Below are 60,948 nucleotides of genomic sequence, written 5' to 3'. Positions count from 1 at the left end.
TCTTTTGTATACATACAGTTACCATTACTTTGAAGAAAAAAATAATTTGTAGCACCTTTACTTTTAAGAGCAGTTCAGTATTAAATTTTTTTCATCACTCCTTTGTGAACTGCACTAGATCCAAAAGTACTGTTAATGTGACTTTTTTATCAACCTTAGACCTGTGTAAAGTCGAGATGGGGATTTGTACAGATTAATGATGGTAACTAATTAGTTGGGGCGGGCACACATATCACCTCAGATCAAGACATTTGTCATCAATAAAAAAGAAAATAAGCCGATTGACAATTCTTATAAATAACAAGGACAATAATAGTTTGAAATGCAAGGAATTACAATTTATAAGCAAGTTTTATTCAGACATTGTGAAAAATAGATATTTCTGAAAATTATGCTTTATTCTTTTTAAGACCTATTAACCTATTGACGTAGTAACCTAGAAACATCTGATCTACACTGTGTATAGAATAGCTAGGCTTCGCTACCAATAGAATTATACATAGATTATTATTTAAAATTAATTTAAGATCATAGTTTATTTTTTAAGTTCAGTATGATGCTAAAATTTTTACTAGCGCTCTGTTCGTCCCTAGAGACACATTTTCAATTTTGGTTTTGAAAAGAAAAAGTTAAAAAAAATTGCGGTTATTTTTTTTCTAGTGTTGATTTCCATTGTAAGGTTGATGGTATCCTAGTTATAATCTTTTCTTGGACATATTGTAAAATAAATTGTAAAGAAGAACCATATCAGCAAGATTCTTAGGTACAATTCTATTGGAATATTTTCCAAAGATTAAATTTAAGGATATTAACTGGTCTTTAAGCTATAGTACTGACTAAATTATCATTTTATTATTTGTGTTATAAGCATACATAAGAAGTACTGTATTTTTTCTAAACTCTTTGTTTTCTAAAATAATCCAATTAGGCTGGCCAGTTTTTAGAAGCGTAGCAACCTTCTTAAAAAAGGAATGTCTCTACGTCACATCTATTAACGAAAAAATATCCAGGGAGGGAGGGGACATTCGGCTTTTTATTTCACTAGTCTCCAAAGTTTGTAATAACGTTTTCTTATTCGTTGACTTTTATTGAATTTCGATTGGTTGGTTCTTTAAGTTTAAATGTTTAAACCATCTACTTAGGGGATAATTTGTTGATCATCATTGGGGAGGCACATTAATTTATCGACCATTGTCTTATCCATTAAGATCCCTCATAGCTACCATGATAATTTGCGAGATTAAAAAAATGCATTATGAAAGGATATAATGAAAATACCAATAGGAAACTATTGTGGATACAACTACCATAGGGGAAAAGTGTGGATATTCAACTACTCTTGGGAAATATGCGTGGATACTCAGCTACTATTGGGGAATTTGTGGATACTGGTATTGAGCCAAAAAATGAAATGTTAAATTCAGTAAACAATGAATTGAAAATCATATAAATATTTCTTGCATTAGTTATTTTAGTTGTATAAAAATCTATTTGTATTTTATTATAAAGATACCTATGAAAATAACTATCATTGTTTTACTAAGTTTTTAGACTTTTCTAGTTATATAACTAATTTAGTTATGAACTAATACATGCACAAAATATAAAAGTTATGGCTGTAAATTATATGTAATGTTAGTAGCTTCGCCCCTAGAAGCCTCTAGGGAAACTTGAGGTGGTGACTCAATCTCCCCTTCTTTCAAATTTAGTTTTAAAAAGAAACCTAAAAAATACATTTTTTAAAAGATGCAATTTCTCTGGGGAAGTTGGTGGTACACTTCTCTTAAATAGTTATAAACCTTCCTAGAATCTCTAATGGGTAATGATAACGGTTTAGTGGTTGGCGAGATCCTTCGGTAGAAACAGATAGACATCCTGTTACTTTTGTCTATTGATATGTACTTCTTAAAAATGCAAGGTGTTGGGCATTACCAAAAAATGTACTTTTGAAGCTGTTGAAATTTTGCTTAATACTAGGAAGCTGTTGAAATGTTTATAAAGAGAGTTTTGTTGTTCTATACTTTTCTACTTGTTAAAAGCGAAGCATTTCTTCAATCTGTAGTTAAATAATAGTTAGCTTCCATCGGTAGCTCGTTATCAGAGAATAAATAAACGTTTATTTCGTTGATTTTGTTCATAAGTTTTTTATGAAATATTTGTAATATGTCCTTTTCTAAAGCAGGTATTCTTCAAACGACGAGAAACAATGTCTCTACAATCGCGTTGATGTTTTAGGTATGCAAGTTAAACATTTCAAAATTGTCAATATTCGTTTGTCCGAATTTTCATTTGTTGATCTTCGCTTTTCCGGATGTTTTGCTCCTTGTTTTTACTTGTGATGTTTACAGAGTGTTTATATTGAAGCTTATGAGAGGATTACAAACACCTCAACACTTAACAGTTGCGCCACTGAGGTTAGTTCTCTTCTCTTAAAGGTGATCAATTAATATTTTTTATCTGTTTATGATCACAATAAAAGACTACATACAAAAATTGGCTGGGCTAAAGCTGTTTTGAAATTCGGCAACTGGCTGCTTAAAAACGGCAAAACTTAAAAAGTCATGAAGTCACAGCTCTCTATCTTACCTACAAAAAAAATGACATTGAAAAAACTAGAGGGAGGGGCTCTTAGAGCCCCCCCCCCCCCCCCCCCGATATGTAAGGGTTAAACTAATTGAGGAAGTTTACGTTTTTTTAGGTACAACGTTGATATTGATCAGTCGATCTTTTAGAATGTTGGCTACTTTTATTAAAAGTTCTAATTAAAATAATCTCCTTACTACTTAAATACAGTTGAACGTTAGCATTTTAGACACAAAAATTTGGTTTATCAAATATTCTAAAGGGTAATTGATATTTATCCCCTTAATAAAAGAAACTTGGATGTTCTTCAAATTGAATTGAAAGTACTGATGATATTTTCGAGAGTATTTTAATCAAACTTAAAAACTGTAAAATTTGATCTCAAGAAAATAAATATAAATTGTTGCAATTTGTGTTACTTTGAATACAACAAAACATTTGATATAATAAGTCTATTCAAAGAGGAGGTTTCGAAAAGATTGAAAGCGTCAAATTGTAATCAGAACTGTCTTTTAAATGTTAGGAAGTTGTACAAAAATAAAAAGTAGTGAAAAATACTTAATTAAAAATTTAAATTAAAAATATCATGAAATACTCCCATTGAAAAAGAGAACAACTTATTCAACTAAACTCTTTTATTTATCATTCTTTACATATTTATAAAACATAAAACTTAACACTAAAAGATCACAATTCATTATTTCCTTTTATTATTTACATTACTTTACATGAAATACTAACAGATACGTCCCTAGAGGCCTTTAGGAAAGGGTTCGAACCTCACCTTTTCATACTACTTTTAAAAAAGAAAAGTTAAAATAAATTTTGGGGGAGTAATTTTTTTGAGAGGGTAGTAGACACCTCCCCTAAGATATAGTTTAAACCTTCTCTGGGCCTAAGAGAAGCTTTACTTTAAGGGTAAACCATATAGGTCCAGTGGTTAGCAAGATCTTTCGCTACAAACAGATATCTTGTTACTTTTTTTCTGTAAATATAATCATTACCAACAAGAAACAAAAATACAATTAGTTTCAAATTGCTTATGAATTATTAATAGAGCATTTATTTGCAAGAAAATGAAGTGTTTGAGTATCACAGCTACTCTATTATATATGAGTGTGTGTCTGTCCGTCTGTCTGTTACGAAACTTGTGTTAAATGACTACATTATTTAATTTTTAAAATCTGATCAAAGATTTCAGTAACTCATTTACAGGTAGTGTATTGTATTTTACTTTATAATACTTAACTGTTTTATGATAATGTTAGCTTGTTTTGTTGCGAAACTTCTGGAAAAAATTAACCTTGTTTTAAAACATTATTTTTTTACATAGAAGTATTAATTTGTTATAAAACAAGGATGACAACATCCATAAAAGCGAAGCACTGAAACGGTAGGACAAACGGACATTAATACTTGTATAGTGTCTAAACTGAATAATCAATAAGAGTTGAAGCAAAATTGTAAGTTAATTTGTTGAAAAACTGCTTGATACAGAATAATGTTTATGGACATACTTACATGTTTAGGACTTGATTATAGAGTTGCTTCGCTTATAATAGTATTCTTTGTTGTCTCAGGAATAAATATACCAAAAATCAGATCAAACGGATAATTAGATCACATAAAAATTTGTTGTTAAAAAAGTAGAAAAATCAACATGTTTAAAATGGACATACGGACATTCTGGTAATGATTATAGAGTTGCTACGCTTTCTAAATCGTACCTAACTACTACAGGAATCATCATGCAAAGTTTGAAATCGATAGGACAATTCTAACATGCCTAAATTAACGAATAAAAGCTATCTATCTCGGACGGACGGACGGACGGACGTACGGACGGACGTACGGACGGACGGACATACCCTAATTATAGAAAAGCTTCGCTTTTAAAAAGTATTTCTGAGATTCCAAAATTTTACTATTTTTACCATTTTTTTTTAAATTTTACTGTCGGTCAAAATTAAAGGCCTTTTATTTAAAAATGCCCTATTAACATATAATTTAAGCATATCCAATCAGACAGAAAAAAAAAATCACCTCGAGTGCTGTATCATCATTTAGTTATTGAATAAAAATAATTGAAAAAATATGATATAACCTACATTCATTAGTTTTTAGCACTTTTAATCAGCTTACAATAAATTTTCCCAGTTAAAGTTTCAATACAGATCATTTAAACAGAAATATGTTTGATATACTTATCAAGTCAAAAATTTACATGTAAACAAATGGACATACAGCCATTCAGACAGAAAAAAACTAGAGTTAGATACATATACAAGTTACTATGCATTTGTACAATGATTTTTAAATTACTCGTTATGTGAAATTTATTTTGTAGTCTTTAATAAAACATAGTTATTTATCGCATTTTATTGTAGACAGCTTTCCGAGGATGTTAAAATAAAAGATTATAAGACTAAAATCAGTTTTGTTAGTCCCATGTGGCTTAAGGCCCGAGCTAAAAAAAATTTTATCAATTTTTTGTATTTTTATTTTAATATTCGAGGAATATTGTCTGTAATACATGATACATTATCTTTTATTATGGCTGAGAATCGGTTCTAATCCAACGGATATTAATTTGTTTCGTAGCCATAGTCAGAAAATTTGCCATTCATTTTTTGTAACTTTTTCGCCTTTATAGTTTTTTGATTCATATAATTTCAGAAAATAAACTGTGAATAAAAAGAAATAATCAGCAATTCAAATACAGAGTAATCCATACATGTATCTAACTGGAGTGTAATATATATATAAATATAAACAAACTAATTATCCTACTTTTTCTATTAAGAGAAATATAGAAAAAAAAACTATTTTTGTATTCTACTTAAATAACTCATGGCTCGGCAGAATAACTTAAAGCGTCTGTGGCTAAGGCTGCCGAGCACTGAGAAAAACTATTTAGAGAGTTAATGAAAAGTTGAAACATACACATATCAGATATCACAGTGCGCGAGAATTTAACTAAATTAAAATAAACTTTTAGTTTTTCATATAAATATGTGTACATTTTTTGTTCAACATAAGCAAACATAAAAATTTGGAGCAAAAAATACAATTTGCATCTGGTTGTTAGAATGAACAAACATCCATAAAAGCGAAGCAGCTCTATAATTGGACAGCAGGTCCATCGAACATTGACACTTGTAGAAATTAATTCATCAGTCCAAACTAAATTTTATCATGCATAAACTTTAATACAGAATTTTTGGACTTTGCTTATAATAACTTGTTGTTCTAGGAGTCATTAGTCCAAAAATCAGATAAATAGGATAATTATATCATACAAAAAGTTGTTTGCAAAAAAAGTAAAAAAAAACAGCATGTTTTAAATGGACGATTTTAAACAGACTTTCTGATAACCATTATACCTAACTGTATGAAATGTTTGAAATAAGTAGGACAATTATAACATGCTTAAATTAATTCCTTACGTGCAAATAGAATCCTAATTATAGAATAGCTTTGCCTTTAAGAGCATCATTTACACAAAATATTACATTATAATTTTGGCGTTAAAGCAATTTACAATCAAATAATTCAATAATTATCATATCTTAAATATTTAACAGATTTAACATCAAGGCATTGGAACAATTTTGGCACAATGATTAAAATAAACGACAAATAAGATTAGCATTAAATTTTAATTAATAAACAGTTTTATTTTACAATTTATACATTTAAGATATTATGTATTAATCTTAATTTTGAAATTAGGATAAACTTGTTTTAGTCAAAATATTTAAGTCACCAATATTATTTAAATACTTATAAAAAGATTAAATTCTTCAGTAAATTTAATTATCACTACAAGTAAATAAAATGATATAACTACTTATAATTTAATTTATTTTTTATCAATATAGAGTTTGTGCTGTTTAAATAAATCCAATTGTGATTTGAGTATTAACATGTTTTTATTATTAAAGTTATCAAATTTATTATTGGTTCATATTAATGTAACAAAAAATGTTAAAGTCTACTATTGATTTTTTTATTCAATGGAATAGTTATTCATCGCATCGTATTATAGACAGCTTTTCGCGGATATTAAATGTAAAATTATAAACTTCAAACTAATTTTAACTTTATGAATTTTATCTTAAAATTCAAGAAAAAAAATTCTGTAACATGATGCTTTACAAGATTTTTTAGTATGTCTGAAAACCAGGGTATCGAAGCCATACTGGAAAAAAATTATTGAAATTTGTTGCCTTCCAAAATTTTCTTTCTGGCCTTTATTTGTTTCATTAGTTTGAAATTTCACAACAGATAAAGGATTTCACCACAGGACTGAGGAATCATATAGATGTCGATTTTTGGCCTTTGTTGTAACTTAGAATCAAGAAATGTAAATAGTCTTGGCCTATGGACACTTAAAGGTTGTATACTTTAGGATATAATCAAATATTTTGCTATATCCATCAGTATTCTTTATCATAATGATAATTATTTTCAACCTGTTGTTATGAGAATAATCTTGATATTTTGTCCATAGCTTGGATTTCAATTTGGCCTTGTACTAGGGAAAGATACCCTGAAAATAAAAAGTTATAAGTACAAAATATAAACAAGGATAACAATAACAAAGTTGGAAGCCGATTGGACAATTCAAACATGCTTGAATTAAAGATAAGAGCTAACAGTTACTGACGGACGGAGACAGATTCTGATTATAGAAAAGCCTCACATTTGAAAATTATTAGATTAAAGTTTTTTATTTTGTTTACTAATCACTTGTTCTTTAAAAAATGAAGTCTGTAAAATGTAATTTTAAAATGAAAATAAAATGATGCTGTGAGTATTGGTGCAAAAAATATGAAGTAACAAAAAAAATTAGCCAATGAGAGGCCACTATAAATTTTACCATTGGTCAATAACGGCCTCTCATTGGCTAATTTTTTTTGTTACGTCATATTTTTTGCACCAATACTCACAGCATCAAATAAAATTAACTAAAACTGTATTCTTTAAACCAAGCCTTTCACTATTAAGTAATTATATAAATTTGATATTCCCTCTAAAACTAAATTATATACAAAGTGTGTGTGTGTGTGTGATTGTGTGTGTGTGTACATTAAGGTTTAACAAAAGGCTTGACTGACATGACAAAGCTTTTACAATGATTCCATGATTCAATTTACTATCAAAGTAAACATAGCACACCACAAGTCTCTTTTCAATGTAAACATTACACAATCAAAATTATAGTATTAGAATTTAGGGTTCGGCCGCAGCAATAAGTCACAGGGATCTAAAGGATAAGACAATGGCCGATAGATTGATGCAAATTTCCAATGATTACATTTATTGGTTGAAACGTTTGGACACTTAACTTATTGAATCAAACAATAAAAATTCATTCATTGGCTCCAGAAAGTAAACATTTTTAATGGCGAAGCTTTGGCTTTGTTTAAACAGTTCGGTAGCCGACGCTGTTTAACCGCTAATTTGAGAATTCCTCAGCTGCAACTAAAACACCGAAAATGTTGGCGTCTGACAAGCCCTTGTAAAAACACGTTTGTTCATTTTCGATAATATGCAATATTTTTTTCTGAAGAAGTACAGAAACTGTAATTACTTGAGGCTTGTCGGTTTATGTGTCGGCTTGAATTATACTTACTACACTGCACTGGTTAAAAGTATGCCCTAATAACTCATCTAAAAGTATGTGTCTTTAAACTTTGGGGCCTTTTTAAAAGGTTGATTCATTAATTTTAGTGTCCCAACGTTTCAACCACCAATTTTAATATACAGAAGGGGTAATTATGTGTATCATCATCTGGAATGTACACCAATCCATTGGCTATTGTCTTATCCTTTTAGATCCCTGGCATTTATTTAAATTAAAAGCTTTAAATGAATGTTACCTGATCATAGCCGGGTCCGCTCATAAATTGTTTATTTCCACATGATTCACTACTACCTCTGAAATTTTAATAGTATTATAGACACCTTTCCGCGGATATTAAAATGAAAAATTATAAGATTAAAAGCAGTTGGCCCGGAGGGACCGAAGGCACGGGATGACAAAGATGGTAATAATTTCATGATTTTTATTCGTTGGAAATTATTTGTAATGCGATGCTATTTAGGATCTTTCAGTATGACTGAGAACTGGTTCTAATCCAGCTGAAAAAAAATCGATTTCGAAGCTATACTGGGAAAAAAACTATACCTGGAACATCCTTGTCTCTGGTGGTTGGTGTAAAGGCCAAGGGGGAGGCCCACCCCGGAGCTAGCACCACCTACAAAATAGACGCCATATTATTCTTTAGTTTCTGGTTGTTTAAGGTGAACCTAGTAAAAGTGTCTGACACTGATTATAGCATAAAAAATTTTGCCAATGAGAGGCCAGTATACACTGTAATTGACCAATGGTAAAATTTATAGTGGCCTCTCATTGGCTAATTTTTTTCCCGTCATAATCAGAGTCAGACACTTTTACTAGGTTTACGAGGTGGGTATAAAAATTTTGAAAATTGAAAAAAATATTTCTAAGAGGATATTACCAACATTTTATGTTTGTTTCTATTCTTTTTATGAATATACTTATCCTTGTATTTTTCTATTCCTCTATTCTTATAATATTTTACCTGGTCCGGGGGAAGGCATAAAGTGAGAGTCAGAGGCCTCCCCATTCTCAGGCTATACCTGAGTACGTCCACTACTGCAAGCAAAAAATTAGATGTTAAAAATTATCATAAACAGTTTAAAAGCAAAGCTATTCTATATTTAGGGTAGGTCCGTAACGGTTAGATCTCTTTGTTGATTTAGGCATATTAGAATTGTCCATCGATTTCAAACTTTGTATGATGATTCTTATAACAGTAAGGTACGAATTAGAAAGCGTAGTAACTCTATAATAGTTATCAGAAAGTCCATACGTCCATTTAAAGCATGCTGATATTTAAAAACATTTTGACAACATTTTTTTGTATGATATGATTATCCTTTTAATCTGATTTGTGTAATAATGATTCTTAGAACATCAAGTTTAATTATTATAAGTGAGGCAACTCTAAATGCCTCTAGGGGCGTAGCCGTTAATGTATAAACGTAGCAGACAATGCCATTTTCATAAAATACTATACCTTAGACACATAGGCCAGTAGATAAGGTTGAATACTAAGAACATGATAGGAAACACAACTAGAAACACATCATCAACCTGAGAAAAATACTTCACTGATTTATAAAGAAGTAACAGGCACCGCCGTTAGAAAATAGCCTAAAACCACCCTATGATTATAAGAGGTTTTCCTGAAAAATTTAACTCAATCGGATCGGTAATTTTCGAGATCTTTAGCTTCAAACAATATATAATTTATACTAATTTATAATGTAGATCATTATAATTATAGTATCACTTTTAGGTTTAGGTTCTAGGGGCGAAGCCGCTCGTACTGTTTTTTTTTATTCTTTGAAGCTATAGATCTCGGAAAATAAATTTCCGAATAGGTAGTAATTTTAAGGGCAGCTATATAAATGTCTTGGGATCGTTTTATGCTATTTTACAGCCTTACCCTAGGGGCGAAACAATATATATATACCTATTTTCATGAGTCTTAGGGAAAAGACAATGGCCGATAAATTGATGTACTTCTCAAATGATTATACAAAAAAATACCCCTTGTGTGGATTACAATTAGTGGCTAAAACGTTTGGACACTCAACTGAACACAGTAATAGTGTTTGACTGATTATGACGTAACAAAAAAATTAGCCAATGAGAGGCCACTATAAATTTTACCATTGGTCAATAACGGCCTCTCATTGGCTAATTTATTTTGTTACGTCATAATCAGTCAGACACTATTACTGTGTTCCACTCAACTTTATGAACTAACAAATCAAAATTCAAGAAAAAGTCCCCAAGGTTGTTCGGCCACCGAATAAGAAAACAGCATTGCAATACTTTAAGGACTAGTGTAATAAACAGCTCAATGTCCCCTTCCTCCCTGAGCTGCTCCTCTACTAATAAAATGTGTACCTTAGATCTGTAATCTTCCTTTCTAAGTTGTCTGAGTTTACCCTCCTCTTCAGTTTGTTTTCGGGTTCTCTTTCTCTTCAAACAACTTTTCTTTTTCTTCCAGAGCAAATAAGCGTATCCACCTGATAAAGAAATATAAGGTGTTACAAAACTTTTTTAAACAGAAAATAAATATCTTTTGAAAAATGAGGTTTTTTTTACATTTAGAATACTGTCGCCCAACCGTGATAGATTGATCTAATTGGAGAGGCAAGTAAGAATAATCCTATGAAATTAAAACCTTGTATGTGGATTCCTGTAACTATAGAAAGGGCAGAATCTATTTAATCAATTCCATAAGGACTAATCATCCCTTGAAAATGATTGAATTTAATTGATATGTCAATGAAAGGTGCGACTTGGTAAGCGTAGCATCTCTGTTATTAAATCTAAAATCTAAGTACGTCCATGTAATGCATTCTATGACATTTGACTAAAACATCTATTAAAAACGCACATATGATTTTCATACTAGATTGGTCGATTTGATCAGCTTTACTTTTTTGATATTTTTATTTTTGATATATTTTGTTCAGTAATATACATACTTAGTTTTATATTTTTATATAAATATATAATAGCATGATAATAATAAAAAAAAATAGCTGACCTCGATAATTACTTTGTTTTGTTCAGGTCCTACTGTATACAGGATAATTGTCAAAATCAAATAATTATCTATTCAATATAGCACAAGTCAAAAACAAATAATAAACATTTCCTAACTTTTTTCTTATGTTTCAAAATCCATTCAAAATCATTTCAAAATCCAAACTTTTAAAAAAAGGAATAAGCTCTCACTAGGTATGCATATATAAACTTATGAATATTTTTTATTTTGTAAAATCATATATATTCGCATAGGCTAGCCTTAGGGTTTCATAAGTATTAAATATAGCTCTATATGTAAGGCTACGGAAATCCTTAACTACTAAGCTAGCTTATGAAATTTAATAGGACTAGGCTTTCACAATTTGAAAAAAAACATACCTGATAGATAGATCTACCTAACTTTAAATAATTTAACTATATCTTTGTTTGATCGAAGCTTATGTAGGTAGTTCTTTTTTAAAGGTTTCTACCCAGTAGCTATTTGGTTTTTCGACTCTGGCTTATGATAATAACAACAAAACTTTTTATAATAAATTGTTTCGTGACCTTAGCTGGTGGAAAAAAAACTTTACACTTTGGCAAACAAGATATAGACAATAACCCTGTGGAAGAAAATAAGTGGGAGACAATGAAAAGCTACCTTAAAACTACTTGCAATTTTTTCCTATTTTACTTAACCTTAATTAGGGGGTGGAGAGTAGGGGTCTCCTGAAAATATCCATTTTTTGAAGGGGGAGGGGGTTTTAGTGTGTCGATATAAACCTGAAATTTACCAAATTTTTTTGGTATATTTCAGGTTTATATCGACACACTAGAAGTGAAATTTTGTAAAAATCTTCAAAATTGAGATGGTACAAGAGCTTTAAAAACAGGTCTTTTTGCAAATTTTAAAAACTTTGCAGTGCTTGTACCATCGCATTTTTTGCATTACAGAAAAAATATTTTGCAAGGGTCATTATTTTGCATAAATCAACCATATCATGGATAGGGGCAAATACTTTAACAGAATATTTCTAAAACGGGACGGGGTAATGTATACTTTTCAGTTGCAATTTAAAAAATCTACAGTTTATCGACGAATATAGTGCGAAATCTGAGTGACAAAAATCACCGTTTTATCTTTTTCAACAGCAAACTATTTTTGGAGAATGACATATGTATAAGAATGCTTTTAACAGCAGAAATAGAAATCTTTCAGCGATCAATGAACACAATCTTATAGATAAATTTTTCAGTAAACTTCTAACAGTTATTTAAGGTTGTCTTGAATAAGAATATAAATAGTGCTTTGTCAGGGAATATCTATATATTGAGGGAAATATTATTGATATTTGGTAATATTACTTTTATATTATCTTTATCATTAAAAATCTTGCTAATATAAATTTGGGTCCGTCCGTCCATACAATATGTGTATTACCAATTTCAAACTTAACCAATTAATTCTTTAACAATTTGGTTGAAGTGTAACTACTCTATAATCATTACCAAAAGTCAACGTCCATTTTAACATTCTAGTTTTATCCTTTTTTACTTAATTTTAGAAACTACATAATAGTAACCAGAGAAGCTTCTCTGTAACCAAATCTTAAAATGTAAGCACTGCCAAATCAAGGACAATTTACTTAAACATTTTTGCATCATAATTGTTCTTCAGACTTTTAATATTTCATTTCTATATTACAATATATAACTGTCATTATGTATTTGCTAATGTTCGTTTGTTCAACTGTTTTAATTATTAAGCTTTTGATATGGATGTTGGTATCCTTGTTATCATATAATTGAGATAAAATTAATATAAATGAACCAGGATATATTAAAAATAAGGAAGTAGTTTCTATCTATCAATCAATAAGTTAGGAATATATTTTGCTAAGTTATCAATAAAAATATCTTTACTAGCGAAGCTAATATATAATTCACTTTGTCTGTCTGTCCGTTCGTCTGTTAGTTGGTCCATAACGCTTTGGGGTAAATGTGAATTTCTTGGCTGCTAATTAAGGTAGACAGCTAAAATTTTCAGTGAAGATTCCCATGATCTGTGCACATCTAGTCTAAATATTGTTCTGTCCGTCTCTCTGTCATTCACGCTTCAAACGATAGAAATACTTTTTAATTCAAGGTTTCGTGATAATCTTTTTTTTTGTATAATCTCATATCTTTTATGGATATTGTTATCCTTGTTTATGCATTTTCAATTTTTTTACACCAAAATTCATATTTGAATTAAAATTCGAAAGAAAAATGTATTACTTCTTAAACAGTCAATGTACTTTTATTTAACAATAAAGTTACATTCTTTAAAAATGTAGAGAAATTCTTATTATTATAATAAAACTTTATTTCTAAGTTGTGCTTTTACAAAGAATTTAGCCTCAAAGAAATCTGGGAAAGGAAAAGTCGGGAAAGTTATTTGAACTATTATTAAACACAAAATATTTTATTTATATTCGTTGAAAGGTAGAATAATGTAAAATGATAATATATTATTAAAAGCGAAGCTTTTCTATAATTATCAAAAGCGAAGCTTTTATATAATTAGGGTCGGTCCGTCCGTCCGCCAGTACGTCTGAGACATTTAGGCATGTTAGAATTGTCCTATCGATTTCAAACTCTGCATGGTAATTCCTGTAGTATTTAGGTACGATTTAGAAAGCGTAGCAACTCTATAATCATTACCAGAATGTCCATACGTCCATTTTAAACGTATTGATTTTTCTACTCTTTTAACAACAAATTTTTCAGTGATCTAATTGTCCGATTGATCTGATTTTTGGTATATGGATTTCTGGGACAAAAAAGTACAATATTATAAGCGAAGCAACTCTATAATCAAGTCCTAAAAATGTAAGTATGTCCATAAACATTATCCTGTATCGAGAGTTTTTCAACAAATTTACTTACAATTTTACTTCGACTCTTATACATTTATATTCTAATTATTCAGTTCTGACACTATACAAGTGATAATGTCCGTTTGTCCTACCGTTTCAGTGCTTCGCTTTTATGGATGTTGTTATCCTTGTTTTAGTTTAAATCGTAAGGATTTATTTGACAGTTGCTACACATTGTGCCTTATCCTCTTAAGAATCTAAATCAACATACTGATTTTCTAATTATGATAAAAAATTGTACCCTGTTGTTCAGAATCAACATGCAAGGTTTGCAATCGATTAGACGATTCTAACTTATCTAAATTTACAATAGGAAAGGTGTAAAAAAAAGAGGGACAAGGGGTTGAATAACTGTTATCCCCACCACGTGGACCCCGTGACGACTTTCAATTAGGTCTTTGCAGATCCACCAATAGCATTGCAAATATTAACACAGCCAAAAGAGGAGTAAGTAATTTGCTAGCAGAAAAAATAGGTCCCCAGCAATGGTTCTAGATAGTTATCTCAATTATAATTACATTTGTTAATAGAACGTACAGAAAATCACTAACTGTTGAAAATCTTTTGCCTTTTCACTGAAATGATTGTATTAGGTCAGGAAATACTAATTTATTATTTCTTGAAATTGTTACAACATTTTTCAAAGAAATAATATTCCAATATTGATAGTTTAATGACGCTTAGAATGCAATTTGTGTATACAATAGCACGTGAATATCAATAATTTTGTTCAGATAGATAAACATTTAATAAAAATAGACATATCTATGAGATAAATACATTATTTTAAATGATTAGGTATATATTATTAAAAACAAGGACGACAAGCTTTTTTAAATTGGGGGGGGGGGGGGGAGGGAGAAAAATGTGTGAAATGTCCTAATTTACCTGACTAATAAAAAAAAATTAGGGCTCGAAGGGGGGTAAAGTCTCCAAAAGTTTTAGGGGTGCGGTAGGCAAAAGTTGTTTGTTTGGGGCAAACACTCCTTTACCCCCACAACCTCCTAATTTTAAGTTTATTGAAAATAGTTTTTTGTTTATTTTCAAAAATAAGGGGTTCCGTGCTCGATATGCGCTTTGAGGAAAAGTCACTTATTATTTAAACAGAGAATATTGTTAAAACGTCTTTGCCTTTCACAAACAAACAATTGTTTGATGCAATTACCTAAGGCGCCGAACACGAAGAAGATGCAGACCAGCATCCACGCGGCTATGGCCGTCATCCCTTCCACGTTCGGGGAGTTAGTGGTGACAATGTTGAAAATATTGATGAGCACAAGGAATAGGGTAATCAACATTGCCATGCGTCCAGGAACAACCTATATGCACAAATAAAACCCTTACTTAATATTTTAACTATATTACCTAAGGCACCAAAGACAAAGAAGATGCAGACTAGCATCCAGGCAGCTATAGCGGTCATGCCCTCCACGTTGGGAGAGTTGCTCGTGACAATATTGAAAATATTGATTAGCACAAGGAATAGAGTGATGAGCATAGCCATTCTGCCAGGTACAACCTAGGTAGACAGTATACAACTAACACACAATTACATGCACTGTACATAGAGAAAACTAATGTGTCCTCTACAAATATATTATCATCAAATTCATCATTGAGGTTGGGTGAATTTAATAAATTCAACATGTTTCACCAAAAGCACAACATGTTTTATGTTGAAAGGCACTGGAAATGAATAAAAAGCAAAGCAACCCTACAACCTAGGTAAACAAATAGAAAATTTTTATTAAATAACATGGATCTTAAGGGATGAGACAATGGACAATAAATTGATATACATCCTCAATGATGATAAACAAAATTACCAATTGTGTATTTGATAATAATTAACAATATGAACACTATAAGTTATACCTGAACAATTAAAATTTAATTAAGAACCAAAAGTTATTAAGTAAACGCATTAGATAAAATAATTATATAATTTTAGGTGCCAGTGTAATTTACAGTCCAATGTATCCTCCCTCCCTGTAAAATACATAATAGCATGCACTATTCCTCTATTGCAAAAATACAATCGGTCGAAAACAGTAAAAGTGTCTGACTATGACGTCAGAAAAAATTAACAATTAACCAATAAGAAGCCAGTATTCACTGTGGTAAAATATATAGCGGCCTCTCATTGGTTAATTGTTAATTTTTTCTGACGTCATAGTCAGACATTTTTACTGTTTTCCAATCGGTCCCTGAAATAAATGTTGTTGTTTTTTTTCACAGCAATAGATATTAATAAAATAAATATTTTACCCCCAACTTGTCTGTTGCTAGATAAGAAAAGTGATTTTTTATGGAAGTTCATCTTAAAGTACTATGCCATAATTTGGACGCAAGTGTGTAGCTTGTAGAAAAAGTTGGAGGCAAAATAACTTTCTGTATAAACAATATCACTAACATCTAACTATAATGATTTTCATAGTCTTACTACATAAATTTTTGACACCAAGGGTGGGTGGGTAGTCACACCCTCTCCTAGGGCCTATGTTACTACATCTCCATCTAAAAGTAAATTTATATGGTTGGAGGGGGGGGGGGGGGAGATTCCAGTAGCAAAAATTGCTTGAAAAAAGTGCAAATTTTAGTCCCTAAGCTAAATTAGTGTGTATGCCCTTGCAATCGATTTATCGTTACTTGGATGTTGCACCAGATTTTTATGTTCTCTGATAAAGTAATGCTCATAGCTGGCTAAAATATTTATACCCCCCATCCCCTCACCTCTTACTGCAAGCAAAATATTAAATTGACCACCAAGGGTCCACTGTCAATATATATCCCCGTATATCCTATACCCATTGGTCTTGCCTAAATCTAGTGCATTCTATTTATCTGTCATCATGCAAAAATTACCAAATTTTCTACACCATTGGACAAACAAATTTACTTTCAAAATTATAAAATGCATACACACAAATATCCAAGGATCTGTAGGGATAGGACAATGAACAATAAACTTTTACTATGCAGATTGAAATTATTAATGGAAATGTTTGGACACTTTTATTTTGCACAACCCAAATATGATTTAATATTACCCTCCGTAGCAGTAATCAAGCTAAGATTTATAGTTCATTGCCATATCCCTCTGACTGCACGTTAATGTGAATTAAAAATTTGATATCCTTTATCCCTGAAAAAAATATCTAACATAATATACAAGGTCAGGTTTCACTTTCTACAAACAAAATATATTTTGTTACCATATATAAATTTATAATTCAATGAAGTATGTGTAATATTTAAAAAAAGATTGTATATATATGTTTATTATAAAAGTAATATGATCTGTCTGTCTGTCTGCTGTCTGTACTGAAGGATCTCACTAACCGCTGAATCGATATAATTCTCGTTTATAGTTTACCTTTATGTGCCCTGGAAAAACGCTCATAGAAAAAAAATCCAACCAATTTTTTTTAAAACTTCTCTTTTTTTAAATTTAAATTTAAAGTGTGTTTGTGGAGGGAGTCGAATAGTAATATTAAAACCATTTTAGTCAGCCCCTAGAGGCCGAAAGTCCGTTCTAACACCACTGGTAATAATTTAATGATTCTTATTTTAATTATCGTAGAAATTAGCAGTTTTCAGCATGGATGAATACAGGTTCTAATCCAACGGATGATATTAATCATACTACCAGAAATGTTTACCTCAGGTGGAATGAGGAATCCTACCCATGATACGACAACAAAGAGACCGGATGGAAGATAGTAGATGTACAGGTATTTCAACACGTGCCGAGATAGCCGCATCTCAAAACCTTAAAATAAATCACATATGAATTGTAGTTGGTATTAGGGTTGGACCGGATATCCAGTTTGGCCAGATAACCGGCCGGATATCAGATATTGAAACTATCCGGATACCGACTATCCAGTTTATCTATAATGTCGGATATCCAGCATTAGAAATAAGCCAGATATCCAGTATCCGGCCAAAAAAGTATCCGGCCCAACCCTAGCTGGTATATATTCATGCAATGCAAAGATTGTTCTAAAAATGCATTAACATACATTTTACATTTAATTACTGGTTGTACTTAAAGTAAATTTGGAGATTATATACATATTCAAGAAATGATAAAATTATGAAGTTTGATAAATTTAAAGAAATAAAAGCTTGTTTTGTTTTGTATTATTTTTTATAGCCATTTCTCTTTAAAGAGCTTTGGTTAATAAATTTGAAAACCAATCAATAAAAATCCATATAAGAACCCGCAGTTTATGGATTTAACGATGATTTAACGATGCAATATCCAGTCCAATGTCCTCTCCCTCCCTGATCAAACCAAAATAAATGTTGACAAGGATGACAACATCCATAAAAGCTCTGAAACGGTAGGACAAGCGGACATGAACACTTGTATAGTGTCAGAACTGAAAAATCAGAATATAAATGAATAAGAGTCATAGCACCATACAAAGTTTGAAATCGATAGAACAATTCTAAGATGCCTAAATTAACGGAAAAAGCTATCCGTTAGGACGGACGTACGGACAGACCGACTCTAATTATATAGAAAATCTTCGCTTTTATAAATGTTGAAAGCAATAACTGGTGAATTATTATGTTGAAATATGAATACCAAATGTCTCAGGTTCAGGTTAATGGTTGTTTCCTAACAAGCTTTACAACTTTTAAATCTTGAAATATTTCATGGCACACATTTCAAGTTGTAAGTTGCTACTGTTTAAACAAGGTATGTCCGCCCGTCTGTTACGATAGCTACATCCATTTTAGTTATTAATAGAAACTTTCTATAGATTGGGGTTAATTTATCGTGGAAGGGTTAATGTACCTTCCCAAAAATAGTTGGCAACCTTCCCTAGACAAAAAAAAGAAGCATCACTGTAAAAGGGAACCATTAAGCTACATACATATTACATACAGACAGACTAACGGATATCCCATTACTTTTTTTATAAAGATGCTTGGGAATCTTATACATTCCTATAGCATTAAGCCATAATCTGACAATTGAAAATTATCTGCTCACCACTTTTATGGACGTTGACATCCTAGTTTGGAGTTTAACAACTAAAAGTTTTGGCAAAATACTTGACATGGCACATGGGTAAGTCCAAGGTGAAAATATATTGGTTAAGAACAAACTCAAAAACAATAAGAAAGTAAAAATGAACTAAAACCTGAGAAGTAAAATAAATAATCTATTTCAAATTTCTTTATATAATTACTTTTATGCTGAAGTTAATTACACCATCGAAAGAAATATAAATAGAACGGAAAATAAATAGATATGTGTAAAATCTACAATACAAAGTAGATTGATAACTGTCTGTCAGTCCGTCTGAATGACAAAATTTCGCTAACTTCTTTCCAGGAAATATCCCCACTGGTTGTACAATGGTTTTAGGCTCTTTTTCTTGGAGGGGGGGACATTTGACTGTATATAGAATGGCACCCAAAAATGCATGATAAATTTATCTTATTCAGTGACTCAAAACTTTGAGTTCTTTTCTTGAATTTGATTGGTTGGTTTTCAAACTAGTAGTTTCCAATCTTGTAAACCGATAACTTTAAGCGGCGACAAAATAGGTTATTTGTTTAACAAAATTGGGGATGTACATCATTTTATCGTCCATTGTCTTATACCCTAAGTGTCATTACCTGTTATGCTAAAGTTCATGCCACCATAGTTGAGAATCCTATCCTTTTGGTCCAGTGGTACCACGTCTATTAGATAATCAAGGATGGTGTTTCTCTTGTTAGCGTCGTATAATATTTCTGCCTCCTAAAATCAAGTAATTTTGTGGATTAGTTTAGATCTTTGTCAAATAAACACAAAAAAAACAGGGCTCGGCAGCCGCGCGTTAGCTGCTACTAAGCCTCAAATTTAAGCCCATTTCAACGCTTTTAAATCTTTTTGAAATGTGAAATTGGCACATTTGGATCAGGTTTAGACTTTCATCTTTTTTAAATCTAAAAAAAGTTATTTTCCCAAAGGCCTACATGCGGCTGCCGAGCCCTGACAAAAAATTTTATATTTTACTCCAAATAAAGAAGTTGCTATGTAGACATAAACAAAGCTAACCGTCTAGTGTTTCTATAAAAAGTTTCAGTCCGTGCGTACGTTCGTCCGTATGTAACGAATAGTATTTTAAGTGAATCATCCTCTATAATAATGTAAGTATGTCCTTTTACATTATTCTGTATTAAAATAATTTTGCAACTTTTTATACAATTATGTTAAGAGCCATACTTTACATGTGTTAATGTCCGTTTGTTCTACGGTCTGATTTTAACGCTTAGCTTGTATGGATGTTATTATCTTGATTTTCGATTTGAAAGTTCAGTTTAGGTAAAAAAAATATTGTCATAGTATTAAAAGAGAATATAATTGTGCTATTTTTAAGTACTTTTAGTCTTGAACAGTATTTTAATCCTTCATAATTTAAGTAAAAGTATATAATTAAAACTTACTGAGAACTTCATGAAATTGATATCTAAATTTGTTGAGCCTACTCGAAATTTGCAGATATGTTCGTCTAGGGGATATCTTTCAAACCTAAAATAAATAATTATTAAACAAATATAATGATTTTTCGATGTAGCGAAGCACGTACAAAAGACTAATTAAGTTTAAAGGTAAAGTTCATATAGAAAATTTAGAATCTTATTTCACGTGGCAAATGAGTAAATCACAGTTCCCTTAATAGAAGAAAATCTTGTAAACAACCTTCTAAAATAATTCAACTTAGAATCTCTAAAAGCATCCTAATAAATAACTATTTCTCAATGTCTATAAAGCATAACCAACACACTAACATTCTATGTAAGTTTCTGGTCAATAATAGTTATTTCTTTCATCGTATTATAAACCGCTTTACGCGGATATAGAATTTTTTTTAGCCAGTGCCTTCGGCACCTCGGGGCTAAAAAACTGGTTTTAATCTTATAATTGTACATTTTTATATTCGTAGAAAGCTGGATATAATACGATGCTAGACATAGTTTTTTTCGTATGGATGAGAACCGGTTCCTATCCACCGGATTCGAATGAATACGAGAAAATCTTTACACTAATTTTCAGCTTCCTATCTCTAATAGCATACGAATAAATAATAATTTCTCCTTTTAAATAAAATTATAGGAAATAAATAACTTTCATTTCAATTCAAATTCAAATTTTAAAAATATTTTTTCCTATTCGAAACAATTTATCTATTTAACAACTATTTTTGTACCAAAGCTTTAAAATATTTAATTGTATTATATTATTACATTTCAAAAGGAATAAGTTTCTTTGACATTCAGGTTTTCCTCAAACACAAATCAATTGTTTGCATCATTAAATTATATTTCCAAAAATCTCAAATGAGTCAACTTTTTTCACCATGTAGCTTTCATTTCATGTTTCATCACATTTTTTAACTTTTTTGGTTATTTCAAGAGAACATCAGATCTTCCTCTATCCTTAAACCCAACCAAAGCAGGAAATCATAAAGGTTAACATTTTTCCATTCCAGGAAGAACTCAACAGATTTAAAAATCTAAATCTCCACTCATGCACAACCAAGGACAAACATAAATCCACAACCCTGTTTCTCCCCCCCACCCCACTCCTCCCACTTTTTTGTCTCCGCCTTCAACTAAAAACTCCGCCTATTTCCTAACCGTCCAAAAAATTCCTTTGACAAAAACTTTGCCCCGCCCCTTGACTAACTTAAACAAGGCCAAAAACCATTCCCTACTCCTCCTTTTTAAAAAATTAATGTTTTAATCTTTATTTTCAAACTTTTCCAGTTGTCATTTGTATATTCTGGTGATACCTAAGATTCAAAATAATTTGTGACATTGTTCTATATAAATGTATGATCATATTTGCTGTTATCTAATGTCTCATACCTATATTTTTTTAGACAAAATGAATTGAAAATGATTGCTAAAATCGAAATATATCTTCATGTCTGAGAATAGTGTATTTTTTTAAATAGGTTGAAAAACATACTAACTTTAGAATATTATATTATGGCAATGTAATATAACAACTATTTATATATTAATATATAAACAAGGATGATTACATCCATAAGTAGCGAAGCTCAAAATTTATTGATAGAAAAAAATTTCTTTTGGGCATGTTAAAAAGACATAAATGGAATAAATCACGAAACTTTTAAAAAAATGTCTTTTGAAGCATTAAGATAAAAAGAAAAACGTAAAATATAGGAATCGATCTAACAACGCAAACAATAGCAAGTCCTTAATAAACTTGGTGAAAATATATAATATATTAAACTTGGTGAAAATAAGTAGAATGTTGACTTACTTAATCCATAAAAATTCCAGCTGCTTATCTTAAACAGGAGTCGAAAAAATCATGTAAACTTGAAAAACTAGGAATCGATCTAGCACTAAAACCAATTATCATATCTTTAAAAAAAACTTTATAGATAAGTGTAGAATGTTGACTTAATTAATCCCTAAAATATCCATTTATCTTGAACAGAAGTTGAGATAATAATGAAAACTTGAAAAACTAGGAATAGATCTAGCATCCCAATCAATATAAAAATCTTAATAAAACTTGATAAAAATATGTAGGATGAAAATTTACTTAATCCCTAAAAATTTCAGTCGTCTGTTTTGAAAAGAAGTCGAGAAAATTACAAAAACAAAAAAAGTAGGACTCGATCTAGCACCCCAATTAACAAACAGATGGACAAAACAATGTATAGATTAGATGCGCATATGTCATAGGAATCTTTACTAAAAATTCCAGCTGTCTATCTTTAATATCTGTCCGTCTGTCTCTAACAGACGGACGGGCGGACATTTCGAATTATAGAGTAGCTTCGCTACTAATAACACCTCTGTTTATACTCCCCACAGCTTATGTGAGACTTTAGTAAGATTAATTATCATTTACAAATAATACCTAACATAATTCAACTTACGTAAGTAAGGGATAGATAGATAGCTACATAAAATAATAGGTGTACAATAGGATATATAAGTTGGAAGGCATTTTAATGTTAGAGGGAGATTTCAAATCTGCATCAAATTTTAAGGATTTTTTTTATAAAATTCGTTTTTTGTATAATTATTTATCTAAAAGCAGAAATACAATTTAAGTTCATAAATTTTGACCAATAGGATAGGTGGATTGGAAACTACCTGCGCTTTAATTGTTTAAATGATGTGCGACACTTAAGCTTCTCCTATCAGAGCGAAGATAATTTTCAATCCACCAATCACAGATGTCAAAATTAATTAACTTAAATTGTATTTCTGCTTTTAGATAAAGAATTATACAAAAAAAACGAATTTTTAAAAAAAATCCTTAATATTTGATCCAGATTTCAAATCTCCATCTAACATCAAAATTCTTTCCAACTTATATATCTTAGTGTAAAAACAAAATAAAAGCTATTTAATATACTACCAGTTACGCCCCTAGCATCTAGGCTCTGTAATGAAAGGAACAGAGGACTAAAAATTATCCAAAGACTTTTACAAAATACAAATTAGCCTAAAACTATAAGAGAACCCAATCCGTTCAGTAGTTATTAAGATCTTAAGCTTCAGATAAAAAAAACCTATTTTATATATACATATAATCTATAATAAAAAGTAGAACGATGTCTGTTTGTCTGTGTGTCTGTTTGTTTGTTTGTAGCGAAGGATCTCGCTAACCGCTGAACCGATCGGGTTCTCCTTTACAGGGTAGATTATCATAGGTCCCGGGAAGGTTTATACTATTTTCTTGGGGGTGGGACACCCCCAACCTCCCCAAAAAAATTAAAAATACCCCCTCCAATTTTTTTTTTCTTTTAAAAACTAAAATTAAAATAGTGGAATCGACTACCAACCCCCCAAAAAAAAATTTCCCCCCCCAAAAGAAAATTAACAAAAAAAAATTCTTTTAAATCTAAAATACGAAAAATTGGTTTTATCAAACCTATTGGGGCTAAGCTCCTAGAGGTTAGGGGCGAAGCCGCTAGTATTTTATAAAGCATGTATTGGCAGAGAGGGATATACAACCAAAGAAACTTTTTAGCTCGGAAATTTTGTAATTTAATCGGTAACTTTTTTTTCTCGTATTCATTCGAATCCGGTGGATAGGAACCGGTTCTCATCCATACGAAAAAACTATGTCTAGCATCGTATTATATCCAGCTTTCTACGAATATAAAAATGTACAATCAAAAGATTAAAACCAGTTTTTTTAGCCCGTGCCTTCGGCCCCTTGGGGGCTAAAAAACTGGTTTTAATCTTATAATTGTACATTCTATGTCCGCGGAAATCCGTTTATAATACGATGGAAGAAATAACTATTCCATTTTAGTGTTTATTATGTTTATTATTGCTATGAAATCAATAATATAAACTCTTATTATAAAGAAGTTGAAAAGTTAGAGGCCAAATAAATTTTCTTTTGATAAAGTATCCTTAGTTGTAATGTAATGTTATGCAAATCTGTAATGGTAAAGTTTAATTACAAACATTCTTTGGATCATGGCTAACGTGATACAAACTTCCTCCCCCCCCCCCTCCCAAAATTTATCCTGTTATGTACTTTGTCAGGAAGGGATATTCAGCTGTTTAATACACTTGTCCCCAAAGTTTTATGATAATTTCTTATTAGTTGGCTTAAAATTTTGGGACTTTCAATGAATTTTGATAGGTTTGTTCATTTAGTTAAGTGTCCAAACATTTCAAACACTAATTGTAATCTTAAGAAAGGGTAAATTTGTGTATCATCATTAGGGATGTATATCAATTTATCAGCCTTACCCCTTAGATCCCTGGTACTTTTTAATTAGTTGCAAAGCTACTCTATAATTCATCTTTTCCGTCCGTCCGTCCAACTGTCTATACGGCTTTTATTATTGATACAAAAAAAAATTCCAATAACAAAAGCGCATCAAGTCTTTGCCTTGTTTTGTCCGTCGATCTGTTAGAAATGTTATGAGACGAAGACCAAAATACATAACTTTTGTGTCACTTTTGATTCCTGTGACGTTATATAATAAGGAAGATGAGAGGAGAAGTGGGAAAGAAAACCCCTAAAAAGAGATGAAGAATATGACGTCAAAAGTGGTGCAAAAGTTATGTATTATGGTCTTCGTCATGTTATGAGAGTCATTTATTTACGCGAATATTGCTATTGATAGAAAGCTCAATTTTTTGTAAAGACTATATGACCCTTGGGCATCTATTTTATAATTTACTTTGCCCGTCTGTCGATAATATATATTTGCTCAATGTTTTATTATTTTTTTTACTTATTAGTTTGATATTTCTCTGCTTCGCTTCTAAAGTATGTTATCATTCTTGTTTAATGAAGGTTTAATAGTTTTATAACTTAAGATTACTTAAGTGTAGATATTTGGTAAACTAATTTTACATAATCAAATCTATTGTTGGAAGGTATAATGTTATTTATTTACAAAATTGATAAATTAATGATCATGTATATGGTGTTAAATTTGTTTTAGAGCCTTAATAAAAATTAATAAATGAGTTAATTATAAGAAAAGCTTCGCCTTTTTGTCAATATTTTAAACAACAAATAAATCATGTAATTTTACCAAAATACGGTATACAATACAAATGACCAATGATTTTCCAATGCACGACTAAATTACCAATGGCAGACCAGTATACATTTTATTTGGGCGATAGTAGACCAGTATGTCGTCATTTTTATAGGCACTATCAAGAGCTGTAAATATTACCGACTAGCATAGAAAAAATGTTTTTAAAAAATGTTACCTCATTGGACATAGGAAAGTAATGGAGCAAAACTGGTTATAGTTCACATCTTTCCCGTTAATGATCCACACACCTAAAAAAAATTAATTATCAGGGATCTTAAGGGATAAGACAATTGCAATGGAAGATAAATTAGTGTACATATCCAATATTCAATGATGATAAAAAAATTAGATCAGAACTTTTGGTTGAAAAGTTCAAACACTTTAAGTTTAATAAAACTAATTATAACATTTGGTTAAATTCATGTACATCCTCAATGATGATACACCAAATTACCCCATTGGTAAATTACAATCATTGGCTGAAACGTTTGGACACAAAGCTTTATAAACCAACCAATCAAAATTTAATAAAGGTTCCCAAGGTTGTTAAGCCAATGAATAAGGGGACTAGTGTAATAAACAGCTAATGACACCTCCCTTCCTGGTAATTACTAAGCTTGTTTAGTTATCAAACATAATGTTTAAGTCAAACAATCACAAATTATGATAAAATGTTAAATTAAAAAAGTATCGGATACAAATTATCAAATAAGCACATATTAGAAAGTTAGATTTAAAGAAAAATGCCTTTAAATTTTTTTTGAAAATACTTTAACCCTTAAATAATGTTGATTTTTAACTTTTTTACAACAATTTTTTGTATTATATAATTATCCTAATCTTTAATTTTAGAAATTATGATTCCTAAGACAAGAAAGGTCAATATTAGCTATCAATATCTCTATGATTAAATCCTAAAATAAAGGTGTGTCCACATACAGTATCATGGTCTTACGCAATTTTGCAAAAAAATGTGCAATTTTTTTAGACTTACAAATTGTGTCCTAATTATTAAGAGCTTACACTCTACAAGAGTTATGGTCGTTTGTCCTTCCTTCTTATTTTAGAACTTCACTTTTATGGAACTTGTCATTCTTCTTTTGTTTGTTCTGTTTTGATATTTTAATCTGATAAAATACTATTCCTTACTATGTGAACTTAAAAATATTGCTCTCTATAAAGTTATGTGTCAATCTTTGACCAAAATATGATATTGTAAAGAATTTATGTATATTCTGGGAGCGGTGTGCTATCAACACCGCGCACCAACACATCCGATTCTGCATATTGATTTATGTTTGAAAAAAAAATCACCAAGAAGGGTTAGGTATTGATAACAAAACAGAAGAGAAGGTCATCTCAAACTGTCCCACCCCCCAAGAAAATAGTTATAAACCTTCCCGGGACCTATGAGAAGCTACCCTGTTAAGGAGAACCCGATCGGTTCAGCGGTTAGCGAGATCCTTCGGTACAAACAAACACAAAACACACAGACACACATCCTGTTACTTTAGTATAAAGATATAATGTTCCGAATAATTGCTAATGTGAAAATTGTGCGGAATTTGTGCGTGTCCGCAAACCTGGAGAAAATATTTATTTATTATTATAGTTGCACCAGGTTGGCAGGGATAAGTAACTCATGTGAAAAGAAAAAACAATGATTTTTTCTCTTAATCAGTGTTATAGAGTAATTAAGGTGTAAATAAAAGAATAAACTTTTACAATAAAAAGATCACCCTTGTCTGTGAATAGTGAAGGATCTCGCAACTGATCTCGCTTACTGATGAACATATATAGTACTTTACAGTGAAGCTTCTCATAGGTCCAATATAAGTTTATAAATAATAAATATATAGGTAGAGAGTTCTCTACTCTCCCAAGAAAATTCGCATTTAAAAGAAATAACCCCCCCCCCCCATCGCAAAAAAAATATTTTTTACTTTTTCTTTTGAAAACAAAGATTGAAAGTAGAGGGCCCTTCCCCTCCTACCCATTCATTAAAGATGAAGACTAAATATATTTTCTTTGAAATCTATATCTTCAATTGTGTGAATTTTACTTTTAAAAAGTTTCAATAAAGAAAATAAAAACAATAAAGCAGGATTCAAATATATGAATCATTATATTCACACCAAAAAATGGTCAATAAAGTTAAATAAATGACATATTTATTACTAAATCCGTGAATTACTATGAAAGGGGGGGTAAAGGGTGATATTTGTAAATCCCTAGTTTACAAGGATAATCCCCCTCCTACCATATATTGGATCAAAAATCAATTCTACACGTGGAGGGAGTTGTGAGGGAGAAAAATTTCACATCTAATACCTGGTGTGAAGAAAGGGGTAATTGGCTTTATATTGTTAAAAGGCTGGGGGGAATCTTAATCTTTGACTGCTAATAATTTACTTCAAATATTTTTCTATGGCTTAATATATTTTTAAAAGCAAAGCTTTTCTATAATTAGAGTCGGTCCGTCCGTCCGTCCGTAACGGATAGCTTTTTCCGTTAATTTAGGCATGTTAGAATTGTACTATCGATTTCAAATTTTGCATGGTGATTCCTTTAGTAGTTAGGTACGATTTAGAAAGCGTAGCAACTCTATATTCATTACCAAAATGTCCGTACGTCCATTTTAAACACGTTGATTTTTTACTTTTTTAACAACAAATTTTTATGTGATCTAATCATCGGATTGATCTGATTTTTGGTATATTAATTCCTGGGACAACAAAGTATAATGTAATAAGCGAAGCAACTTTATAATCAAGTCCTAAAAATGTAAGTATGTCCATAAAAAGTATCCTGTATCAAGCAGTTTTTTAACAAATTTACTTACAATTTTGCTTTGACTCTTATAAATTTATATTATGATAATTAAGTTCTAACACTATACAAGTGTTAATGTCCGTTTGTCCTACTGTTTCAGTGCTTCGCTTTTATGGATGTTGTCATCCTTGTTCATAAATATTCATTATAAATAATGATGAAAACAAATGACTGGATAACAAGTACGATAAAATGATTGAGGTAGTGCAGCTATAGCAATCAATAACAAAGAATTATTCTGTTTTGATTTCTTTAAAATCTTAGTTTGCTGAATAGATTTATAGTATAGATGTATAAAGAGCGTAATACATCATTCCCAATTGCAAAGACCTAAAGCTCTGCAGACAAGAAAAAATTACTTTAATGTTTGCTTAATCGTTGGCATAACAACTTTGGGGACATTTTATTGAATTTTGATTGGTTGGTCCGTAAAGTTGAGTGTCCAATATTCCAATTACTAATAGTAATCTATAGAAGAGTAATTTTGAGCATTCGGGATGTACCATGTACATTAATTTATCGGGTATTGTCTTATCCCTTCAGATTCCTTTCTGTAAACTTATGGACAATCAAGGATTATTACAGAGTAGGTGCGCTGCAACCAAAAACTATTCTACTTGCCTGCCAATCTTTTCAGTACATTTAGCGTGGTGAAACTTTTTAGATCATAAACAAATATGTTTGGCACCCACAAATCCTAAAAACAGAATATTATTAACACAATTGCCTAACCAAAGTTTTTTTTACATTAAGGGTTGCTTCGAACGTCCGTCTGATACCTTTTATCATTGATTATGGCATTTTAGAATCATTACCATAAAATCCGAGTTCCCATTTACATGATGCTTTTAGCTTTCAAAATTACTTTGGTGCAGATTTTAACGGAATTTTTGTTCAGACTTTGAAACGATGTATAATATTTAGGTCGTTTTTTTTACAAGGCTTCTCAATTAAACAATTTTAAGTTACGTAATTACAAAAAAAAATTACGAAACTATTGTTTAATCTTCCTCCAAAATGTTATACCCCTACCACCTTTTAAAAGAAAAATTTAAAATGAGGCGTGGTGGGTATTTCTTCATGCCCTGCAGGGCCTAGAACTTAGGAGCCCTTTCTCTTCGATACTACCCTGTACCTAATATTAGCTAACCTTACGTTAACAAATAATATACTTTAACTTCTTTTTTTAAAATTTCTAGAAGTTTTTTATAAAAAATTACACCTACTGGCCTACAATTAGTCAATTAAAATGTATATTGGCATGCCATTGGTAATTTAGTCAGTGTATTAGACTGGCATTGTCATATGTATTGTATGACGTCTTTTTTTATTGTCACTATACAGAGCTTAAAATTTCGAAAAATAATTTAGAACATTTTTACCTGAAGAAATTCCAGAGAGACAGGTGACCAGAAGTCAGGTTCAACTGAAGTGGGACAAAACAATTATATTAATAAAATTCTAGAAAAGCTACGGTGGTAAAATTATGTATCTAGATATATCAAATGCTTCAGATGCATCATACTGCTGCTGTGTCAGATTCACGACATTTATAGAGAGAGAAGGGGGAAAGCCCAAAACAGGCTATTTTAATACCATGAACATTTAGGACTTTCAGACAAAGGTCGAAGAATTTTTAAAAAATGGATTGTTTATTGGGTGTTACTTTTATCTAATAACCCGGGAGTTTATTTTCCTGAGGAAATGACAAATATATCTTTCCTATGATTTAATTTATTTATACTATTTTGATAATATTACATGAAAAAATTTGATACCTGAAAGTACTAATTTTTACATGAACAAACGAACGGTAAACTGTTGTAAATGTGTAATAGCTGCCCTGCGCTAATAAAAGAATATTTAAAGCATTATAATCTATATTACGTTTTCTAATAGTTTTATTTTTTCATACAAATGCATTTCATGTTGAAAATAAGTTATGCGGTTGACAGAAATGAAAAAAAAATGACACACTTTCCTATGATCGGATCAATAAATTCAATTTTTCTAAATTGGCGTGATGTAAAAATGTTCAAGTTTAAAAAGGTGATTTTCAAAGTAAAGGTTTTTAACATATTACAGAAGGTTTTTTTAGGTTATAAAAGGCAGAACTTTTCTGTGACTCTATATACTTATTTGTCCCAGGAAGGATTTTAGAACTAGTGCAAACTTACCCTAGGGACATAAGTCCAGAAATGACACCATTCAATGATAAACCCAGGGATCTTTAGGGATAAGACAATGGACGATAAATTGACATGCACCTCTAATGATGATAAATAAGATTATTTCTCCTGTGGTTTAAAATATTGAACGCAAACTAGTTTGGAAGTAACCAATTAAAATTCAACAAAGGTACCCAAAGATTTAGAGCAATATGGTTAAAAAACTTTGGGTACCAGTTTAAACAACAGTCCAGTAGTATATCATCCCTCTCTGATAAAACTTGAGTTGCCAGGTGGAGGGGAATACAGTTATTGACATTTCAATTATATTCATTTAAAACAAAAAAAACCTTTACTACTGTGGTAATAATGACGAATTCTGTACATCATTAGTACTGCAGTTGCTCCTGTCTGCCTGCCTGCCTGCTTCTCTTAGTTGAGTCTTGTGTTATATGTTACAGTGTATGGACCTTTGTCCTGCTGTGATTTGACACAGAGACTACTCCAGCTTGCTGTTCAAATGTTGTGGATTAAGTCTGATTGGTTATCAGACTTTATTTTATTGTGATTTCTTATTTACCCATTTTCTATCTATACTTTATTAATCATAATTTGTAATAAAACTTAAAGTAAATTTAACTGTTTTGTTTGTCTATTGAATGCGACACTACTTTATATTATAACGCCATTGCTTTTAGTCCCATTGATTTTTACATCCCTCAATTTGATTTAAACCCTTTTACAAAACATTAACAAAAGAACAGTAAAATGGCAAAAATAATATTTTGATATTAATTCTTAGTTTACAAACCCTATCAATCTATGTACTGTAAAAATATTTACATAAGTTTTTAATAAAAATTATATACAATACAGAATCATAATGTAAACAAGGTTGACTGCATCCTAAAAATTGCTGCTTAAAAATAATAAATCGATTGTTGTATTAAGAAATTTTGCTTAACATTCATTGATTAGCTATTAATAATAATCCACAACTTAATTTAGATCATTACAAAGTTCTAAAATGCCATAAAATGCACCATATTTGAACAAAATTTAAATTGTAGAGTAGCTACACAACTCGTATTGTTAACAAAAATTAAATCAAGCCTTCACTATGTCCAGTAAAAACGTAATTTGAATCATTACATTAACAATGTACAGATTAGCTTTGCTGCACAAAATGGCAAAATAACAAAGCATTCTGTCAAGTGAAATAACCTTTAAGTCTGTTGTAATAACGTGCTCACAAGCATACCCTAATTATTGAAAATCATCTCTATTACCAAATGAAAACGCATAATTTTTTTTTATTGAGTCACCTGGTCCCCCGACCAATGCAATGTGCAGCATGTAAAAAAAGTTTTGATATTAAGAAAGTTATGGAGTGATGAGTAGTAGTAGTGGTACATTCTTAGGTTAGGAACGGTGGACAATAAACAAGATTGATTTACTGGTGATATCCGTAGTATTCACAAGTGGAACATCCAAACCTTTCCCCATTGATTTATTTTTTAGTAGCGTAGCTCTCAAGGACGTATCGAAGGGGAGGGAAAATCCCAAAATTTATTCAAATATTTCTTAACTTTGCCCTAAGTAAAAAATAAGAAATAAGATTATTACCTAGAGAAGAAATTTAATTTCTCGGCTTCTATTAATGATAATCTAAAATTTCTTGGAAAGTCTGAATTTATATATTTTGTTTGTAAAGATGGGATTTTATTGGACTTTACTTAACTTTATATACTTTAGCAGCATTAAGAAACATAAAAATCCGATTAAAAATAAGTGGTGGGGAATGTTGATCGAATGTTAATATGAGGGGTTGATACTGATATTCTGTGTGTACTTATGTCAAGAAGATTATTTGCCCTCATGTATGTATATATTTTCAGGGGGCTGTTTATTACACTAGTCCCCAAAGATTTATAATAACTTTTTTTTCTTTCTTTGGTTTAACATTTTAGATGACTTTTATTAAAATTTAATTGGTTGGTTTAGTGTCCAAACGTTTCAACCACTAATTGTAATCTAAAGTATGATAATTTTGTGTATATTTTGGAGATACATATCAATTTATTCGCCTTTGTCTTATCCCTTTAGATTCCTGATATATTGTATATAAAAGTATTGTTATATTATATGCAGTTCTTTTCCTTAATAGATACTTCTAAAAATAGATATATTCAATATGCTTCAAAATTAAGTCTATTACCTAACCCAACTTTTGAAAACAATGTTTTTCTATATCTTTACCAGTGTTGTTTAAATTTTAGTATTTGATTTAATTAACTTTTGACAACATTATATACTAAAAATTAAAATTCTAAACTTTTAACCGCCCCTATCTCAAAAACTTTGGGAACTTTTATCAAATTTGATTGGTTTGTTCCATACTAGCATTGTCCAGACTTTAAAACCAAAATTTCAATTGTCAAAAAGGGTGATTTTGTTTATCATCAGTAAAAATTTATATGAAATTATCCGCTATTGTCTTATACCTTAAGATCTCTACTAAACATTCTAGAAATACCAATACAAATGAAATGGTTGTAGAGTATCTTTGCTTTATATATCCTGTATGAAAACAATGTGTGAATACACATTACTGCACACTTCCTAGTTTTTAGGAAACTGCCATTTGGGAAAAAAACATTTTTTATAATAAACCATATCAATAAAATTTGACTGTATATATAAATGTATATAATATTCATTTATTATTTTTTTTTTTCTATGTATGTACACCCAAGAATAATAAATCTATCTATATTATTTCCCAACAGCTGGCTAAGGATAAATTTTAATTTGCTAAACATCTCTCAAGGTTGAGCAGACGCAGGGATCTTAAGGGATAAGACAATGGATGATAAATTGATATTCATACCCAATGAATAAAAACAAAATTACTCCTTCTGTATGAAAAGTTCGTATACTGCTTTTCTGGAACCAACCCATTAAGTTTCAATGACAGTACCCCTCAAAGTTTTTAAGCCAACGAATAAGATACATTGGTAATAAAACTTTGTTACCAATGTAAATTTACATTCTAATGTCCCCTCCCTGACTGAAGAGACGTGTAAATAAAAAGCTTGTCCACAGTTTTTACTTTTGCAACAAGTAATATACAGGGTGAATAATAATTATTACATTTATGTTGTTTAATTTAATATTATAATTCAGAGGTATAAGATATCTGGGACAATAAATGTATAAGTATAGATATATAATCCAGATATCCACAGTGTTGGGGACCTTTTCTGTCTTATTGCAAATTGCTTTCTGTTCTTTTGTGGCTGATATTCAAAGACCCAATTGAGGGTCTAGGCACAGATTGCAAGGTGTGGGGAATACAGTTATTTAATCTCTTCCCCCTTTATTGTTTTACTTTAATTCTAAGAGTTTTGCTGTTATAAGTTCCAATACATGATTGATCTATTGTCAGAAAACCATCGTATGTTCTAGCTTTTATTATTATTTTGATTCCTTTAAACTACTTATTCCTTTATGTCTTAATGGTTTATTTTATGTAGACATATCTATCATGGTATTTTTTTCATGAAAAAAATTCCATGCTTTTTCTTATGATGCAACTTCCATGGATCTGAAAGAATAAGGCCGATAAATTGATGTAGGTCTCCAAAATTACCCCTTCTGTAGATTACAATTAGTGGTTGAAATGTTTGGACATTAACTCTAATGAACCAAGCAACGAAAATTCATAAATAGTCATCCAAGTTTTTAAACTAACGAGGAAGAAAACATTATTGTAAAACGTTGGGGACAAGTGTAATAAAAATCCCAGTGTGATGACCCTTTTTCATTTTCTTTATATATGGTTCACCCTGTAATGTTATAAGGAAGGGTAATTTATCCACTCATCAGTTTATACAAAGTGGACAACCACAAACAAACACTTACACACACACATACACACACTAAGACACAAACACACTCACACACACATACTCACACACACACACACAAACAAATACACATAGAAACCAAACTAATCTTCTAATGAATTTTAAAAAAAAAAATGTTATCTTTGGCAGCAGAACTTTTCTACAAGTTTCTCTTTAGTTTCTTATCATTATTGTTTGAGATGATTTTCTTTTCATATTTTATCCTAACTTAAATCAAGAAACTTATAAAAAAAAAAAACTTATGAAAAATAAAGAAACATATAAAAAATAATTGTTATTGAAATAATAAAACAAATTTACTCATTCAATAGATTAATGTATAAATAAACCATTAAAATAACCACAAAAGAATAAAATCATGTTTTTTGTAGTCATTTTATTTCTTTTAGTAAAAAAGTTTATTCAATTTTAATCCCATATTTTTCTGGGTGTTTGTATCAAAGGATATCGCAGAACCTATTTTTTTCTCCTTTACAGTGAAGCTTCTTATAAGTCCAAGAAAAGTTTATACCTATTTTGGGGGATGTTACCTCTACCATTCGATTCCAAGAAAAAAATACCCCTTCCTTAAATTTTTAAAACTTTTTTTTTAAAATTATAATTTGAAGTAGAGTGATGCAATAGACCATTGACAATAGACAATCTTGAGTTAAGTTAAGTATAGGTGAGTGACAGGTTTTGGGACATTTGTAGTGGAGGTATCGTTTTTCAACCCCACCCAATAAGAGATAGATCACCAGGAAATTTTGGGAGGATACCCTCAAAAAGCTTCTTGAGGCAAGGGGCAAATCCACTGGTTATGTGTTTTATTATAAATTTTGCCAATAAATAGTATATTTGTCTGTTGTAAGTCTATTTTTATAATTATTCATGAAAATAAAGTAAATTAAATTATTTTTATTCATCAAAGCAAACCACAATATGACACTTTTTCACTTCCTGCCAGTAGACACTGCTAAAAAGACTTTCCAAGTTTTTGAAACTCTTATTATAATTATTTACATTCAAAATCCATGGCGATTTCTCACAAAGTACCCTATTCAGCACTGGTAAACCCCTCCGCCCTCAATATTGAAAAAAATTAAAAGAAGGCGGTGGGGGGAGGGGATTAATTCATCATTTGTTTGTTTATTACTTTAGATCAGAGGTGAATTCTTAAAAAACTTTTGCCCCACTAAAATTTTAGTGAGGCAAAATTACCCCCTCTAAATTTTAGTTTGTCTCACTGATTTTAGTGGGGCAAAAGTTTTTTTTAAGAATTCACCTCAGATAAGGTTAACTTATAAACGTGTAACCCAGACAATTACCTGGCCAAAATGGTGGGGAATTTTTTGTCTGCTAACAAATTGCTTGGTTGTGTGTGTGTATTCTGACGCTATTAGCTGATATTTAAAGACCCAATTAAAAGTCGGCACAGTACATTTAATACGTGCCCCCTATGTAATTTCACTGATAGTTTTGTTGGGTAGTGGATAGTCCCGCAAGGTTAAAGCACATATTTATGGTGTAGGCTCTGAAGGGTTAGGTTCATTAAGTCAACATAAGACAATACCATTGGTTATTTTATCATAAAATCATTTATATTCGACATGATGTCATTGCAAGTCTTGCGGCTCTTATAATCTAATTTTAATAACATGCCAGTAAAAAATCTCTTTTATTAAAAGTTTATATTAAACAGTTCCTGAACGCTAATGGAATAATTTGTTTTTCAACACTGTCCGTTTTTCAGTTTTTTTTACAGTATGTAAAATGTATTTGTGTGAGTAATTTTATTTGGATTAGAATTTCTATGAATAATTCAACAAATTAATACCATTTACACGAAATATTTGTAAATTTTTTCAATTAATAAATGCTTTATTTTTAATTGATGTTAAACATTTTTATTTATAAATTTTACATATTTTTTAATTAAAACTAAATTCCTTTTGGAAAATTTTATATTGCCCAACTTTAAACGTTGAAGGGGGTAGGACAATGAAAATCTTTACCTTCAAAGAATATTATTTTTTACAATGACATTAGTAAAAGGTGACAGGGAGAAATTAATCATGGAGAGGTTGGACATTGTGCTGTTTATTACACTAGTCCCCAAAGTCTTATAATAACGTTTTCTTATTTGTTGGCCTAACAACCTTTGGGACTTCTATTGAATTTTGATTGGTTTGTACATTTAGTTGTGTGTCAAACGTTTTAACCACTACTTGTAATATACATAAGGGGTAATTTTGTGTATCATCATTGGAGATGTAGATTAATTTATCGGCCATTATCTACCCTTTTAGATCCCTGGGTATTAATTGTGATTGCTAAAGTGTGTTGTGTCCTGTGTAATAAACATAAAAATAAAATAACATACATGTGCTGCATTCACATAATTAACAAGGATAACAACAACCAAACATTTATTTTAATTAAAGACATATTTATCAATCCTCAAATAGTAAAATCATGTCTTTCTGAGTATGTATGTTTGTAGCAAAGGCTCTCTGGACTAATGCTTGATTAAAATCCAGGGAAGGTTTTTAACTATTATAACTAAATATACCTTAGATACCCTACCCCCTAATTTTTAAAATTCTTTTTAAAACTAAAATCTAAAAAAAATTACATAGCCTCTACCAATTTTTTTTTTAAAGTTAATGTTTTTTATCATTGATATATGGCAAGTAATTAAGATCTAAAATTAAATCAAGTAAGACGTGTTAGATGTTTCGTTTTTGAAAGATAACTTGTTGATTCCTTACATTATATACAAAATTCTGAATTTAATCCTCGCTAAGTTATGTGGCCCGACGCTAAATAAAGCAAAAGATTAAAAATCAATAATAAGTACAAATTTTGTTTCAACAGTTATAAAAAAATGGCGCAAAGCTTGGCAATGACTTTTGTAAATGAACAACCTCCACTAGTAAACTACAATACAAACAAAATTATAACCAAAACAATCTTTTTTTTCTTTACAAACAATGTTACTTTCAAAACAAAAGTTTTGAGACTTTCTGGTAAAGAAAAACTTTGCTCTGATAAGGTCAAAAATTAGTACATATTGAGTTAGACTTTTTTTCGTGTTTTTGTTAAATAAGAAAATCAGATGTAAAAAGTAGTAAGTTGAATTGCATGTGTGTGTGTCCAATAAATTTTCACGAACGGCTGCTCCCACACAGCTTTATGGAAGCTTAGTATTGATTCAAAGCATGTTATAAAGGTTATTTTCCTTAGATTGGAACTATTGGCATAAAAGTTTGGACACTAATATTTTCAACAAACCAAATTTAATAAATCTCAAATCCTAACGAATGGGAACATAATAATTCTTGGATACCAGCATAATTTGCAGTCCAATGTCCCCTCCCTTTCTAATTAAGTGAATAGGTTGGAAAATTCTAGAGATCAAAGCTTACTATAATGTAAACGTAAAAGAATTGAGGGCCGAGCGCACGCGCTATTTGTAACTCTGTACCGACTTTCAATAGGGCCTGTGAATATGAGCCAAAAGCGTCGAAAATAATGCTAGCAGACGTAAAAGGTCCCCACCACTTGAGCCAGGTAGTTGTATGGATTATACACCTATTCCATAACCTTTTATCAATTTTATAAAAAGAAAAACAATCTTTATTTATATAAAATATTTAAAAACTTAGAGAAAGCTACTGTAAGACATATCATATTGTGCACACTAATATAACTTGACGTGTGTATTGCTTATGTCTAGATAGACCTGGAGTTCTTATAATCAAACTTAATGCCAAATAATCTTGCTAATATTTTTTAATACTATATACAATCTGTCTGTTTGTGTATGGGTGTATAGCATAAGATCCCACTAACCGCTAGGCAGATATGGTTCTCCTTTTTCAGGTTCAGTGAACCCCTCAAAATTTACTTTTTTTAACCTAAAAAGTACAGTAAAGGGTCCATTTACCTCCTTCATGGGTCCCTGGAGGCCTCTAGGGGTCAATTTAATCATTTTTGCTATATTATATTTTTCTATGCTACACTGTTGTAATGTAACTAGATACGTGTTGTCAGGTTATGTATGCCTCATTAAGGATTACACAGTTGGAACCATGAAACCAAGTCAGGTTATGTATGCCTCATTAAGGATTACTCAGTTGGGACCATGAAACCAAGTCAGGTTATGTATGCCTCATTAAGGATTACTCAGTTGGGACCAAGAAACCAAGTCAGGTCATGTATGCCTCATTAGGGATTACACAGTTGGGACCATGAAACCAAGTCAGGTTAAGATGCCTAATTAAGGATTACACAGTTGGGACCAAGAAACCAAGTCAGGTTATGTATGCCTCATTAAGAATTACTCAGTTGGGACAATGAACCAAGTCAGGTTATGTATGCCTTACTAAGGATTACACAGTTGGGACAATAAAACCAAGTCAGGTTATGTATGCCTCATTAAGGATTACTCAGTTGGGACCTTGAAACCAAGTCAGGTCATGTATGTCTCATTAAGGATTACACAGTTAGGACTATGAAACCAAGTCAGGTTATGTATGCCTTACTAAGGATTACACAGTTGGGACAATAAAACCAAGTCAGGTTATGTATGCCTCATTAAGGATTACTCAGTTGGGACAATGAAACCAAGTCAGGTTATGTATGCCTCATTAAGGATTACTCAGTTGGGACCTTGAAACCAAGTCAGGTCATGAAGTCTTATTAAGGATTACACAGTTGGGACCATGAAACCAAGTCAGGTTATGTATGCCTTACTAAGGATTACACAGTTGGGACAATTAAACCAAGTCAGGTTATGTATGCCTCATTAAGGATTACTCAGTTGGGACAATGAAACCAAGTCAGGTTATGTATGCCTCATTAAGAATTACTCAGTTGGGACAATGAACCAAGTCAGGTTATGTATGCCTTACTAGGGATTACACAGTTGGGACAATAAAACCAAGTCAGGTTATGTATGCCTCATTAAGGATTACTCAGTTGGGACCATGAAACCAAGTCAGGTCATGTATGTCTCATTAAGGATTACACAGTTGGGAACATGAAACCAAGTCAGGTCATGTATGTCTCATTCAGGATTACTCAGTTGGAACCATGAAACCAAGTCAGTTTATGTATGCCTCATTAAGGATTACACAGTTGGGACTATGAAACCAAGTCAGGTTAAGATGCCTTATTAAGGATTACACAGTTGGGACCATAAAACCAAGGCATATTTTGTGTGCTTCATTAAGTATTAGGATGAAGGATTTAGACCATGTTAGAAATTCAAAACTGAACCTGAATCATTTCTACAATAAAAAGTTTAGTTTGATGAGCCCAACTATTATAGTAACTAGATACAGTGCAAGGTGCCAAATAGAATATTCTTGATAATACATATTTGTTTTTAGTAGCAAAGCTACATATGTCTATCCGTCCACAAGGTTGAAAGCATAAATTATATTTTTAAATATGATTCCCCTGGTTTATAAGAATCAACTGCATAATTTAATTATAGATCTAATTGGACATTGTATACAGGGAGTAAGGGAGGGGACAATGGATCAAATATTCAATTTTTAGGAGTCTCAGACTTTGGGTACTGGCTTAAAGGGAATGTGCAAGAATTTAGCAGTTTCTGACTGAGTTTGGGTACTTGCGCATTAAATGCCGCTACTCGTTGTGTATGTTTTGAATATTGCAGACGGGGAGAAGGGATAAGGGAAGTGGGGGCAAGGGAAATAACTACTAGTCGTGCACGGGGAGAAGGAAGAAGGGAGGCCGGGTCCAATAATCTTGTAATATAAAAATCACACCATAAAACCTCGATATATTTCGTCAAAAACTAGTTGTGATTTCACTTTACATGACGCTATGGAAATCTATTATTAAATTAACAATCCCTTTATAATTTCCTAAAAATTTATTGGATTAAACTGGATTTCATGCCCTTTCTTTGATAACTCTTATATTGAATTAATTGCCCATTGTCCCCTCCCTTACTCCCTGCATTGTATACCTTTTTAGATATATGTGATTATATCAAGAACGTTAAGTAGTAGGCTTTTAAATCTTTTCTTTTATAATATTCCTCTGACAAATAAGCATAATATACTTTATCACTAACTTTATCAAATTTACATAACCAATAACAAATAATACATTGGCTTTTTGTTCGTAAATGTTTTTTAGTAGCTATAAATCAAAAGTAAAATTCAGAATATGTTGAAATATAATTGGCTTTTTTCTGTGCTATGCTATCAATGAATGTTGTCATCCTTTTTACCTGAATTCTATATGTTTATATTTATACATATATTTGTTTTGCCTGTATTATTAGATTGTATTCTATTTTCTTCCCACTGCACTGAGAAGTACATCGACAGTGTTATTGAAAATTCCTAAAAAATAAACACAATTAATCAAATAATCTTAATCAAATTAGTTATGTATCGCATCGTATTAAAGACATCTTTCTGCGGATATTAAAACGAAAAATGAACACAGTAATAGTGTCTGACTGATTATGACGTAACAAAAAAATTAGTCAATGAGAGGCCACTATAAATTTTACCATTGGTCAATAACGGCCTCTCATTGGCAAATTTTTTTGTTACGTCATAATCAGTCAGACACTATTACTGTGTTCCTAAATCGTTTTCGAAGCCATACTGGAAAATGTATTAATTCTACTGAAGAACGAGAACTTAAAGCTATAAAAGTTTTTTAAATCCGTCAAATAGTAAGAAGTTTTAAAGAAAGCTATAGAGTAGCTCCGTCCCTAGAGGCCTCTAGGAGTACTTGAAGTGGTAGAGGTTGAAATTTTTTATTTAGTGAAAAGGAAAGGTATATTACACCCCCTTACCCCCCCCCCCCTTACAAAAAAAATAGTTATAAACCTTGCCAGGACCTATGAGAAGCTACACTGTAAAGAACTATCAGCGACCCTGTTACTATTATATAAATATTTATAAATGTAAATCTTGATGAAATGATAACAGAAAGATTTAATGATAATCCCAAGATCTTATTTAATCTTTGAGGATATATATTTGGCATTATAACTGGCTGCGCCTCCACTTTCCCAAAGTTTTCATATTAGCAGAAAAAAAATCAAAAATCTCTATTTAAAAGTAACATAAACTGTGTGTTTCTGTCTTTACTGAAAGATCTCGTTAAAGGATGAACCAATATGGTTCTCCTTTACAATGTAGCTTCTCATAGGTCCTGGGAAGGTCAAAAACTATTTTAGGTTTGGGTCCCATTACCTCCAAAAAGACCTCACTAAATCATTTTCATTTCCTTTTTCTTGTTACAACTGAAATTAAAAGTGAAAGGGTTTATTTCTCCTCTTCCCCTAACCTAAAATTTCCTCTAGATGCCTCTAGGGACGTTGTCGCTAATAATAAATAAACTAGAGAAGTCGTTTAATTATGAATGCGAAGCGGGTATAAGAATCATTTTAAGCTCTTGTAATAATTTGTGCAGAAATGGATTCACACCAAATAACAACACAAAATATTATACAATACGGTTGTTCCTTCAAAATCCCATTCATTATGTTATTAATAAAGACTCTACGAAAAATAACAATTTTAATCCATTTTGCTATTCTGTAAGCTTTGCTTATATCAAGAATCTATTTACAACTTAAATTAAGAAACATAACTTTATCCCTTCTGTAGACTTCAATTTTTGGTGGAAAAGTTTATAATAAAGGGATAGGAGAAGTTTTAAATGAATGTATTTATAAAACTTTGTATCAGTATAATATACACTCCAATGTCTCTTTTCTGTTATTTATTTATATTCATATATATTTGCGTATGTGATAGCACACCTATTCTACGTGCAGGATATTACTTTCATTTTCCTTACTTCTCAATTAATTTATATACAGAGAGGACACAATTCATATACAACAATATCATTCTTATACAGCTCGGTTCTTAAACAAAATGACAACATCTAAAAAGCTCAACAAATCAAATTTTATAAAATAACCTTTAAGCGACCGTGTTTTTATATTTAATAACAATTAATTAGTTATTCGTTAGGGATAGGAAAGGTTTAGAAAATAGCATTATACTATCTAAAGATTCTAAAGGACAAAAAAAATAATCTATATAAGAGGAAACGTACTTTAAGGCAGGCATCAAAAATATTTCTGTCTATATAATATAGATAAAAACATTTGATTAGATTTACCATCATAGAATTTCATTCATTTATTATTTTGACAAACAGGCTATATTAGGCTAACGTTGGTTTCTTAGGATTTAGTTAAGTTGGGTTAGGACAGCCCCAAACACTATACAAAATTTTTAAAAGGCTTAGGATCCCCGTATGGGCTAGAAACTTTAATAGTTGATGGAATCAATGCTCTATATAGTGCCTAAAAAGGGAGATAAATTTAAAAACTTTTGGCCGAAGTAACCTGAACGACGTCATATTAGAGTTTTGGATTATTTCAATATGAAGTCATTTGGGATATTTCAGCAAAAAGTTTTTAAATGTATCAATTTATTTGTAGGCATTATAAAGAGCTTGGATTCAATCATCTTGACCATTAAATTTTCTAGCCCATGCGGGGATCCTGAACCTTTTAAAAATATTGTATTGTGTCTGGGGATGTCCTTACCTAACCTGACAATACCTAACTAATCATCGTCAACCTAATATAGCCTATATGTTTGTAAAATATCAAATAAATGATATCTATATCAAATCAAACAGTTTTTATCCGATAATATAGACGAGTTATTTTAGATGCCTGACTTAAAATTTATAGAGCTTCGGTGGAATCCTGTGAAGGTGGAATTCCAATGGAACCTGTGAAGTAGGGTCCAGAAAAATAGTTTAGCAAACTTTCGAGTGGCGGGGAATGCGCTGTGAATATAAAAATAGGTCGACACCACACACACACACACACACACACACATATACACATATTTAGAGGGGTAACTCAATTTGGCGACAATCAATTCTGCCAAATCTAATTTGGAAATTATCAGTTTCATTTGATTATGATATTGATAAAAGATGAGAAAACAAACAACATAAATCTTTTTTTCACATATTCACATAGATTTTAAGAGCTTGAAATATTTAAATCTATATTTTTATACTGTACAGTTATAATTTGCACTAATATAACTATTTTGTTTCAATATTTTTGGATTTATTATTAACAGTTTGACTTTAACAAAATGTTCGATAAAAACTGTATTTCCTATTCTACATATTTATATCAAAATAGCAAGGCATAAAAAAATCACGGATGGATAAAAAAATATATTATCTTGAATAAGGCTGAAAGAATTTTCCAATAATGTCACGGACAGACCTACGGATAGATATTTCAAATTATAGAGTAGCTTTGCTTCTAAGCAAAATCGCCTAAATTTGCAGGAAAATATTTGAGTAATCCCACAATTGAATTCTAACACTATTGAATATCTCGTGACAAACCTACAACTTTTTCGTATCAGGTCGAAAATAAGAAGACATTTTTTCCGGAAGTTTTAAAGGCTGCATAAGGCAAACGACTAGATGGCCAAATAGTCTTCACACTTTTTTTAGAAGCGTCATAAAAATGCATAAAATAAAATATCCAAGATTAAATAGTGTGTAAAGTGTAATGCGAGTTATTGGGGAAAAAATAATTTGTTATTTCAGATTAAGTTTATGCTGGTATGTGACTTTAAAGTTTCAAGAAATCCTTCCTTCGTATATCTAACTAGATCCACTAATCCGTCGTTCATAACTCAAATTATTCTTGTCTGTCCCCTCTCAACTCTCAGACATTTTGTATTTATTTGGATGGCCATTTGGACTTTATTTGATTAGCTTTTCGTAAATTAGAGCTAATAATTTGTCTTCTAAAGATAATTTTGAGTTAATCAATTGAAAATGGCTAGACTGAGCAAATGAGTTGGCTATTTTAAAATTGTTTTAGTCCGACTTTATTCTTTTTTTTTTAGAGAAGATTTCAAATTTAGCTATAAGACTTATAACAAACTTAACACCAAGAATGTCAAGAATTTCTAGATTAACATTAACAATTACCTTGTAATTAACACTAAGAATGTCTAGAATCTCTAGATTAATATTAACAATTACCTTGCCATTACCACCAAGAATGTCTAGAATCTCTAGATTAATATTAACAAATACCTTGTCATTAACACCAAGAATGTCTAGAATCTCTAGATTAATATTAACAATTACAATGTCATTAACAACAAGAATGTCTAGAATTTCTAGATTAATTTTAACAACTACCTTGTCATTAAACCTAAGTAGGTCTAGAATCTCTAGATTAATATTAACAATTACCTTGTCATTAACACCAAGAATGTCTAGAATATCTAGATTAATATTAACAATTACCTTGTCATTAACACCAAGAATGTCTAGAATCTCTAGATTAACATTAACAATGCTGACTTTGTCAGGATTGGGCTGCTCTAACTTCTGATAACCTAGAAAATAAAAACAATGAATAGAACATTTTTGTTGATTTTAGTTTTAAACAGTCAATGGAAAATAGGAACCAAACAAATGAATTTATTATAACTTGGATCTTACAGTAGATTATCACGTACTCTAATTAAGGGAAAATTATAGCAGGCTAATATAATGATTCCCCGGTAATTTGCCGGATATCGAACGTTGGCCAGATATCCGGCCGGAACCGGATATCCGGCATGCATTAGAAATCAGCCGGATATCCGGTATCCGGTATCCGGCCAAAAAAGTATCCGGCCCAACCCTAATCCATGTATATTCTATTTCCATTATTACCAAACTAAACTCTATTTTAGTGAATTATAATCACTTAGACTTTAACAAAGCATTTGAATGTGAAAATAAAATAAACGCAGTAGCACATAGTATGTAATTTATTATTAACAATGTATAAAAATAATAATGTAGAAATTTTATTGAATTTCAATAAATGTTTTTTGAGAAGCTTATATTTAATTAAGAAGTGTCGTTCCTAAATTTTAACAAAAAAAATACGTGATATGAATATTGTATCCATTGGATTTTTGGATTAATGATTCCTAGGACAACAAGGAACAATGTTAAAAGGGAATTATTACTATTTTTAAGTCTTAAAAATGTCCTTAACTAGTTACTAGTTTTGTAATATTGGTATTTTTTGTGTTCTGACACTCTATAAGTGTTGATGTTCGTCTGTACTACTGTTTGATATTAGAGCATCGCTTTTATAGATGATATCATCCTTGTTTTATGTGAATTATCGTAATTGCTTTTTCTCTAGTGATCACTCATAACTAATCAAAGGAATAACTGTATTGTCTAGTTATTTTTGGGTCCTAGGACAAACGCAGGAATGACAAACGTCGGATTGGACACTTAACTTAACCTAGCCTTAACAAAAGGAAATTTAGAAGTTTTGCAGTTTAAGATATGAAAGAATTGTCTGAATCCACAATTTCTAAAATGCCCAGTAAAAAATATTTTAGTTTTCAAAGGTAGCTGCGCCACGATAAATAATTTCAACGTCCTCTCTAAAAGCAACTGCTCGATAGAAAGTCCAATATTTTAATAAAGCATTTTTATTGAATTTTACTCAATTTTATATGCCCCATTAAGGAATAATGAATAATCAATATCATACATTGAATACATTGTTCCTTAAAATTTCAGGGAAGATGATAAAAATTCACAAAATAAAAATATTTTCCCTTAGACTAGTAATTTTAAAACGTTGATATTTTTGCTTGTTTTGTGAATTTTCTTTAAGACTAAGTACCGCTTTTTTAAATCCACTTTTTAAAAATCCACTTACAAAAACGTTGTCATACGTTTGATAATTGAATTTGAAATATATATCAAATTGAACGTTAGATTTGTAGATACACTATTGCTTTGCTTTTAAACTCTTCAAATGAAATAAAAAAATTCGAATCATGGAAAGAAAACGATGTAGCGGGTTTCGTCGTGTTTTATTGTGGGGTTAGTTAAGGTAAATGTTAATGATTGCCCCGCCGGGTTAGAGCTCCCCGCAGTGCACACAGTGGGTCAGAATTGGCCAAAACGGTTCAAAATTCAATAACTCAAAAACTATTGGTTTTAGAGAAAAAATTGTAAAACATGAAATGTCTATCTATGCAAAAACTCAAAGTTTGCTTATGTGTGTATACTCAGTTTTGTGGGAATTTTCGCGGATTTTTTTTCAATTACTACTAAACTTCATTTTACAGTTTCAACGTCAAAAGAACAATTTCATAATTTTAAATTTTAAGCAACTTTGCTTTTATGTACAATTAACCTCTGACCACTCCTTCATGTGGTTTTGGTGTATTTTTCGCGGATTTTTAAAAAAAATACCACCAAACTTCATTTTACAGTTTCAACACCAAAAGAACAATTTCATATTTTTAAATTTTAAGCAACTTTGCTTTTATGTACAATTAACCTCTGACCACTCCTTCATGTGGTTTTGGTGTATTTTTCGCGGATTTAAAAAAAAAATTTCTACCAAACTTCATTTTACAGTTTCAACACCAAAAGAACAATTTCATATTTTTAAATTTTAAGCAACTTTACTCTTATGTACAATTCACCTCTAACCACTCCTTCATGTGGTTTTGGTGTATTTTTTGTGGGTTTTTTTAACCTACAGAACTTCATTTCACAATTATTGGTTAAAACGTTTGAACACTCAACTCAATGAAACAACTAATCAAAATTAACTAAAGCCCCCTAAAGTTGAAAAGCCAAGGAATTAGAAAACATTTTCATAAAACTTTGGGGACTTTTGTATTAAACACATTGTTCCCTCTCTCTCTGGAAAAAGCAGTATAGTAGTTTGGGAGGGAGGGGGCATTGGGCTGTTTATTACTTTAGTCCCCAAAGTCTTATAATAACTTTTTCTTATTCATTGACTTGACAACTTTGGGGACTTATCATTAAATTTTGATTGTTTGGTTCTGAAAGTTGAGTGTCCAAACATTTTAACCAATAATTGTAATCTACAGAAGGGGTAATTTTGTGTATCATCATTGGGGATTAAGAGATATAAGTTTTCCGGAATTGTAATGTAGGGAGTAGATTTGAAATCTGCATCAAATTTTAAGGATTTTTTATAAAATTCGTTTTTTGTATAATTATTTATCTAAAAGCGGAAATACAAATTAGGTTAATTAATTTTGGCATCCGTGATTGGTGGATTTAAAAAATCTGCGCTCTGATTGGATGTCGTACATCATTCAACCAATTAGAGCGCAGGTAGTTTAAAATCCACCTATCCTATTGGTCAAAATTAATTAACTTAAAATGTATTACCGCTTTTAGATAAAGAATTTTACAAAAAAAGAATTTTTTAAAAAATCCTTAAAATTTGATGCAGATTTCAAATCTACTCCCTACATTAAAATTCCGGAAAACTTATATCTCTTATTGGGGATGTACATCAAATTATTGGCCATTGTCTTAACCCTTTTGACTTCTGAATAGTAGTATAGCTATGCATAAGCAACAATTGTTAAAGGCTAAGCTTTTCTATAATTCCGGTCGTTCTATCCGTTTGTCCGTTCAAAACGTATAGCTCCTTTTAATAATTGAGACAAGTTATAATTGTCCAATCGATTTCAAACTTTTCATAATAATTCCAACAGTAGGGTACTATCTAAGAATCTTAGTATTCAATGCGTTTTTACTTTATAAAGATGCCTGGTTTTCATTCTTGTTCAAGGGCGTGCAAACATTTTTAACTGGGGAGGGGGGAAATACCCAGTTTGAAAAAACTAGACTGAGGAACATTAATAACAAGGATGACAAAATCCATAATAATCAATATAAATATCTCCACAACTTATATTATTAATTTATTTTATCCAGGGATCACAGGGGATAAGACAGTGGACGGTATATTGATAATAAATTAACAAAGTTCGGGGGGAGGGGGATTAGGAATGTTAAATACACAAATACCAAAAGTTTTAAACTTATGCTTATTTTTTTGCTGGATTAAAAACTTTGGGTACCTTTATTAAATTTGAGTTCTATAGGTAATTTTAATCTACAGAAATGTTAATCTTGTTTGTCTTATCCAATAAGATCCCTGACAAATTTAACCAGGTTGAATAAAATTATTATTAAGAAATTTGGGACCAAGCAACAAAATTCAATGAATGGTTTTGAGCCAACAAATAATACCACGGGGTTGTAAAGCTTTGGGTACCAGTATAATTTATGGTTTAATGGTCCCTTCCTCCCTGTTTAAGTAATGATGCCCTTCTCTCACTATTAGTGTCATGTATCAGACATAGCAGCAGAAGGTATTAGTATAACATGGTGTAACAAGAATCGAACACACAGGTATGCTATCATTTACGCTAATACGACAGGTTTTTAATATAAAGCTTTACAAATGGTAATATTCGTTTGTCCAACCGTTTCAGAGAGCTTCGCTTTATGGATGTTGTCATTCTTGTTAACATAAAATTAGTTATTTCTGCACTATTTCAGGACATAATACAAGGGCGTCAATGCTTTTTTTTATGGGGAAGGGGGATAAATTAAGGGACTTCATATGTAAGGGTTAGTTTTATGTAGCATCAACACTTTTGAACAAACACATACACACACACACACAGAAAGAGAGAATTATAAGAAGAGAGAGAGAGAGAAAGAAAGAGAGAGTGAGAGAGAGAGAAAGAGAGAAAGAGAGGGAGAAAGAAAGAGAGAGAGAGAAAGAATGAGAGAGAAAGAGAGAGAGAAAGAGAGAGAGAAAGAGAAAGAGAGAGAGAAAGAGAGAGAGAGAAAGAGAGAAAGAAAGAGAGAGAGAGAAAGAGAGAAAGAGAGAGAGAGAAAGAGAGAGAGAGAAAGAGAGAGAGAAAAAGAGAGAGAGAAAGAGAGAGAGAGAGAGAGAGAGAGAGAGAGAAAGAGAGAGAAAGAGAGAGACAGAGAAGGAGAGAGAGAGAGTGAGAGAGAGAGAGAGAGAGAGAAAGAAGGAGAGAGAGAGAGAGGCAGAGAGAGAGAGAGGGGGAGAGAGAGAGGGAGAGAGAGAGAGAGAGAGAGAGTGAGAGAAAAAATGAGAGTATACAAAATTGTCACATTTACACATATAATATTAGGTTTATTTGAAAAAAAAATGCGCAACTCAAATTATTAACGTACGTATAAAATTGTAGTTTTCAAAATTCAACCAGCAAATTTTAAAACTTTCTAGAATGCACGGCTGCAAACGGCTGCAGCTAAAATCTTTTCTCCTGGCCTATGAATGAGCTAAATTTTATGAGAGTTAAGATCGTAGACCGGGCAAGTCTGGGCGAAATTTGCTACAAGCTTTGAAAGTTGACCTATGCTTAAAAATAAGCAAAATTTTAGGAATATTTTTATATAATTGATTGTTTAAATACCATTTTATTTATTTATTTATAGTTTTACTTTTATTATCTGATTACAATTGTTGTAACGTTTATCTGAAGCTTGATTTTTCGAAAATCGGCCATCATTAGCCTGAGAAATCTTGAATTGAAGAAGGGTTGGTAGTGGTCAAAAATAACCTTAAAAGAATGCGACCCTACTCTACTTTGTTAGGCACTGGACGCACTCAGAAATACACCTGCACCTTGAAAATGTGATTTTTAAAAGCCCTAATGTATGTAATTTAGTCATATAAAGAAAAAAATATAAATACCAAGAAACCAAATACCCCCCCAATTTTTGTATTTTGACACCTGCTGGCCCACTGTGCAGTGGCTAGAATTAGGAGAAAAAATAATGTAAAAATACGACGAAACCCGCTACTTCGTCTTTTCATCATCCAAAAATTTATAACAAAAATAAGAGAAAATTTACCTTTCGGTAAGCACCATCCAAGAACACATTTGATCATGCCTAAAAATATTATTATCATCAATTTTAAAATATGGATATAGTTATTTATCGCATCTTATTACAGACAGCTTTCCGCGGATTTTAAAATGACTACTTATAAGATTAAAACCAGCTTTGTTAGTCCCGAGGGGCTGAAGGCCAGAGCTATCAAAACTGGTATTAATTTGTTTGTAATACGATGCTATACATGATTTTTACTAAAAAATCAATAAAAAGTTGACACCCTGTGTGTACTCTTTTAACCACTTAAAATTTCATACTTGGCCTCTACAAATATAATTTTTAATTAAGGAAATATTAGCGCGGCTACTTTATAGCTATAGCTAGGTTCTATCCTCGCGTAGGTCAGTCCATCTAGGTGACTGAGTCACTTGAGGATGAAAGGGGACATTGGGTTGATAATTACACTAGTCTCCAAAGTTAATTGATAACATTTTCTCATTTGTAGGCTTAACAATTTTAAGGACTTTTATCGTATTCATTCGAATCCGGTGGATAGGAACCGGTTCTCATCCATACGAAAAAACTATGTCTAGCATCGTATTATATCCAGCTTTCTACGAATATAGAAATGTACAATCATAAGATTAAAACTAGTTTTTTTAGCCCCGAGGTGACGGAAAGCCGTTTATAATACGATGCGAGAAATAACTATTATCGAACTTTGATTTGTTAGTTTATATAGTTAAGTGTCCAAACGTTTCAACCGATTATTGTAATATACAGAAGAAAAAATTTTTGTGTATCATCATTGGGGATGTACATCAATTTATCTGCCATTGTCGTATCCCTTTAGATCCCTGAAATCAATGTATTTTTGACGAACATAGTATTAAGAACTTTATTTGTAATATCTGGTAAAATTAAAGCTTTATTTGGTCTTTCTAAACTTTGTTTTGTTTTCAATAAAAATCTATTGTATAAAGCTGCGTTACTCACATACAATATACATAATTGTCCTTGTTCAGTCTTAAATTATAATTTACTACCGCAAAAGTATTAATTTTCCCCATGTAAAAGTAAACTGAAATAGAAAATTGGGGGGACAGTTACCCAGAAGATTGAGAATGTATGGAAATTTAAAAAGTACACGGACAAATAACCACAAAAATGTTGCTTCTAAAAGTCAAATTTAAATTTGGTTCTAAAAATCTAAAATGTAAATAAACCATAATAAAAATATTTGTAAAACTCGATAAAAAACTTACATGCACAGGATTGTACAAATTCGGACACTGAATTTGCCTGTCATCGAAAATTGTTCAATAAGTGGTTAATGAAATTTAAAAGATTAATGTAGTGTGTTGTGTTCAAAACTAATTTTCTTAGTTTCAAAATTTTGCCTCTTTTAAACAAACTTTACTGCAGGGTTTGGCATCCGCGTTTAAGCCTCTGTAAATCGTCATATTAAAACTATAAAATATAGCTGGAAGTTTAAACCTGACCTTAAACAGACAATACATTTTTCGGAATTTTTTTGCACGCAAAGGGATTTAAATTTGAGGATTTTGTGCGGCTGAGGCGCAGCTGCCGAGCCCTGGTTTACAGTATATGTATATTTTATTTACTCTAAAGAGGTGGTAAATATTTTTAACAAAGCTTTTTATAATAAATATCTTTAGAAATATGTTTCTTTTTGTTGGAAGTCAAGGAGGAAGGGAACATTGTCTGTAAATTACAAGTCCTCTCATTCTTTGGAATAACTTTGTGTACTTTTTATAAAAAAAATTATTGAAAGGTTTAAAATTATAGTTTCCAAAGTTTTCAACAAACAATTTTTTTCTACATAATTAAAAGGATATTTTTGGGGATGTACTGTCTGTACATCCTTTTATTAGATATTTAAAAGACACAAACGCGGGTTTTACTTACCAGGAGGGGTGGCCTCGCCCCTTTCATCAAACCTCTGTTTCTCCCCCAGACTGGCCGGCAGCGCCATCAGGTGGAGCAACCATACCAGGTTCAACACGTCCATCCTTAAAACACAGTATAGCTATTAATGCATCGAATCATACACAGTTTCCCGCGGATATTAAAATGAAAATTATATGATTAAAACCAGTTTTGTTAGCAAGGAATAAAAAATGTTATTAATTTTATGACTTTAATATTAGTTGAAAATTGTCTCTAATACGATGCTATACATAATTTTCAGTATGGTCAAGGCCTGGTTCTAATCCAGCGGATATTAATTGTTTTGGAAGTCATACCGGAAAATTAATTATGGGTGCGATCCAAATGGAACCTTCGTGTGACCTAAGGCTAAAGATGCCGCAAAAAGTTTTTACGTTTAGATTCTAAAGATATAATGACCTATAAATATGCTAAACAATTACTGACTAAATACAAAAGTATTTTTTTATCTAACTATTTTGATAAGTACTATTGAAACGATTTAACTAAAAAAATCTATTTTCATTGTCTTCGTATTGACGAAATTTAATATTATTCTCTGAAATTTACTCTCTAAAAATTATTTTTATAATTAAACATTTTATGAAAAGAAATATTAAGAATTAACAAGGATAACAACATTCCTAAAAGTAAAGCTTTAAAATCAGACGATAGGACAAACGAACAGTAACACTATTACTGTGTCTAAAGTTATTAAGCATGAATGTATAAGTCTATACAAAATTTATGTTGCAAAATTTCTTAAATACAAGATACTGTTCAAAAATAACACTTTTGGAGACTTGATTATAGAGATAATTAGCTTATAAAGGGTGAGCAAAAAAAAATGCGTAGATTTTTAAAATTCAAATTGCGCGGCTTGTGTTAATAGTAGAAAAATGTTACGCATACCACTAGAACCGCTATGAAGTCTATTTTTTGGAAATATAAGAACGATTCCTCTGCTACGTATAGTTAGGGAGCTACGTGTTGAAATGTCCCAACTGACTTAAAACTTGAATTGCGAGTATATTAGTAAATATTAGACAATAATTCTTGCAAAAAGACGTGCGTACATTTTTAAGAACCGCTATGAACTGTATTTATTGGAAATATAAGAACGGTTCCTGTGCTACAAATAATCTAGGAGCTAGGTGGTAAAATGTCCCAAAATTTACTCGCAAGTCAAGTTTTAAGTCAGTTGGGACATTTTAACATGTAGCTCCCTAACTATACGTAGCAGAGAAATTGTTCTTATATTTCCAAAAAATAGACCTCTTATCGGTTCTAATGGTATGCGTAACATTTTTCTACTATTAACACAAGCCGCGCAATTTGAATTTTAAAAATCTACGCATTTTTTTTTTGCTCACCCTTTAATATTGTACATTGTTGTCCTGGAAATCATTATTCCAAAAATTGACTGAATCGGATAATTATATAATATAAAAAAATTGTAAAAAGAGTTTTAAAACAATTATGAAATCGTATCTAATTATTACTGGAATCATCAAACCAAGTTTGATATCGAAAGGACAATTCTAACATTTATAAATTAGCGTTGAGATCTATTCGTTAGGGACGAACGTACCATATAATTATAGAAAAGCTTTGCCCTTAAAACTTATTGTTACTCACCTTTTAATATGAAAGATAAAGTTGCCTCTCATTAGGACAATATTATAATTTCTCTATTCTGGTAACAATATCAAATTCATTAGTTTTAATCAATACACCAAAATATGATCCCTAAATAATTATCAATTTTCAAGGATAGGACCATATTATCTTTACTTTATGTTGGAATTCTGTTTTTGGTAGCTAAAAATATTGGCTAAATGGAAGGAATTGAAATAGTTGTAACTAGTGCAGTTCACAGTAAAATAATCCTGGTAACGATTTTAACCAAAAATCTATCAACTTTGAATAGTAAATCCAAACATTGTTCTCTCCCTCCCGATTAGACTGAAATAAAATTAATTTTATTCTAGGATATTTTCTAAAATTGACACAAAAGTAAAAAAAGAAAAGATATAATTTCCATATAATAAACTTTTTCTTGGATTGTGAAGTAATTATAAGAAATAGAATATATATTTTAAGATTATAATTGCCTCCTCTTGAGGGACTGGGGGCGGATTTAAATTTGATTTTCATATGAAAAAGGATATTATTATGGGGGAAAGTCCTATTTTTTTAGAGATGGGGTGGTTCCAACCCTTCCCACCCCCACCCCCCCCCCCATTCAAATAGTTAAGCCCTTCTCTGGACCTAAATAAAGCTTCACTGTTAAGGAGAAACTCACACAGATACATAGACATCCAGTTCATTCTATTCAAGGATAACAGCAAGAGTGTCCAAAAATATAGATTCTGTGATTTTACATAAAGCACTTAATTAAACACATAAACCCGTCCTAGAAGCGTTTTAGAAGTTTGAGGAGAAGTTTCTTTACCTCCTTTAAAATCTCAAGGATTGAAAATGGACAGACATATAGACAAAATTGCCTCTTCTATAAAAAAATATTGGCTAAAAAGTTTTGTCACTACAAGTTTAAAACCAACCAACAATAATTTGATAAAAGTACTCAAAGTTTGCGAGCCAACGAATAAGACTTTGGGTACCAGTGTGATTTTAGTAAAATTAACCCCAGCAACCTGTCTTTTTCTAAATAAACTGGGTGAGGGCTGGTATCTGTATAACTTTGTACTTTAAGAGATCTCGCCATATATTGTAATATGTTATGGGCAGAAAGCAAGTAATCAAAGTCCAATTCTATAATAATCTTGGCATATTATTTGACTATCTAGGAGATATACATGAATTATTGAATTATATACATGAATCTACAAAGTAGAGCCTATAAACTATTTCTCATATATTTGAGAGGTAAATGTATTGTAATAATTAGCTTATAGGCCTTGCTATTATCAATTCATACTTCTTGAAAGTTGACATTAGTTTTTCAGCGATTTTTTATCAAATTGGACGCTTTAAAGATGCTCTAATAATATTACTAAATTTGTTCCTTTATGAAATGGATATATTATTACTTTTACCAGATTTTCATGTTTTCTTATAAAGTGAAAAGGATGATCGAACTGACCAACAAACGAGTTCCATGTTAGCAAGCCAAAATGAAGACACTTTTCGCTGTAATAATATCCACGTATATTCTACATCCATTTTCTATGATAAAGACTTTTATAAGCTCGACTATTAAGAATGATTGCAGACAATATTTATACAGTATACTAATATAAATACATATGATACAAATATATACATACACACACATACATACATGTACATACATACATACATACATACATACATACATACATACATACATACATACATACATACATACATACATACATACATACATACATACATACATACATACATACATACATACATACATACATACATACATACATACATATATACATACATACATACATACATACAAACATACATACATCAATATCTTATCATAATTAGTACATTGATGGAGTACCATATAGATACTGTTGACATAATGCAATACATCCAAAGCTTACAGTGATAGACCAATTGATGATAAATTGTTTTTACCAAAAAAAAGGCAAATTTGATCTTAAGATTCCAGGACAAACGAAGGTGTGTTAAAATATTAAGTTAATTAAGTATTTCTATATGAGGTTAAGTTAAGATAAGAATATACAAATAAGCCCCCGCAGGGGTTAGCCATTTTTTAAAAAATCTATAAGATGATTTCAGATATGTTAGTCTAAGTGTCCAATCCGACGTTTGTCACTCATACGTTTGTCCTAGGACCGGTTTTTTGGTTAACATAAAGAATGACCTTAAAATTTGATAAAGTTACTTTTATCTTTAATGATCTATTCGTGAAATCCTGTAATGAAAAGAATAATAATACATGTGCATATGTAACAAGAATGCCAAATCGTTTTATAGGGCAGCTAAGCAAATAACAAGGATGACAAAATCCATTTGTACCAAGATTTATAAATCAATTTCATTACATGTAACAACTTAAATTCCGATGAACTGAAATTTAATTTCCGAATGTGTACACAGTTTCCTCGGTGTTTCCTAATCTTATCTCAATATTTACTACTAGCTAAAAAAGCTTCAAACTTCAAAAAAGAAAAAATTTGAAATTTTGAATGTATAATGTATATGTGGTATTCGGCAACCGTGAGCCATGCCTATGGCAACCCTGACCTGGGTTCGGGGAAGGGCTGAGGGCCCTCCCCCAAGTCCTGGGGAAGGGGTCTGCCGACCCCCTCCCTATACCTAAAATTAATGATAGATTCTGACAGCCTTATTATGGTTAAGCTGTATTGTTAATTCCCCCCCACCCTTTCCAGGGATGGGGGATCATTATTGCCCAAACTGACTATTGTATATGTATTATATTGATTCTGTTTCTGATTACTTATTCCTATCTGTGTATTTATTGTTTGTTGTATATAACTTTAGTAAACCTTAGACCCTGAATAAAGGAACAACTGAATATACTCTGTTTATTATTTAGTGATTGCTAGAGAAGCGTAGCTTCTCTATAGTATAGGTGTCCACGTCTGTTCGCACTGCCGTAGTCATTTGAACTCTGGTGTCTGCCATTTAACCTAGGCGGATACCACATATAAATTTACATTCAAATTTAGATTTTTTTTGGAAGTTTTTTTAGCTAGTAGTAAATATTGAGATAGGATAAGGAAACACCGTGGAAACTGTGTACACATTCGGAAATTAAATTTCAGTTCATCTAAATTCCACTAGTGTGAAAGAAGATGATTAAGTCCCTCAACAGATTATGACGTCATACGATAGAATAGCCAACTAAATAGATCCCAGTATACACTGTAATTAACCAATGGTAAAATTTATGCTGGCCTCTCATTAGTTATTTTATCGTATGACGTCATAATCTGTTGAGGGACTGTAATCATCTTCTTATGAAACCTTTTATATAACCCTATTCCTAGACAAAAAAATACTGCAAAATAACATTAAACTAATTTATATCTTTGATGACTCAATAGCAAACAAAGATGACAATATCTTTAAAAGTTAAACTCCACAATCAGAAGGAGGGTAAAACGAACAAAAACTCCTGTAAAGAGTCAGAACCGAATAAGTTAAGCATTAATTTGTAAGTCTAAGCAAAAATTGCATAAAAACAGGATACTAAATACAGGATACGCTTAAATGATTATAGAGATGCTTCGCTTATAATATTGGACCTTGTTGTCCTACGAATCATTATTACAAAAATCAGATGAATATATACATATATTTACTTTGTAAACAGTGAAGATATAGCTATTTTGACGATGTTTTTGACGTTATAACAGACGTAGGCTCTTACTCATGTTATAGAGACTCTTTGCTTATTACAAGAAAGTATAAATTTGATTCCTAGAGTTATTTGGTATGAAAACTTCTGAACTTCATATTGATCATATCCTCTAGTCTTTCAATTATTCACATCATCACTGTAAATCATCTAAAATAGATAATAATAAAATTTATTTTTCCATTATGGCTTCGAAACCGATTGATATCCGCTTTATTATAACTGGTTCTCAGCCATATACTGAAATATCATGTATAGCATCGTATTACAGAAAATATTTGACGAATATTAAAATAAAAATCATTAAACTAAAACGAGCATCTTTGTTAGCCTAATCCTTCGGCCCCACAGGGCAAACAAAACTGGTTTAAATCGTACAATTATTTTGATATTACCAGAAAGCTGTCTATAATACGATGCGATAGATTACTACTATTAGTGCAGCTATTTAATAAGTGTATGTTAGTACGTCTGTATTCAAATTAAAAAAACTATTATGAATAATTAAGACATACTATTTATATACACGTGTTTACTAAAAGCTTTTTATTACAAATACAATTAGAAAGAATATGAAAACTTAGTTATATTACAATATACGTGTTGTATACATAAGTATTCTATCTATCAGGTAGTACCAACTGCTCTTCAGCCTAAACGCAAAGATTGTCTTAATATTTGCTTATGAGCTTTAAATTTCGTCTTTTTGTTAAATTTCTAGCGACTAATTAGAAAGATAGTCAAAGCCACACTAGGACCCATATAAAGCTCTCCAAAATAAGAGAAAAAATCAGTTCAGTGAGATTCTTAACGGACTTACAAAAAATCTACTGTATAAAAATGTATTATTTTTGCTAAATATTAAATTAAATGCTTTGCAATAGTCAAAGTGCACTTAATCATGGTTTTAAATATTACTCTACATATTTGTCTTAAATATTTTTATTGCATATTTTAAATAAATTCGTATGCTAATCAAAAATTAAATTATGTAAATTTTTATTTAAATAATTTAATTAATTTTATGCCAAAATAATTTCTATATATACAAGTTACTTCCCGTTTAGACTCTAGAAAAGGCGGTGGCGATCAAAATAATAGCCCAAAACCACCCAAAATTATTCGCTGAAAATCTTAAGGGCATCTGGAAATGTTAAAATGTGTATGAATATTTGCCACGCATACAATTGTAATATAATAATGTTGGTCTTGCCAAAGCCCAATCTTCCTTGACATACACATTATATACATACATATATATATATATACTTGATATCAGGTAGAGAGGGGACATTGGGCTATTTAGTACACTGGTCCCTAAAGTTTTATAAAAAGACATCTTCTTATCTGTTTGCTTAGCAACGTTTGGGATTTTTTATTAAATTGTGATTGGTTGGTTCTTTAGAATAACTGTCCAAACTTTTCAACCGATAATCATTATCTACAGAAGGGGAATATGTAATCATTGGAGATGTACATCAATTTAACGATCTTTGTCTTATCCCTTTAAAGATCCCTGACTTTATATAGTAAATACTTAATAGAAACAGTTTCATTCAAAGTTGACATATACAGGGTGGCTAGGAAAAATGTATTTAGTTTTTTTTTTTCTATTTTTATTGTAATGTAAGCATGTTTAAACGTATTAAAGCATTGTATAATCTTACATCATATTTCTGATCACCCTGTATCATTAAATATTTAGTAATGTAAAATTAAAGGACACTCATTTGTGTCTTTTTTATTTATAGAAAACCCTGTGTAATTTAATTTAGAATTACATTTAACCCTAAGTAAGATTTTTTAAATTATAGGCTACCTTGTAACATTAAATTAAAGATTACATTAAATTATGGGACACGCTATTACATTAAATTTAGAGTAAAATTAAAATTTAGGACACTCTATATTTTAAATTATATTAAGATTATATTGAATTGCATTTCCTTGTAATGTAATGTTGTATTGTATAATCCAACTATTTTATAAATACGGGAAAACTAAACTGTATTTTATGTAAATATTTAATTGAATTTGTCCTTTTGGTAAAAATAGTTTTTGTCATAAAATTAAAGTAAGCGGTAAATGATCTCGATGCTTTGTTTGAAATTAAAGTAATTTTAGTAGCGAAGCTACCCTACAATTCAAAAAGTCCGTCTGTTTATCGGTTCGTAAGACACGAAGTTGGGAACGTATTTTCTAGGCTCCTATTTAGGATAGAATGCTGAAACTTCTTGTCATCGTTCCCATTATTATGGAGCATAATTAACTATAAAACATCCATGGCGGTCGGACTGCTTTTAGACAGGTTTTGGGCTACTTTTGATATTTTGATATTTTTAACATTTTCCCCAAATTCTTTAGTGATTATGGTATGTGTTTTTTAAATAAATCTCTTTATTCATATTCTTATCCATGATTTTTGCACTCTGCTACTTATGGATGTTGTCATCCTTGTTTATCGTCAAAAAGAATATAAGTAAATAAACTTACCTGGCATTGTTTTGTGAAGATTAATTAGTCCACCATCTTAACTAAACAGCAGAGCAACATTTAGTATTCTACATTTTAGTTCTTCTTCATAATTATAAACATTTTAAATTCTTCTGAAAAATATGTTTATATAAAAGGATGTTTGTCTGTTTATAGGACTAGGGAAGGTTTACAGCTATTTTAAGGGAGGGTACCTTTACCCTCCAAAGGTTAATCGCCTATGTAACAAAAAATACCCTCATAAAGATATTTTATTTTCACTTTTTCATTTAACGTGTAAAACAGAAGGTCGACACGGATTTTCCCGAAAGATTAGCATCATTTTGATAAAAAGATTATCTTTTTTATTTTTAGAGCTATTTTTTGGCAGGATAATTCTTTTAATTAAAAAACTATCATGCTGACACGTGTAGGATATTCTTATCGGCTTGCACAAGTAACTGTAAAAGTTTAAACTCATAGTTAGATTAATTAACAAATATATAACCTTGGTTATAAAAAGTTGTACGATGAATGTTCGTCAGTTAGTCCGTCGGCCAGTGGAAAGACCTCATCAGCCACTGAATTTTGCTTTTCAGAGAACATACCACTATATTTAATAATATAGTAGAATCTAAAAAGTAATATCTAATAAACAAACTAATTATCATATTGTAGTATAGACAGCTTTCCATGGATATTAGAATGAAAAATAATAAACCATTTTT

The 60,948-nt window shown here is 30.8% G+C and overlaps 1 protein-coding gene across 1 annotated transcript; it reads right to left on the bottom strand.

The window, feature by feature from the left end:
- Positions 1-6,775: 6,775 nt before the first annotated feature.
- Positions 6,776-54,078, bottom strand: LOC145324759 (glutamate-gated chloride channel subunit beta-like). The gene is made up of 18 exons (XM_080167369.1): positions 54,019-54,078; positions 52,360-52,463; positions 50,449-50,487; positions 45,001-45,092; positions 40,937-41,009; positions 29,930-29,973; positions 29,169-29,244; positions 25,891-25,963; positions 20,593-20,677; positions 19,780-19,903; positions 17,802-17,911; positions 15,305-15,458; positions 10,592-10,713; positions 9,693-9,769; positions 9,195-9,268; positions 8,777-8,846; positions 8,469-8,526; positions 6,776-7,135 (listed from the first exon to the last, which is right to left on the bottom strand). Exons 1-15 carry the CDS (start codon positions 54,048-54,050, stop codon positions 9,247-9,249), a joined length of 1,227 nt encoding a protein of 408 aa, XP_080023495.1. The 5' UTR covers positions 54,051-54,078; the 3' UTR covers positions 6,776-7,135; positions 8,469-8,526; positions 8,777-8,846; positions 9,195-9,246.
- Between the last annotated feature and the right edge of the window lie 6,870 nt (positions 54,079-60,948).

This window comes from Acartia tonsa, chromosome 7 (assembly GCF_053477335.1).
Source record: "Acartia tonsa isolate MP-2025a chromosome 7, ASM5347733v1, whole genome shotgun sequence".
NCBI classification, from domain to species: Eukaryota; Metazoa; Arthropoda; class Copepoda; order Calanoida; family Acartiidae; genus Acartia; species Acartia tonsa.
This window is presented reverse-complemented; position numbering and strand designations above follow the sequence as displayed.

Bases quoted from the DNA above. Each gene is read 5' to 3' on its own strand.
- LOC145324759 (XM_080167369.1), bottom strand. From the start codon at position 54,050: ATGAGAGGCAACTTTATCTTTCATATTAAAAG. The intron at 25,964-29,168 runs GCAAGTAGAATA...AATTTTTTTTAG, and splicing joins TGTACTGAAAAGATTGGCAG to GTGTGTGGATCATTAACGGG. The intron at 15,459-17,801 runs GTAAACATTTCT...TTGTGCATATAG, and splicing joins GATTCCTCATTCCACCTGAG to GTTGTTCCTGGACGCATGGC.